Source organism: Petromyzon marinus, chromosome 56 (assembly GCF_048934315.1).
Source record: "Petromyzon marinus isolate PM22_M1 ecotype Great Lakes invasive population chromosome 56, UKy_Petmar_22M1.pri1.0, whole genome shotgun sequence".
Lineage (NCBI taxonomy): Eukaryota > Metazoa > Chordata > Hyperoartia > Petromyzontiformes > Petromyzontidae > Petromyzon > Petromyzon marinus.
In genome coordinates this window covers 8,186,323-8,257,407 of record NC_133722.1, presented here as the reverse complement: position 1 = coordinate 8,257,407, position 71,085 = coordinate 8,186,323, and the positions used below count along the sequence as shown (strand labels likewise).

At 47.6% G+C, this 71,085-nt stretch overlaps 1 protein-coding gene across 2 annotated transcripts; it reads right to left on the bottom strand.

The window, feature by feature from the left end:
* Positions 1 to 10,799: 10,799 nt before the first annotated feature.
* Positions 10,800 to 57,297, bottom strand: LOC116954701 (gap junction gamma-1 protein-like). 2 transcript variants are annotated; one of them, XM_032975402.2, is made up of 4 exons: positions 57,053 to 57,297; positions 20,945 to 21,029; positions 14,881 to 14,997; positions 10,800 to 13,079 (listed from the first exon to the last, which is right to left on the bottom strand). In XM_032975402.2, exon 4 carries the CDS (start codon positions 13,039 to 13,041, stop codon positions 11,677 to 11,679), a length of 1,365 nt encoding a protein of 454 aa, XP_032831293.1. In that variant the 5' UTR covers positions 13,042 to 13,079; positions 14,881 to 14,997; positions 20,945 to 21,029; positions 57,053 to 57,297; the 3' UTR covers positions 10,800 to 11,676. The 2 variants fall into 2 exon arrangements, with proteins under 2 accessions (XP_032831293.1, XP_075908646.1); XM_076052531.1 differs by lacking the exon at positions 57,053 to 57,297 and adding an exon at positions 56,191 to 56,319.
* Positions 57,298 to 71,085: the final 13,788 nt, after the last annotated feature.

The following is a 71,085-nucleotide window of genomic DNA, read 5'->3' as shown; positions in this document are numbered from 1 at the left end:
ATGTAGGGAGGAGCAGGTCCATTTAATAGGACCATCAAAACCCATGGAGCTATTTCAATATTGCCCTGATGAGTTACCTCTTTAAGAATGTTTTCATTCCCCTCCCATAGTTTTGGTTAATTACCGCTGCTGGCTCCGTCTGATGTCCGCTGATTCCCGTACGCGGTGGCGCAAATGTAAATTTCAAAAATGTAAATTATTATTATTAGTATTAGTCTTATCATGGGGCCTTTTTGCCAGTACTGATGATGTAAGCTTCTCGCCCCGAGCTATACACGCTCTGACACGCGCACTGCCTTTGCACCGTTCGCCTTTCAGCGTCGTTCTTTGCTCTGACACTGGTGGTGAGACGAGGCCCTAGAGAAGGCCGCTGTCTCTGGTGTCGGCCAATCCGTTTCAAAAGACAATGCAGATGTCACCAGAGCCAAAGTTTTGTTCGCATGTTCACCGCAACTACTGCGGGTGGTTAATGCAGTTCCTTGATTCCTTGCAAAAAAAAGGTTTATTTTTGGTGTTTGAACATCTTAGCACAACTGTTGTGTTGCCAGAAAGGGTAACAAAAAAAAAACCTATTCTTATTTTTAATACTTTGATACTGATAAAAAGGTCACGTGATATCGCTGCTCACCCTGAGCGATAAACGCTCTGATGCGTGTGGCATTGTCTTTGTACTGTTCACCTTTTGACCTTCTCTGGTCTGACACCGGTGAGACTAGGACATAAGGAAAGCTGGTGTCTCTGGTGTAGGCCAATCAGTTTCAAGGTCAATGCATATATCATCGGAGCATGTTTGTTTGCATGTTCACTACAAGTACCGTGCGGCTGATACAGACGTATTGCCTTGCAAAAGGCGTCTATTTGATGTTTGAACATCTTAACACCTCCTGTTTCTTCTTCTTTGGTTCTTTCGGTAAAGTCACGTAGAATTCTCATTCTACGTGACTTTACCGAAAGAACCAAAGAAGATGAATCCTTGCAGTCACGAAAGCTTTAAATCGAAACCTCCTGTTTCATTGTCAGAAAGGGTAAAAACCTATTCATATTTTTTCATATCATCATTATTAATCGTGAGCCACTTTTATTTTTTTTTGCCCAATCCTGACCCGGCGTTCTCAACAATTCATAAAATGAAATGAACGCCGAGCACGTGGGTGGGATAGATCTCAGTGCGATGACGAATGCATCATTGCCTGAAGCGTCGCTTATTTCAAATACACGACAACAACAACCGCCATTCGCCACTGAGGGGCGGTGACGTCACCGCGGCGCTTGTGCCAGGCTAGGTGCACGTTAAGGCCACGTGAGGTGTCGAACGCCCGCTGGCAGGAGGTCACGGGGCAGACCCAGTTGCAATGGATCGACTGACTGAGACGACTGGCTGATGCACCACCTGTGCCCACCTACCGTGCCAACTTGCTGTGTTTTTGCAGCCCGGCGCTCCGCTCGTTGTTGTATACAAAGACAAAGGTTCCCCGTGTAGCCTTAATAGACTGTTGGGTCAAGTGCTGTTAGTGAGCACCTATGAAGGCTGGCACGGAACACGATGGGGTGGGTGGCCAACGTCACGGCCGGCCGCCTTTGTCTCCCTAGTGACGATATTTACGTATCGCACCAGGTACTCGTTTCAGGCTGAGCCAACGCCACACATACACACGCACACGCACGTAATCACGCGTGTTCACTTTCGGGAAATGTTATCGACGAATGTGGTTTATTTTGTCTCCCTTTCGTATATGATTCGCATTGGTCGCGTTCTTAACATAGCCAGGTTCTCATTCCTCCCCATGCATATTGCCAGATCCCTCTAAGGCGGGGGGTGGGCTGGGGTGCTGGGTGGTAAACAGCTTGAGTCCGCGTCTTCGGGCTAACAATTTCATTCACGTTGTGACCTTTTCCCATGACGTGTTCCCATTGGCAAGCCTCCATGTATCCAAATAAAGCCATGCCTAGCCTGGGAGCCACATAATTTATCTGCTTGGATGGAGCTGTCAGCTTTCGAGATGAAGAAATAAACAAATACATGAAGGGTGGGTGGGTGGGTGTGGTGGTGGTGGAGGGGAAGCCACCACAAAACAAAGATTTAACTATTTTTTTTATTTTACCAGGTAGGGTCCCACTGAGCTACTATACACAGCTCGTTTTTAGAACCGACCTGGCTATCACAAATGATAGCACAACGAAGTGGCTTATCATCATCACGTGGAAATTTAAAAGCAGCCACATACTCGAAACGCGTGATGTTGATTTTAAATGTGGAGGGGAAACCCGGAAGACCCGGAGAAAAATCCAAGCCACCACGGGGAGAGAGAGAGACACGCAAACTCCAAATATACAGCAGTAGGCGTCAGGGTCGGGATCGAACCCACGACCTCCTGTAGACCACGCGAGGTACTTAACATCTCCTAGCCACCGTCATAATGATGAGAGAGAGAGACACGAAAACTCTAAATATACAACAGCAGGCGTCAGGGTCTGGATCGAACCCACGGCCTCCTGTAGACCAAGCGAGGTAGTTAACATCTCCTAGCCACCGTGATGATGATGAGAGAGAGAGAGACACGCAAACTCCAAATATACAGCAGCAGGCGTCAGGGTCGGGATCGAAACCACGACCTCCTGTATACCAGGCGAGTTAGTTAACATCTCTTAGCCACCGTGATGATGATGAGAGAGAGAGACACCGCAAACTCCAAATATACAGCAGCAGGCGTCAGGTCGGGATCGAACCCACGACCTCCTGTATTCCAGGCGAGGTAGTTAACATATCATAGCCGCCGTGGCTCCCCTATGAACTGCGGGCGCCCCTATGAACTGGGGACGACCCTATGAAATATGAAGTGAGGGGTGCATGGCGTGGGTTCCACATCCTGTCCCACAGACTTACGGGAAGATGAAGGGGGGCATCCACATCTCAAGGCGCTGCGGCGATCCGATCCGATCCGTCAGTCGTCGTTGTGCGACAGTTCGAGAGCGCAAATAATGAAATAAAATCACAAGGTACTAAAGTGGAATCGTACTAGAAACAGAAAGCCAGGCAAAGGCAACCGACACTGAGAGAGTTCACTTGAAAAATGTTTTTTTGGCGTTTTTTTTGCGCGTGTTTTTTTTGCACGTTTTAAAGACAGGAAATGACTGTAATTATTTACACCACACAGTGTGTGTGTGTCGCCAAATGGCTACCATGTGACAACTCCAGCCAATTATTATTCTTATTATTCATTATTCGCGTGGCCGATGACGTTGATGTCAAGCAGCAGCAGTGATTTTACACCGAGCTGGTTGAGCCACGTGATTGTGTCAGGAGTCGCCACGTGGCGCATCGCTCTGGTGATGCCCCCTTCGTGTAGATGTCCGTGTGAGTCTACGGGTCTCTATGTTGAGTCTTTGGGTGTCAGTGTGAATCTATAGATCTCTGTGTGAGTCTATGGGTCTCCATGTGAGTCTATAGATCTTTGTGTGAGTCTATGGGTCTCCGTGTGAGTCTACGGGTCTCTATGTTGAGTCTTTGGGTGTTAGTGTGAATCTATAGATCTCTGTGTGAGTCTATGGGTCTCCATGTGAGTCTATAGATCTTTGTGTGAGTCTATGGGTCTCCGTGTGAGTCTACGGGTCTCTATGTTGAGTCTTTGGGTGTCAGTGTGAATCTATAGATCTCTGTGTGAGTCTATGGGTCTCCATGTGAGTCTATAGATCTTTGTGTGAGTCTATGGGTCTCCGTGTGAGTCTACGGGTCTCTATGTTGAGGCTTTGGGTGTCAGTGTGAATCTATAGATCTCTGTGTGAGTCTATGGGTCTTCGTGTGAGTCTACGGGTCTCTATGTTGATTATTTGGGTGTCAGTGTGAGTCTATAGATCTCTGTGAGTCTATGGGTCTCTGGGTTAATCTATAGATCTCTGTGTGAGTCTATGGGTCTCCGTGTGAGTCTATATATATATCTGTGTGAGTCTATGGGTCTCAGTGTTAATCTATAGATCTCTGTGTGAGTCTATGGGTCTTCGTGTGAGTCTACGGGTTTCTATGTTGAGGCTTTGGATGTCAGTGTGAATCTATAAATCTCTGTGTGAGTCTATGGGTCTCCGTGTGAGTCTACGGGTCTAAATGTTGAGGCTTTGGGTCTCCGTGTGTCTATAGATCTCTGTGTGAATCTATGGGTCTCCGTACGAGTCTATAGATCTTTGTGTGAGTCTATGGGTCTCCGTGTAAGTCTACGGGTCTCTATGTTGAGGCTTTAGGTGTCAGTGTGAATCTGTAGAACTCTGCGTGAGTCCATGGGTCTCAGTGTGGATCTATAGATCTCTGTGTGAGTCTACGGGTCTCCGTGTGAGTTGGAACAAAAAGTGCCGCCACCCCTCCCACCAACCCATTTCCCAAAGAACGCGCGCAATTGAAGCCCTATGTTCCGACGCGGTTGAGGATCTGCGGCCGTGCCCGAAATACGCACGCCGGCGCGTCGCTCACGGCGATGGCAGCAATAGGATGAAACCCCCGTGGCGCTGTCGAAAGAGGGAGGGAGGGAGAGTGGCAGGGGGATTTATGTAAACGGGTGACCAAAGAAGGCAGAACATTAAATTAGGGGCCACAAGGGAAGGAGATGAAATATGACTGTGGTGGGAGTGAAGTCAATTTTTTTTCATTTTACCAAGTGGCTTTTAAAGCGTAGGAAGTTGATTGTTCTCCGCTTGGTTTACCCAGTGACTGCACGCAGTGGTCCAAGCGTCACTGTAAGCAGGGACGACACCTGTTTAAACCAAACCATTTTTTTTCGATTTAAAGCTTTCGCGACTGCAGGGATTCAAATTCTTGCTTCTTTCGGTAAAGTCACGTAGGTAGAAAATGTAAATTAAGCCAAAAATAATATATCACCACGTTTCGATCGCAACACAAGCGGTCGTACTCAGGCAGAAAAAAATAATCCAGCAGTGGAACTGCTGAACCAGTGTTACATGGGGGGGGGATGGGGGGTGTTTTCACTTGTTACAGCCCTCTCGCAGTGGAACTGATGAACCATCACGTCGTGATATGTTATTTTTTGTTTTATTTATTTTTCCTAACTACGTGACTTTACCGAAAGAACCAAAGAGTGTGGATTCCTGCAGTCACGAAAGCTTCAAATTAAGATTGATGTATAGCTATTTTTTAGGAAGCAACCTGGCCACAAATGATCGATTAACGAAGTGGCTTATCACGTTGAAGTGTATAGCAGCCCAATACTTTAAACACGTGGTGTTGATTCTAAATGTTGAGCGAAAAAAACCGCAGGACCTGGAGAAAAATCCACACGACCACGGGAAGAACACGCAAACTCCAAATATACAGCAGCAGGCGTCGGGGTCGGGATCGAACCCACGACCTCCTGTATACCAGGCGAGGTAGTTAACATCTCCTAGCCACCGTGATGATGATGAGAGAGAGAGACACGCAAACTCCAAATATACAGCAGCAGCAGGCGTCAGGGTCGGGATCGAACCCACGACCTCCTGTATACCAGGCGAGGTAGTTAACATCTCCTGCCACCGTGATGATGATGAGAGAGAGAGAGACACGCAAACTCCAAATATACAGCAGCAGGCGTCAGGGTCGGGAACGAACCCACGACCTCCTGTATACCAGGCGAGGTAGTTAACATCTCCTAGCCACCGTGATGATGATGAGAGAGAGAGACACGCAAACTCCAAATATACAGCAGCAGCAGGCGTCAGGGTCGGGATCGAACCCACGACCTCCTGTATACCAGGCGAGGTAGTTAACATCTCCTGCCACCGTGATGATGATGAGAGAGAGAGAGACACGCAAACTCCAAATATACAGCAGCAGGCGTCAGGGTCGGGATTGAACCCACGACCTCCTGTATACCAGGCGAGGTAGTTAACATCTCATAGCCACCGTGATGATGATGAGAGAGACACGCAAACTCCAAATATACAGCAGCAGGCGTCAGGGTCGGGAACGAACCCACGACCTCCTGTATACCAGGCGAGGTAGTTAACATCTCCTAGCCACCGTGATGATGATGAGAGAGAGAGACACGCAAACTCCAAATATACAGCAGCAGCAGGCGTCAGGGTCGGGATCGAACCCACGACCTCCTGTATACCAGGCGAGGTAGTTAACATCTCCTGCCACCGTGATGATGATGAGAGAGAGAGAGACACGCAAACTCCAAATATACAGCAGCAGGCGTCAGGGTCGGGAACGAACCCACGACCTCCTGTATACCAGGCGAGGTAGTTAACATCTCCTAGCCACCGTGATGATGATGAGAGAGAGAGACACGCAAACTCCAAATATACAGCAGCAGCAGGCGTCAGGGTCGGGATCGAACCCACGACCTCCTGTATACCAGGCGAGGTAGTTAACATCTCCTGCCACCGTGATGATGATGAGAGAGAGAGAGACACGCAAACTCCAAATATACAGCAGCAGGCGTCAGGGTCGGGATTGAACCCACGACCCTCCTGTATACCAGGCGATTTAGTTAACATCTCCTAGCCACCGTGATGATGATGACAGAGAGAGAGACACGCAAACTCCAAATATACAGCAGCAGGCGTCAGGGTCGGGATCGAACCCACGATCTCCTGTATACCAGGCGAGGTAGTTAACATCTCCTGGCCACCGTGACACCCCTGACGGTGACGCGGCCGGGCGGGGGCGTGTTCCCTGCTTGTTGTTGCAGAGGTTCGCGGTTCGATTCCAGCGGCCGCCCTGATTAATAGCGCAGCGTCGTGTAATCACCGGCGTAGTAATAATTAACACAGCTGCACTCACAGCCGGGCGGTAAGGAACCCCGTGACGCCATTGCCGAGCGCAGTGCCGTTGTGTGATAGCGTTGTCCGGGAACGCATTTGGAACATTCGAAAGTCACATCACAAAATTACTCGACTGGGGATGATGCGCACGGCAGAAACCATTACTCCCTACCGGTGGCAGACTAACACCCCAGGTCACTTTTGCAAATTAGACGAGAGAGTTTTGCACCTTGTTAAGACAACAACAATAACCTTCAAACGTCGACACGAAGACGCCTCATGAGAGTAATTATAAAGTATTAGGGTATTTAAGGCCCTCTCCAGAAATATCTATATACAGCAGACTCTCTCCATTATTCACGCTAATGACGGAGGAAACGGCCGGGGATTATTCAAAATCGCGGATAATCCAAAAATATTTGTTTTCCGTGAATCTCTATGCCACAAAACACTAACATAGGTATAGATTAGTGGGGTTTTTTCAGCATTATGCGATACCATTTGTTGCTCCTGTAGAGCATCTAGAGATGCGTATTATTAATATAAAGACAATATGACGTACATTATTATTATTTGGATCGTCGCTAGCACGTCTGACTAACTTCAATATTCTCAGTTGCTGGAATCAAAATAGCTTAAATAAAAATAAATAAATCACGTAATATGACGGTGTTTTTGGTGTGAATTCCTTCGGTGACCAGACTAAGGCCATGAATTCTCTGCACTTGAGAGCCCGCGTTTCATCACAGACGGTTGTCCTTTTTAAAACTTTTTTTTTAAATGACACTTTTAACAGCTTTGCAACATTTATTTTATTTTATTATGTTGCATTCTTTATTTATTATTTTATTATTATTTCCCTTCTACGTGACTTTACCGGAAGAACTAAGAAGATGAGCTATGCAACAGTCAGTAATTTTTTTTTTCCCCCATCCTAGCAAGCGGCGCTGTAGCTCATTCCCACGAGCCACCGTGCGTGCATTGGCAACTTGTTTACGGCCTGACCAACTCGCGTCAAGGCCATGTGGTGTAATGCAAAGCTTCACGTGACACCGTTCATCAATTCCGGGTGAAAAAAAAAATCCTCTCTATTCCCAATAAATAACGCCTCCTGCCCATATTTGTCTTTCCAACGAAGAAGAAGCAGTTTTTTTATTTTTATTTAAAGCTATCGTGACTGCAGTAATTCATATTCCTAGCTCTTTCGGTAAAATCACGTTGAAGGGAAACAATAAAGTAATAAAGTAATAAAATATATATAAAACAATAAAAAAAGTCTCACGACGTTTCGACCATAACACCTGAAGATGACCGTTTTTGTAATGGTCGAAACGTCGTGAGAATTTTTTTAATTGTTTTATATATATCTTATTATTTTATTGTTTCCCTTCAACGTGACTTTACCGAAAGAGCTAAGAATATTGTATTTTCTTTGTTAACCCAACCGGCCACACGAGCCTTCTGGGAGAGTGCATCTTCACAAACAAACTCTGGACCCCTTTCGACAGTCGTTGCCTCGTCAGCTCACCGAGTCAGGCTTGCTTGAACCTGACGATGCTGGCGAGCTTACGGATGTCTCCAGGCAAGGGGCATTTTTTGTTGTTGTTGTGAGCAGTGGGTCCTAGTTGGACACAAAAACAACGTGCGTCGCACCGTACCAGAAATCATTCGTGATGCGTCGTCGTTGTAGAGAATGTTAAGAGCAATGTAGAACAAGATAAATAATAAATTTTGATTTAAAGCTTTCGTGACTGCAGTAATTCATATTCTTAGTTCTTTCGGTAAAGTTCAACGTGACTTTACCGAAAGAACTAAGAATAAGATAAATAATGTCTTCATCCTCCCATTCACGGCGATGCGATTCGGAGTGCGGGGGAGGGACGAACATTCGTGGATCCTATTATCCGCCGGGTTATCCGCAAAATTACTCCACTTACCTGGCGGGAAGACGCAGTCGGCGGATAACAGGAAAGACGGGGAAGTGTAATTGGGAGGTTTCACGCGGGCCCTGCAGCTCCCACGGTTAATGGGAGTCGTGCGTTATCGGGTTGCGGGTCTTGGTGGGGGTTGCGCATTGCAGAGGGCATCTGTGGGCTCCAATTTAACTGCAGACAGCTGAAGCCTCTTCTAGATTTGAAGCTTTCGTGGCTGCAAGGATCCATACTCTTTGGTTCTATTCGGTAAAGTCACGTAGGTAAAAAATAAAAACAACACAAATCTGCGACGTTTCGGCCACAACACAAGTGGCCTTCATCAGCTGAAGCCTCCTCCGTGCCATGGAACTCTTTTTGCCAGTATCAAAGGATGAAAAATAAGAATGGATTTTTACCCTTTGTGGAAATGAAAACGGGTGGCATTAAGATGTTCAAGCACCAAATAGATTCTAGATTTGAAGCTTTCGTGACTGCTAGGATCCATACTCTTTGGTTCTATTGGGTAAAGTCACCTCTACGCATAGAATAAAGTCTCCATTAACCAGGCAATACTTGTGGTGAACGTGCAAATAAACTCTGGTGGTATATGCGTTGGTCGTTGAAACTAATTGGCTTACACCAGAGGCAACCGTCTCTATGGCCTTGTCTCGTCAATGTCACTCCAGAGAACAGCACAGAGACAATGCCACACATACAGGAGCATTCAGAGCTCAGAGTTGAGCAGCTATATCACGGGATACCTTTTTTTTGCCAGTCAAACTCTTTTTTTTCTATCACAAAAGCCTCGTCCGTCTGCAGCACCACCAGGCTCACATTCAGGCGAGGGAAGGGTCGAAACATTTTGAGAATGCGGGTTGGAGAGAGAGAGAGGGGGAGTGAGTGAGCGTGCGCGGGACTCCTTAGAACAGGGGTGGGGGACCTTTTTTTTCTGCCAAGGGCCATTTGGATATTTATATAACATCATTCGCTGGCCATACAAAATTATCAGCTTAAAAAATTAGCCCGTTTTATTTGGTCGAACATTTTACTAACTCGCCTCCTAATGCGATGGGCTGGAACTGCTTCTCTTTGGCGAGGCGCGTGATGATGTCAGCTGATATTGACGATGTTGCTGCTACTCGCAACTGCTTTTCCAGGTTTGCTCCTAGATTTATTGAATTTCGAGTCCCGCCTGCGGTTGCCTTGGCAGGGCCAGAGACCAAAATGATTTCGCGGTGCCTCATACGGCCCGCGGGCCGGACGTTCCCCTCCCCTGCCTTAGAGCGTTCCCCCCCCCCCCCCCAGCACGCGGGGCGAAACGTCGGACACGGTGCCGACACGACTCGGCGGCACGGCCCTCGGAAAAGACCGCGCCGGAGGTGGTGCGGACTCGCACTGTCTGCCGGAGAACCTCGTTCGCACCCCCCCTTTATTGCCGGGTGTGTATCGTGACCTGACGTAGAATTTGGCGTGCGTTCTACAGGGACCCCGTAGTTGCAGATGCACGTGTTGCGTGTTGCGTGCTGCGTGTTGCGTGTTGAGTGTTGCGTGTGGCGTGTTGCGCGTTGCGTGTTGCGTGCTGCGTGTTGCGCGTGGCGTGTTGCGCGTTGCGCGTTGCGTGTTGCGTGCTGCGTGTTGCGTGTTGCGTGCTGCGTGTTGCGTGCTGCGTGTTGCGTGTTGCGTGCTGCGTGCTGCGTGTTGCGTGCTGCGTGTTGCGTGCTGCGTGCTGCGTGTTGCGTGCTGCGTGTTGCGTGCTGCGTGTTGCGTGCGGCGTGTTGCGTGTTGCGTGCTGCGTGTTGCGTGCTGCGTGTTGCGTGTTGCGTGCTGCGTGTTGCGTGCTGCGTGTTGCGTGTTGCGCACCTGGTGCCGTGCACAACACGCCGGTGTGGTTACCGTGAAGCAAAGGCAGCCCCGAAGCGAGCGACCGTGCTCTGTGTCCGTCATTTGTAGGTGATGCTGCTCGCTAACGGCACTTGCCCCAAACAGCCCGTTCAGGCTTTTTGTACGGTGTATGCGAGTATGCGTATTGCCTTAAAGGTGGGGGGTGGGGTGGAAGCCGGGGGGGGGGGGAATTATATATATATTTTCAATCTTTTGTGGCTTCATGAATAGTTAATTAGCAAAGGACGCGTCAGCTGATATCTGAATTTTACTCAAAGGTGACCCTGGTGGGTCAGGCACCGGCTCACATGCAGCGAAATATACAACAACTCCGCTTGAACGATACACATATGTACACATGGCTTTATTGCATTCAGGCTTATTGGACGTTTAAATGCGTTGTCTATAGACATCTCTTTTTTTTCTTTTATCTGCGTGGCAGGGTAGGCTTGTCGCGCAAAAATGGCCGTTGTGGTCAAACGCACAGCGGGCCGGCGATTCGGAGAAACCATCCTCGCGTTCAGCGCAAGGGCCGCGGAGATTTCGGTTGGCCGCCTTTGTCGTGTGTCCGTACGTCCGTAGGGGCTTCTTTCGCACCGTACGTGGCCAACCGTGCCAATCGGTGGCGCGAGGGAAGGGCAACAAACGATCGTGACGGGATCGTCTGGGTGGGTGCAAGCACACTTTACAAGTGGGGCTTTGCGACAACCAGCGAGGGGGAATTTTTAGCGGAAAGTTGACGAACTCTGCGCCGCCGGATTGACGCGCGAATCGCGAGCCCGCTGCGTGCTATCCTTCCCCCTGCCGATGGCGAACGTTAGCGGTGCATGCTGCCCCAGCACCTCCCCGCCACTCGACGCGGCGGGTGTCCCTTCATCGTTCAGCTGCACCGCGTGGCTCTTTCGCGTTTCGCGAAGCCGTCGCGTCTAAAGCCGCCTCATGGCGCCGCCTGTCGCGGTCGGCGCCGCTCTGTCCCACCCGACACGCCCGCAGCCCGCGCTCGCCGGCCGAGGAGCCGGGCCCTCGGCCGGCGAGCGCTCGCCAAATTGGCGCCGCACAGGGGGCCACCCCTCCGTCGGCGCGTCCGCGCCCTGCGATCGACAACGGTAGCGGCAGCGGGACGAAAGTGACGTCATATCCACACGGCAAGCCGGGCGCCGTTCTGCTTTCCGCCAGTGCTGCCCTTGTCCGACTCGGAGGGGGCCTGGTGCGTCGTCGCGGTCCGCTCGTGCCGGGCGTTGGCCACGTTCTGCTCCATCGCGCTGGACCCCCCCCCGGCCACGTTCTCGTCCGCCGTGCCGCTCGAACCGGCGCCGCTGTCCGAATTCCTCATCTCGTCCACGCCCGGCGCGGCCGCCGGCTCGGCCCCGGCCACCGGCAGGCCCGGACGGCCCCCCACGCCGCCGCCGCCGCCGATGCCGCCGCCGCCCTCCGCAAGGTTTTTCCGCGGCGGGGAGACGCCCGGCACGTTGGCGCTGCCACCCTGCCTCGGCTCGATGATGCCATTGGGTCGCTTGGCCGCGCCGTCCGCCGCGGCGATGGCCTCGGACGTCTGCGAGGCCTTGGAAATCGCCCGCAGCTCGTACTCGAGCAGCGACGGCGCCGAAGGCGTCCCCTCGCCGAACTCGCAGCCGCACGCCGGCTCGGGGGAGCCGCGCGGCCGGTCCTGCGGCACGGTCTGCACGCCCCGGTCCTTGCTGGCCAGCGCGTCGCGGGCAGCGCCCGCGACCAGGTGGAGCATCTCGCACACGTTGAGCGCCAGGCACAGGCAGCTGACGCCGTACATGACGAGCAAAAAGATGGTCTTCTCGGTGGGGCGCGACACGAAGCAGTCGACCACGTGCGGGCACGGCGGGCGGCCGCACGCGAACCGCGCCGCCACCTCGAAGCCGTACAGGAAGTACTGGCCCGCGAGGAAGGCGCCCTCCAGCGCGGTCCGGGAGACGAGCTGGAAGACGTATATGGCCATGAGGCCGTCCTCCCTGATCCTCCGCCGCCCGTCGTGACGGTGCCCCCTGTCGGGCCGGTGCCTCTGCAGGCCCACGGCGTCGTCGAATATCATGGGCTCCTCCTCCAAGTTGCTCTCGCCCTCCTCCAGGAAGTGGCTCTGCCCTCGGTGGATCATGAGGCCCCTGCGGGCGCCGCGGCCCTGCCCGTGGCCCCTGCCGCGACGGCACCGCCCGTGGCCCGGCTGTTTCGCCACCTTGTGGGCGGCGAAGGCCAGGTAGAGGAGCGAGGGCGAGGACACGAAGATGATCTGGAGCACCCAGAAGCGGGCGTGCGAGAGCGGCGCGAAGGCGTCGTAGCAGACGTTCTCGCAGCCCGGCTGGCCCGTGTTGCACACGAACTTGCTCTGCTCGTCGTAGTAGATGGTCTCGCCGCCGACGGCCGCCAGCACGACGCGCAGCACCACCAGGGCCGTGAGCCACAGCTTCCCCACGAAGGTGGAGTGGTGGTGCACCTCCTCCAGCAGACGCGTCAGGAATGCCCAGCTCATGGTGACGCCAGCCCCCACGTCCGGCGCCCGTCACGCACCTTGCACGGACGGACAGAACAGCGGCGACGATGGGATTGAGGGTCACGTGACGCGAGGGTGGTGCGTCGGCGGGGATCGTGGATGGGTGGAGCGATGGCTTGCAGCCCGTGGTTGCGCCGTTCAGGGGAGGGCGAAAGCCCTTTTTGGGGGGGCGGTTGGGGGGTAGTGGTGGTCGGGTGTGGTGTGGTGGGGGGGGTGTCAGGCTGCCGCAGGGATATTGTGCAGGAGAAACATTTCAAATGCGCGCACGGGGAACGCCGGCAACGACAGACGCCCCCGTTGCCCGACACGTTGAGTGCTCTCTTGGTCGTATTGTTAATTAATAAATATCATCATCATCGTCGTCGTACCCAGAGGAATGGGGGGCAATATCGGCCACCAACTGAGATTTGAACTTTCATGGCCCCCCCCCCCCCCTTAACGATCGCGAAACGGGCAATCTGCAACCACGCCACTCCGCCAGGCGTTATTGAACGTGGATTTGCAATATTTCACACCCACACTCATTTGTTGTGTCCAAGCAGATGTTTAATACCCCGTGCACATTCGTTTTGCCTTTTCGTGACATTTGTGACAAAAAATAAATATATAGAGTTAATGACTTGGAGCTTTCGCGACTGCAGGAATTCATACTCTATGGTCCTTCCGGTAAAGTCGCAAGCGTTCGCTTTGTGTTGCGATCGAAACGTCGTGATATTTTTTTTATTATTATTGTATTGTTATTATGTTTTATTCTATCTATGTGACTTTACCGAAAGAACCATAGAATATAGACAGTTTATATATTGCACACTGCACCAGGTGCTCACTTGAGGCTGAGTCGACCGATGGGAGGCCCAGGACCGGTTCAGATAATCGTCACTGGTGTTTGCCCGTGATCGGGAATCGAACTCGGGACGCGGGGTTTGGAGCGCAGTGAGCTAACCGCTACACTACCGCTCCCCACTCCAGGCACACACAAAGGCAAAGATCCCCCGTACCGCCTTAACAGATTGCAGCGATAAGTGCTGTTGGCGAGCGGCACCTATGAAGGCCGGCACGGCACAACGAGGGGGGTGGTTGGCAAGCACCACGCCCGTCCGCCTTTGTCTCCCCCAGTGGCGATGTTTACACAGCGCACCAGGTACTCATTTCAGGCTGAGTCCACCTAGCTACAGCTAAAACAAACACAAAGACCCCCCGTATAGCCTTAACAGACTGTTGGGGCAAGTGCTGTTAGCGAGCACCTATGAAGGCCGAAACGGTACACGAGGGGGTGGGTGGCCAGCACCACGCCCGACCGCCTTTGTCTCCCCAGTGGCGATGTTTACACACCGCATCAGCTACTCATTTCAGGCTGAGTCGACCTAGGGGAGGCCCAGGACCGGTTCAAATAATCGTCACCTGGTGTTGGTCGTGAGCGGGAATCGAACAAGGGTCACAAGGTTCATAGCGCAGCGCGCTAACCGCTACACTACCGCCCTCTACACAGCTAAAACACACACACACCGTGATACACACACAGTGACACACACCATGATACACACACACACCGTGACACACACACACAGTGACACACACCATGATACACACACACACCGTGACACACACACACAGTGACACACACCATGATACAGACACACACCGTGACACACACACACACCGTGATACACACACACAGTGACACACACCATGATACACACACACACACCGTGACACACACACAGTGACACACACCATGATACACACAGACACACACCGTGACACACACACACAATGTAAATGATATTGGGCCAAACATCCGAATGCTGATAAGTTTACCTGTAAGTTACTCGACTGGCATCGCACGCAGCAGCAGCAGCAGCAACATCGCCGTCCTACTGCGAAAACTTCGCAGGGCTCTCTTGCGCAAGAGTCGTGAGACTCGGTGAGGCTTCCCTGTGATAAACAAGCGTGATCATACGAACAACAACAACAACAAATGCAAATATTTCGATTTAAAGCTTTCGTGACTGCAAGGATTCATCTTCTTTGGTTCTTTCGGTAAAGTCACGTAGAATGAGAATAAAATAATAAAATAAAACAATACATTTCTCACGACGTTTCGGCCACAACACAAGTGGCCTTCTTCAGGTGAAGAAGGCCAACCTGTCGGGACGACAGAGCTACAATATTTTATTCTCATTCTACGTGACTTTGCTGAAAGAACCAAAGAAAATGAAAATATTGTTTTTTGGTTGTTGCTTGTAGTCTGAAACATATAGGATCGTACCCGAGTTCAATTCCGCTCCGTTGTTAGCATCGGCGGCGAATGATATCTGAATCGGTCCTGTTTTTTTAAAGTGATTATTATTATATATGTTTTTTTTTACCAACTCTCGCTGGCCGAACGTCGTGGTGAAGTACGGTCAAAGCAACAACCCTCGTGGCTTTTAAAGCCTTCATCCGGCAGTGGTTTGACGACGGGGCCCTAAGCTACGAATGTAACTGCAACGCAAGGGGCTCGACGTTTCGCGAGCACGCCTCCAGCGAGGTAGCCCGTCGAGTTGAGCCGCGTCTTGCCGCTCAACTCGCTTCGGTTTTTAACTTTTGCTATTATTGTTATTTGCCGTGTGCCTATCAGTAAATTTGAAATGCAGAAAAATATATTTTAAAAAGATGATAATAATAATACTGTGGATTCCTGCTCACGGCCACCACCAACACCAGTGACGATTTTCTGAACCGGTTCTGGGCCTGCCCCGGGGTCGAATCAGCCTCAAATGAGTACCTGGTGCAGTGTGTAAACATCGCCACTGGGGAGACAAAGGCGGCCGGGCGTGGTGCTGGCCACTGACCCCCTTGTGTGCCGTGTCAGCCTTCACAGGTGCTTACTAACAGCCCCAACAGTCTGGTCAGGCTATATGCAGGTGTGTTGGACTTCTTTCGCACCGTACGTAGCCAATCGGAGGTGCAACATCGGTCGGGGGGGTCTTTTTTTTTTCAGACTTACACCAACTAGTTCCTGCAGCGGGATGTCACCACCCTGCTATACCACCTCTTCCCAGATGCCTGGCTCTCGTGGAGGAGTAGGCCAAACAATCCTCTTAGATGTCCAACTTCACGGCAATAGTGGCGCCCCGTCGCGTTACTTGTCGATGCTAAAGTATTCAAGTGTCAAATACTCTTTGGTTCTATTCGGTAAAGTCACGTAGGTAAAAATAAAAACAAAAAAATCACGACGTTTCGGCCACAACACAAGTGGCCTTCATCAGGTGAAGGGACCGTGCTGTCATGAGGACAGCGTTGGAGTGAAAACAACAAGCCCAGGTCGCGTCCTTTACACACACAGCTTAAAGGACGCGACCTGGGCTTGACTGTCTTCACTCCAACGCTGTCCTCTGGACAGTCCAGTCCCTTTACCTGATGAAGACCACTTGTGTTGTGGCCGAAACGTCGTTATTTTTTGTTATTTTATTTTTACCTACGTGACTTTACCGAAGAGAACCAAAGAGTATGGATCCTTGCAGTCACGAAAGGTTCAAATCTAGAAGTGTCAAATAGTTTACGTGAAAACGTGCGTTTTACTAGCCGGCTGCAATTATCCGGTTACTTAAGAGAAACAAAAATACTGAATGTGTCCACGAGAGGTTTTGTGAGGTTAGATTGCGTAAATATAAAGGGGCCGTCCATAAATGACGTCACGCGATTTTGGACGATTTTTGACCCCCTCCCCCTTTCACACGGCGTCACAAAAAGTCAGACCCCCCCTCAAATATGACGTCACAAAGCTCTGCCCCCCCCCCCCAAATAATAATAAAACATGCTTCAAATCGCTTTAAACTATTATCATTGTAGTGCGCATTCAATGTGCCGCTGCACTCTGATGTTGTAGGAGAAAACATTTATTAAAAAATTGTCTATTTGATTAAGTAGAACGTGTTGTCTATATTTATTTAAAGTTGCGCATTTTGATGTGACGTCACATTTCTCAAATCCCGCCCCCCCCCCTCCACTCGTCACACATCGTCACGAATGTCTGACCCCCACCCACCCCCCCAGGTGCGTGACGTCATTTATGGACGGGCCCAAACCCGCCGCCATCCGACACAGCCAATTAGTAAGGGGTTTGTCACGGAAACGAAACATGCCAATTCGTTAAATTTTGATTTAAAGCTTTCGTGACTGCAGTAATTCATATTCTTAGTTCTTTCGGTAAAGTCACGTTGAAGGGAAACAACAAAATAATAAAATATATATATAAAACAATAAAAATTCTCACGACGTTTCGACCATAACACAAACGGTCGTCTTCAGAATTTTTATTGTTTTATATATATTTTATTATTTTGTTGTTTCCCTTCAACGTGACTTTACCGAAAGAACTAAGAATATGCCAATTCGTTGTTACTGGTTCAGCACACCGGTGTGTTGGGGAGTAAAAGCCACAACATTTACAATCCACAACATTTACAATTGTAGAGAGTAAACCCACAATTGTAAATGTTGTGGGTTTACTCTCTCACACACACCAGTGCGCTGTACTTATAACGAATTGGCATGTGTTTGACTGCGTGACAAACCTTACTAATTGGCTGTGGCTGGTTTAAAGACGCATTCACATTTACGCAGTCTCTAACCCAAGAAAACCTCTATTGCGGATAATATTGGTCGCGACGGCGTGCCGCTACGTGTTAAACCAAACATTCTTATTCTGATGATTCTCTATTTTTGTGCGCCGCGATACGTTTTTCGTGGCACAGAGTTGCTCTTTTTGTTTTTAACTTTGGGAAAAAGCCAATCAGTTCACAGAGACACGGGCGTCGGTGCCATTCCAGGAATAGCGCGCGGCAAGATGCGATAATGAATGCAAAATAATATTAGTGTCTGCGGTGCGGAGTCCCTGGGCATTCAAGGGTGGTGCTCGCTGGGCAGTGTCCACCATGGGGATTGTCCACCCTGGGCAGTGTCCACCAAGGGGATTGTCCACCATGGGCAGTGTCCACCATGGGGATTGTCCACCCTGGGCAGTGTCCACCATGGGGATTGTCCACCCTGGGCAGTGTCCACCATAGGGATTGTCCACCCTGGGCAGTGTCCAACATGGGGATTGTCCACCCTGGGCAGTGTCCACCAAGGGGATTGTCCACCATGGGTAGTGTCCACCATGGGGATTGTCCACCCTGGGCAGTGTCCACCAAGGGGATTGTCCACCATGGGCAGTGTCCAGCATGGGGATTGTCCACCCTGGGCAGTGTCCACCAAGGGGATTGTCCACCATGGGCAGTGTCCAGCATGGGGATTGTCCACCCTGGGCAGTGTCCACCAAGGGGATTGTCCACCCTGGGCAGTGTCCACCATGGGGATTGTCCACCCTGGGCAGTGTCCACCAAGGGGATTGTCCACCATGGGCAGTGTCCAGCATGGGGATTGTCCACCCTGGGCAGTGTCCACCAAGGGGATTGTCCACCCTGGGTAGTGTCCACCATGGGGATTGTCCACTCTGGGCAGTGTCCACCAAGGGGATTGTCCACCATGGGTAGTGTCCACCATGGGGATTGTCCACCCTGGGCAGTGTCCACCAAGAGGATTGTCCACCCTGGGCAGTGTCCACCAAGGGGATTGTCTACCCTGGGCAGTGTCCACCAAGGGGATTGTCCACCCTGGGCAGTGTCCAGCATGGGGATTGTCCACCCTGGGCAGTGTCCAACATGGGGATTGTCCACCCTGGGCAGTGTCCACCCTGGGTAGTGTCCACCCTGGGCAGTGTCCACCATGGGGATTGTCCACCCTGGGCAGTGTCCACCAAGGGGATTGTCCACCCTGGGCAGTGTCCACCAAGGGGATTGTCCACCCTGGGCAGTGTCCACCAAGAAGATTGTCCACCCTGGGCAGTGTCCAGCATGGGCAGAAGGCTTGGGGTTATATATATACACCATCTGTTTATATTTTACACGCTCTTTGCACTTTATTTTCAGGTTTCATATGACGGGGGTGGGGGGGTGGGGGGAAAGAACACTTCCCCGAAAAGATGTCACGAAACTCTCTCACGCCGAGTTCACTAACATCATCCAATGGTGGCATTTTCCATTAGCGAGCTCCTATTAATGACCACGGTGACACACGAAACGGGCGGCTTGGCGTGACCAGAACCACGCCTGGCCAACCAACCAACCAACCTTCGTCTCCTCTGCGCTGACTGTGGCCACACCGCGCCTTGAGGTTTTCAATTTCGGCTGAGGTGACCTAGGGGAGGCCCCGGACCGGTTCATATTTTCTCCACTGATATTGCCTGTGGCCGGGGATCGTGCTCGGGTCGCCGGGCTCGAAGCGCACTGACCAATACTTCACCGCAGTGACCCTTGCAAGAGGCACGGGGCAAGGTTCAGATTCCATTGTTGAGGGCACTGCGTAGAAGCACCACTTGTGTGATCTACCGTTAACCAATCAGGGGTCACTGGGACTGCAGCACCTCGCGTACACACAAAGACAAAGATCTCCTCCCACGTATGGCCTTTAACAGGCTGCTGGGGCAAGTGTTCTTAAACGAGGAGCAACCTACGATGGCCCTGGCACAGTGGCACACGAGGGAGTGAGTGGCCAGCACCACGCCTGGACAACTTTGTCTCCCCAGTGGCGATGAGGTTTACGCATTGCACCGGGTGCTCGTTTGTGGCCGAGTCAACCTAGGGGAGGCCCAGGACCGGTTTAGATAATCGTGAATACCGTTGGTGTCTCCGAGCGGGAATCGAACTCGGGTTGGCTACGTTTCTTGGGCGCAGCACGCTAACTGCTGCGCCACCGTTCAACGTGGGCACAACCGTGCACACACGCACACCCAAATAACTACAACCTAAATCACACGCAGACACACACACACAGACTCCGCCTCGGGAACAACACTGCGTCATTATTTTTGCATAAACACATCCACATATGGGACATGTGTGCACATATACACTCGAGTGAGTCCACACCCACACACACTTAAACAAAGATCATCCGTGTAGCCTTAACATACTGTTGGGGAAAGTGCTGTTAGCAAGTAGCACCTATGAAGGCTGGCACGGCACATGAGGGGGTGGGTGGCCAGCACCACGCCCGACCACCTTTGTCTCCCCGGTGGCGATGTTTACACACCCCACCAGTTTGAATCGACCTAGTGGAGGCCCAGGACCGGTTCAGATAATCGTCACCGGTGTTGGCTGTGAGCGGGAATCGAACGCGGGTCGCCAGATTCGTAGCGCAGCGCTAACCGTTACACTTTCGCTCCCTATAACACAGATATATGCACGTACACACGCAGACAGACACACGCTCGCAGACTCAGATACACATGCTATTGTACTCCCAAGGGTAAATCCTAACAGCGTGTAATTGTCTGTTCCTAAAAATAAAATGGCATCAAGCCCCGTGCCCTCTCCTTATCAATACAATTAGTAAAGTACCGTAGTTATATTCTGCAAATTGATAATTAAGGGGGGGGGGGGGTGGAGCGGGGGTGGGGGCGGTGGAGTGCGCGCGCGGAGGGGGGGGATCAATAAATACCATTAATTTCTCTTGAAATATTAAATACCTGTCAATTAATTCCTGGTGGAATTTAATTTCACTTACCGGGACCATTTTTTTTGAACGGATGAGCAATTGCCGCGAGGACAAAATGCTCGCGGAGAGAGGAATGTGAACCCGCCGACAATTGAATGGGCAGTTGGACACTTGAATGATCCTCGGCCGGGTAAGTTTAGTTTTTTGTTTTTTTTGTTTGAGCGGTAAATTCTCACGCTCGGTCACTTCGCGCGATTACGTTTCGCTCGGCGAATTGTCACGCGTTCATTCCTGCACGGCCGCAGGGCTTTTTGGCATTTCCCATCCCGTGGTCGTGAAATGATGCGTCAAATAAACCCACCCGTCGCAAATAGAAGTGAAGTGCCGACCTCCGACCCTCCGAGCTGATGAGGACTTAGGGGCCGTCCATAAATGACGTCACGCACCTGGGGGGGGGGGGTCAGACATTTGTGACGATGTGTGACGAGGGAGGGGGGGGGTGAGAAATGTGACGTCACATCAAAATGCACAACTTTGAATAAATATAGACAACACGTTCTACTTAATTAAATAGACTTTTTAATGAATACTCTTTGGTTCTATTCGGTAAAAGTCACGTAAAAGTATAAAACAACAAAAAATAAAAATAAAAAATTCACGACGTTTCGGCCACAACACAAGTGGCCTTCATCAGGTGAAGGGACCAGACTGTCTTGAGGACAGCGCTGGAGTGAACACAGCCACGCTCAGACCGCGACCTTTAAGCTGTGTGAGAGGAATTAAGGTGCCTTGACAAAGGAATTAGCATAAAAATTAGCATTCAATTGGCGGACTTAGCATGATGACCGATGTACAGGGGGGAGCATGTGCAGACCGGCGAGGGGGGGAGGGGGAGTTTACATATTGGTGGTGTGAAAAGGGAATTTGAGCAGCTGCGAATGCTTGGGATACCATTACTTGAAAAAATATATACTGTACCATTGAAAATTAGTTTAATGTTTGGTTTGATTTAGAGCATCTTTCCAATGATTGCTTAATTTGAAACCATCTTCTCGATTGAAATTGTGTCTGTGTTTGTAGATCTGAATTGCCTCGTGAACAAATCTCTGATAAAAACCCGTGGGTTTGCAAAGAACCTTGGTATCGGAGAAGGCCACTTGTGTTGTGGCCGAAACGTCGTGAATTTTTTGTTGTTGTTTTAAACTTTTACGTGACTTTACCGAATAGAACCAAAGAGTATGGATCCTTGCAGTCACGAAAGCTTCAAATCTAGAATTTTTAATAAATGTTTTCTCCTACAACATTAGAGTGCAGCGCCACATTAAATGCGCATTACAATAGCAATAGTTTAAAGCGATTTGAAGCATGTTTTATATATATATATATATTTTGGGGGGGGGGGGGGTGGGGGCAGAGCGTTCTGACGTCATATTTGAGGGGGGGTCTGACTTTTTGTGACGCCGTGTGGCGAAGGGGGGGGGGGTAAAAATCGTCAAAAATCGCGTGACGTCATTTATGGACGGCCCCTATGAACCTGGCGACACGGGTTCGATTCCCGCTCACGGCCAACACCGGTGATGATTATCTGAACCGGTCCCGGGCCTCCCCTAGGTCGACTTAGCCTCAAATGAGTACCTGGTGCAGTGTGTAAACATCGCCACTGGGGAGACAAAGGCGGTCGGGCGTGGTGCTGGCCACCCACCCCCTCGTATACCGTTCCGGCCTTCATAGGTGCTGCTCGCTAACAGCACTTGCCCCTACAGTCTATTAAGGCTATACGGGGGATCTTTGTCTTTGTAGTGTAGTAGGGAGCGGTAGTGTAAAAGCGGTTAGTGCGCTGCGCAACGAACCCGGCGTCCCGAGTTTGATTCCCGCTCACGGCCAACACCGGTGACCATTATCCTGGGCCTCCTCCACTAGGTCGACTCAGCCTCAATTGAGTACCTGATGCGGTGCGGTCAACATCACCACTGGGAAGACAAAGGCGGCCGGGCGTGGTGCTGGCCACCAACCCCCTCGTGTGCCATTCCGGCCTTCATAGGTGCTCGCTAACAGCACTTGCCCCAAGAGTCTGTTTCGGCTATACGGGGGAACTTCGTCCGGCGACCTCAGTTCCATTCCCGCTCATGGCCACCAACACCAGTGACAAGGGAGACAAAGGCGGCCGGGCGTGGTACTGGCTGGCCACCCACCCACCCACCCCGTCGCGCGCCACAGTGCCGGCCTTCATAGGTGCCACTCACTAACAGCACCTTGGTCTTTGATCAACAAAATCCGGGAGTTGGCCGAGGGCTGTCTCGCGACGATGCGCGGTGCGTGTGATGAAGATTTATGCCACAACATGGGACCTTTTTGCCAGTATCAAAGTATGAAAAAATAAGAAGAGGTTTTACCCTTTCTGCCAATAAAAACAGCGGGTGTTAAGACGTTCAAACACCAAATAGAAATATTTTGCAAGGAATCAAGTTTGCAGTGACCTCGTACTTGTGGTAAACATGTAAACAAACATGCTCTGCTACTAAAATGCATTGTCTTTTGAAAGTGATTGGCCTACACCAGATGCTAGCAAAAAAAGGTCCTCATTCCCCGGTTCGGAGACACGGTCCCCTCGTGCGCCTGTGGAGAGAGCATCGAGCACCAGTCGGCGTGTGATGCTTCAGCACAGCAGCTGCTTGGCGGGCAGCGCTTTCTGATTTCACAGCTCCGTCTCTTCTCGGGCAGACGTCCGCGCGCTCTCTCTCTCTCTCTCGGACGCGTTCCATTGTTTGTTTTCCCCGCTCCGTTATCATCATTGTGATACAATTCTGTATTGATTCTAGCCCCTGGGTCGACCCACTTTGTCTTCCCAACACATCTCCGGCTCCACAGCTTTCCGTCGCTCGCCACCCCCCCCCCACCCACGCCCTTCAGGTACGAGCCCTCCTTAACCCCCCCCCCCATCACCTCGCCTGTTCTCATGCCGCTCAAACCAAACCACCCCAAATCTTCATCCCGAACCGCTATCGCTCTACGTACAACTTTACAGTCGCTGTGCAGCGCCTCGGGGATAACGCGCTCGATCAACACAGACAAGGTAATCCGAGTAACGCGACAGCCTGTCGATATTTAGTCGAGTTTAAGTCATTCCTGTAGTCCAGTTGACTCGTGCGGTCAACGCCTTCAGTCACATACACTGCTAGCTGGTCAATGTTGGTGTTGTGGGGGGGTGGTGGGCACGAGGTACTCAAAGCCCCCCACAGCAGCATCAGGTTGGCCGATCTGTGACCTCGCTAAATCTTCTCACGGATGCACGTGGCCAGCCACACCTACGTTTGGTCTGCCTTGGTGCACTGCAGTCTGTAATAAAGTTACTCCGTTATCGCAGTCTCCATCCACGTTCAGACCGAGCTAATTCCGTCTAGTCAAAGTCTAGTGGCGGCGGTGGTGATGATTGTCGTTGTGGTGTTGGTGGAGATGGAAGTGGTGGTGGTGGTGGTTATGGTATTGGTTATTAGTGGACAGTCATAGTCTAGTGGTGGTGGTGGTAATGGTGATGGTAGTGGTGATTGTAGCTGTGGTGGCGGTGATGGTGATGGTCGTGATATTCGTGGGCAGTCATAGTGTAGTGGCAGTGGTGGTGATGGTAGTGGTGATGGTAGTGGTGATTGTAGTTGTGGTGGTGGTGATGGACATGGCCGTGATATTCGTTCGCAGTCATAGTCTAGTGGCAGTGGTGGTAATTGTCGTGGCATTCATGGGCACTCAGTCTAGTGGTGGTGGTGATGGTATTGTGGTGATGGTGTTGGCAATTGTTGCTGTGGTAGCGGTGATGGTCGTGGAATTGGTGCGCGGCAAACGGGGTCGTGGTCACGCTTTGATGATTTCCGTTCACTGACAGCCATCGAATACACAACCCAACAATCCCTTTTGTACGAATATATTTTCATCCGTAATTTCCGTTCGCAAAATTAACAACCGCCCATCGACTGACTGGCTCTTCGGAACCGATGATTCATACTCAGCCAGCTCGAAACATACACTCGTGGGCACGCCTAACCGTGTGGCCGTTGCAATAAATGTTAAACAAAAAATGATTATGATTTACAGCCCTTGAGTAATTCAACTGCTGGATGATGGCATAGGCCACGGTATCTTGGTTATGGGGGGTTCGCGAGGGAGCCAGGGGGCGGGGGGACGCGTTGTTGATCATACTTCACCATGCCGGTCAGCGCAGGTTGGTGAAAAACTCGTGGAACAATTGGTTTAAAAAAAAAATGTAAGTTCATCTGGGTGGCCAGACTAAAAGGTTAATGTAACCATGAAACAGATGTCATATCCGTTATACATTTGTAATATTTATTTTTTCCAGCCGCGCAAACTGCCAAGACGGCTTGTAACAATTGCGTACAATTTGTGCGCGTGCCCTGCTAAAAGTATTCCAGGGGCACACACGGTGGGGATTTGCGTTTAACGGGCAACACGCCGCTGATGAGTCTCAGAAAAGCCAAAACTTTTTTTTTTCCCCCAGCGGCTGTCCATGTGCAGACAGATGCTCGGTAGCGAATAATATTTGAAGCGGTGCATGCTTCACCACCTTGACCAAACTGTACTGACCAGCGTGGTGAAGTATGGTCACCACCCCCCGCCCCCACCTCCTGCACAGCGTGAAGAGGCTTTTATCCACTAGAGGAAATGACATCAAAACTAAACACGCAAAAAGCAGTGCTAAAGAAATTAGTTTGTCAATTTAGACGACGATTTAAAAGTGCGTAGCTCCATCGGATTCCGTATATCGGAAGGAAGAACCTTCCAGAAGGCCGCAGAAGCGCATCTGAAAGCGCCACGCGATGCGATGACCACCGTCTTTGTCCGACGGCTAGCAGCCAAAAGCCGCTGCTGCTTCGAGGATGATCTGAGTTCGCGTGATGAAGATTTATGCCACAACATGGGACCTTTTTGCCAGTATCAAAGTATGAAAAAATAAGAAGAGGTTTTACCCTTTCTGCCAATAAAACAGCAGGTGTCAAGATGTTCAAACACCAAATAGTAATATTTTGCAAGGAATTAAGTTTGCAGTAGCCTCGTACTTGTGGTAAACATGTAAACAAACATGCTCTGATACCAAAATGCATTGTCTTTTGAAAGTGATTGGCCTACACCAGATGCTAGCAAAAAAAGGTCCTCATTTTTGTAGCTGCAAACTCTGAGCTAAAAAAATGATCTTATAGTGGCATTGTCCTTGTGCGGGTTCACCTTGTGGCATTCTCTGGTCTGACACTGGTGAGATTGGGCCCTAAAGAAGGCTGTAAACAAATCAATAAAAAAATACATGTACAAATTAAGCTAAACTATATCTTTTTTTTTCTCTTAGCACGTAAAGCACACCGAGCTATAAGCTTTGTTTTCAGAAGCGACCTGGTCATCACAAATGATGGCTCAACGAAAGTGGCTCCTCGTCGCGTGGACATTTATAGCCGCAAAAAACTGATCTAAATAATTCAAGTAGGGGGACCCTTTAGGTAGAAAGAGAGTCACCTTCAGTGGACGCCCTTCTGCCTGCAGCGGGATAGACCGGCAATTGCAGGTGCTGCACCTCTATCTGGCGTGCTTCCGCACGGCAACGGCTCGAAATCGCTATTGGGCCAAGCGTCACAGTGCAGGAACCTCTTGAGCAAAGAGTCGTGAGAGTCATGAGTGAGGCTGCCCCCTGCGCCTTATAAAAGCATCAAGATATAGGAATAGGTTTTACCCTTTTAACTGGCACAAAAAACTGACACCTTTATGCAAGGCATCATGTTTGCAATAACCAGAACACAAGCAGTCAAAATGCAAACAAAAGAGACAACTCTGATAATAATATTGGCACTGTCCTTGAATTTGATTGGTCCACACCCGGGACGGCTTTTCTTAGAGCCCTTTAGTCTCCACTGGTGTTGGACCAGAAGACGCCAAAAGGCCAACACCAGTGGAGACTAGGCTCTAAGAAAAGCCGTCTCGGGTGTGGACCAATCAAATTCAAGGACAGTGCATATTATTATCAGAGTTGTCTCTTTTGTTTGCATCTTGACTGTTTGTGTTGTGGTTATTGCAAACATGATGCCTTGAATAAAGGTGTCAGTTTTTGTGCCAGTTAAAAGGGTACAACCTATTCCTATATCTTGTTTCTGGCAAAGGAGGTCTCATAATGTTAATGCTCACCCCGAGCCCTCAATACTCTGATGGTGCGCTGTTTTTGAGTTGTACGCCTTTTGGCGTCCTCTGGTCCAACACCAATGGAGACTAGGCTCTAAGAAAAGCCGTCTCGGGTGTGGACCAATCAAATTCAAGGACAGTGCCAATATTATTATCAGAGTTGTCTCTTTTGTTTGCATTTTGACTGCTTGTGTTGTGGTTATTGCAAACATGATGCCTTGAATAAAGGTGTCAGTTTTTTGTGCCAGTTAAAAGGGTAAAACCTATTCCTATATCTTGTTACTGGCAAAGGAGGTCTCATAAAGCATCAAAATAATAATACAGTAATAATAACAGCGGCACAGGACGTTTATAGCGATACGCAAAGAACGTCAATTGCGTTATCGGCTGCTCGCCGTTGCTTTATTTGGTTGATGAAGCAGATGCCCTGGGCTTGGGTTGTGTTTTAAATTGGATTTCACTGCGAATTGGAGTCGCATTGAGGAAAGGGGACGGAGGAGCCAGCCAGGTGCATTGGAGAACACGCGCAGGTTACGGACGTCATTGAAACGCTTATGAGAGGACTAGGTCGGACTTGAGCAGGGAAACTATAAGCAATTTTTTTTCTATCTTACCATCCATAGCCCCACGGAGCTGCGATGCAGCTCTTTATTTGGAAGCGACCTGCCTATCACAACTTGATGAGCTCGACGAAGTGGCTTATCGTCACGTGGAAATTTTCAGCAGCCAAATACTCTAAACGCGTGATGTTGATTCTAAATGCGGAGGGGGAAAACCGGTGGACCCGGAGAAATATCCACGCGACCACGGGGAGAGAGAGAGAGAGAGAGACACACAAACTCCAAATATACAGCAGTAGCAGGCGTCGGGGTCGGGATCGAACCCACGACCTCCCGCGTACCAGGCGAGGTAGTTAACATCTCATAGCCACCATGATGATGATGAGAGAGAGAGAGACATCGCAAACTCCAAATATACAGCAGTAGCAGGCGTCGGGGTCGGGATCGAACCCACGCCCTCCCGCGTACCAAGCGAGGTAGTTAACATCTCGCCGTGGCTCGAAGTTGATGATGGGTGCCCGTCAGGAAGAGACATGATGGAGCGGCGCCCGAAAGAGCACGTCCACCGCGGGAGATGGAGCGATGGAATCCTAGCTCGCCGCCGCCGTGTATGTACGGCAGGGTGCCGGGTGGATTGCTACATCGCGGGGTCGCGATGGGGGTTGGCGGCAGGGTGTTTGGGGGGGATGGCCTCCATCCAGCAGCGGGTTGACATTTGTGGCGCAAATGAACCACAGTAACTCGCTGGTGAACTCGTCATGGAGCGTAACGCATAATCACGCGAACTCCGCTCATCCTCGTAGCATCAGCAGCAGCAGCGGCTTTTGGCTGCTGGCCATCGACGCTTTCAGACGCGCTTCTGTTTCAGTCTGGAACGGTCTTTCCCTTCCGACGTCAGGAAGCCACGGGGGGCTGTGCATCGTTTAAATTGACAAACTCATTTGTTCAGAACTGCTTCTCGTGTGCGATTAGCACAGTTGGCTACGTACAGTGCAAGTTCATCATACAGTACATAGACTCACACAGAGACCCATAGACTCACACAGAGACTCATAGACTCACGCAGAGACCCATAGACTCACACATAGACCCATAGACTCACGCAGAGACCCATAGACTCACACAGAGACCCATAGACTCACACAGAGACCCACAGACTTACACAGAGACCTATAGACTCACACAGAGACCCATAGACTCACACATAGACCCATAGACTCACACAGAGACCCATAGACTCACATAGAAAACCATTGACTCACACAGAGACCCATATACTCACACAGAAATACATTGACTCACACATAGACCCATAGAACCACACAGAAACCCATCGACTCACACATAGACCCATATAATAACACAGAAACCCATAGACTCATACAGAGACCCATAGACTCACACAGAGACCCATATACTCACACAAAGACCCATAGGATCACACAGACACCCATAGACTCACACAGAGATCCATAGACCCACACAGAGACCCATAGATTCACACAGAGACCCATAGACTCACACAGAGACCCATAGACTCACACAGAGACCCATAGACTCACACAGAGACCCATAGACTCACACAGAGACCCATAGACTCACACAGAGACCTATAGACTAACACATAGACTCACACAGAGTCCCATAGTTTGTTCTCCTTCCTCCCGCACCTCCGGTTAGCGCGGTTGGCTACGTACGGTGCGAAAGCATTTGAACGTGTGATTATATTTTTTATCATCATCATCTACTAATTATCACATAAATACGGCCACAAAGGAGAGGGACAGAGTGACGTCGGGCCGGATTGGTGACGTCACGGAACACCGTCGTAGAGACGACGGCGACTCGGACTCTGGTTTTGAGGCCTTCATCCAGCAGTGGATTGAACGACGGCGGACGACGACGGAGAGTGATGGATGCTCTCTCGCCGTCGAAGCGTCACGCTTATTCACCTCTTCCCCTGCACTCCACGGCGGAGCCAGGCTGTTCACGTAGTAGGGAGGCGGTGGTGGGCAACCCCTCCAGCAATGGACATTGATAGAGGAGTTGTTAGTAAGTAAGGAGCTGTTAGTAAGGACTTGTTAGTAAGTTGATGTTAGCGAGTAAGGAGTTGTTAGCAAGTAAGGGGTAGTTAGTAAGCAAGGAGTTATTAGTAAGGACTTGTTAGTAAGTTGTTGTTGGTAAGTAAGGCGTTATCAGTAAGTAAGGAGTTGTTAGTAAGCGAGGAGTTATTAGTAAGGAATTATTAGTAAGCAAGGAGTTGTCAGTAAGTAAGGCGTTATTAGTGAGCAAGGAGTTGTTAGTAAGTGAGGAGTTATTAGTAAGTAAGGAGTTGGAGTTATTAGTAAGTAAGGAGTTGTTAGTAAGTAAGGAGTTATTAGTAAATAAGGAGTTGGAGTTGTTAGTAAGTAAGGAGTTGTTAGTAAGTAAGGAGTTGTCAGTGAGTAAGGAGTTGTTAGTAAGCAAGGAGTTGTTAGTAAGTAAGGAGTAGTTAGTAACCAAGGAGTTATTAGTAAGGACTTGTTAGTAAGTTGTTGTTGTTGTTAGTAAGTAAGGAGTTATTAGTAAGTAAGGAGTTGTTAGTAAGCAAGGAGTTATTAGTAAGTAAGGAGTTGCTAGTAAGTAAGGAGTAGTTAGTAAGCAAGGAGTTATTAATAAGGACTTGTTAGTAAGTCGTTGTTAGTAAGTAAGGAGTTATTAGTAAGTAAGGAGTTGTTAGTGAGTAAGGAGTTATTAGTAAGTAAGGAGTTAGTAAGTAAGTACTTGTTAGTAAGTAAGCACTTGTTAGTAAGTGAGGAGTTGTTGGTAAGTGAGGAGTTGTTAGTAAGTAAGGAGTTATTAGTAAATAAGGAGTTGGAGTTGTTAGTAAGTAAGGAGTTGTTAGTAAGTAAGGAGTTGTTACTAAGTAAGGAATTATTAGTAAGTAAGGAGTTGGAGTTGTTAGTAAGTACTTGTTAGTAAGTAAGGAGTTCATATTCTTAGTTTTTTCGGTAAAGTCACGTTGAAGAGAAACAACAAAATAACAAAATATATATAAAACAATAAAAAATTGTCACGACGTTTCGACCATAACTCAAACGGTCATCATCAGGTGTGTCGGTTTGCATAAATATTTATGCAAACTATTGCATAAATATTTATGCAAACTATTTATGCAAACCGACACACCTGATGATGACCGTTTGAGTTATGGTCGAAACGTCGTGACAATTTTTTATTGTTTTATATATATTTTGTTATTTTGTTGTTTCTCTTCAACGTGACTTTACCGAAAAAACTAAGAATATGAATTACTGCAGTCACGAAAGCTTTAAATCAAAAGTAAGGAGTTGTTAGTAAGTAAGTACTTGTTAGTAAGTAAGTACTTGTTAGTAAGTAAGTACTTGTTAGTAAATAAGGAGTTGTTAGTAAGTGAGGAGTTGTCCCTTGATTTTTATTTGACGCGTGTGTGGCGATGGCGAGAGTCGAATTGGAACCGCGTTGTGTGATCGGCATCTCGCTCGCTGAAGGTGAATGTCTTCAGGGAAGTCGTGGACTCTGTAGACGCAACTACGCACAATTCTGTGAGTCACTTATAACCGCTTTGCCGTTACTTATTGCCAATTATGGACTCAGACTATTGTCCTATCATCTCGTAGAGTCCCGGGCACGTGATAATATGCTACATAGTGGCAGTGGGGGTCGCAAAATACCGATTTATTACTAATAAACCCCATTTTGGGGGGGAGGGGGGGGGAGGAGGGCACGTGCCACCCCCCCCCCACCTGCACCCCCCCCCCCCTAGGCCCCCATCCGTTTCGTGACTACGTCAGCAGCCACAGACCCTTGTAGCCGCCGCCGTGTGTGTGTTTGTGTGTGCACACGTATACCGATATACTGCGCATCGGCAAAGATAAATTGCCTGATAAATTATTAAAATTAATACGGGGGCATTATCGCCGCCTTTTGCGCGACGCCACTAAGCAGGCTGGGAGTAATGAAAGTGCCGGCGTAAATACACGGAGACACATTGGGTTATTTTTGTCACCCGAGGAAGATTTACGAGGAAATATTTTTTCTTTTGAGATCTGTCTGACCGCCCGCCCGCCCGCCCGCCCGTCCACTTTACTAGACATCTGTGTGTGTAAAAAAAAATATCATAACAATCAAACTAACACTGAAAGAGCTTCACAGCTCATCGGATTTCTCACGGATGACATATAACGCTCCCGTTCCCGATTCGCGCAGCGGTCGACACCGGACACCTCCCGGTTCGACTCCACGTCACCGTTTGGCGCGCTGCGGCAAACGGTGAAAGCGGCACTGCGACTGAGTCGCCAGTCTCGCTGATATTGGCCAATCAAATGAAAGGGGGGGAGCCGTGCTCGATCGGCGGATCGATTGGCAAGGAATCGACGCGGCGGATTGACGCGCAAATCTCGGCGGTCATTGTTTTATTAGGGATCGACCGAAGCGGACACGACTCAGTTACTCTCGATTAACGATCCGCATTATCCCAATACGTGAATTAAAAAAATCTCTGATCGGCGATTTTTGCGGTCCATAAATGACGTCACGCGATTTTGGACCATTATTGACCCCCCTCCCGCAACCCTAGTCACACTGCGTCACAAAAAATTCAGACCCCCCCCCTCAAATATGACGTCACAAAGCTCTGCCCCCGGCCCCCCCCCCCCCAAAAAAAAACATATTTCCATTTTGAAAATAAAACATGCTTCAAATCATTGTAGCGCGCATTTAATGTGGCGCTGGACTCTGATGTTGTAGGGGAAAACATTTATCAAAAAGTCAATTTAATTAAGTAGAGCGTGTTGTCTATATCTATTTAAAGTTGCGCATTTTGATGTGACGTCACATTTCTCAACCCCCCCCCCCCATCGTCACGCACACATCGTCACAAATGTCTGACCCCCCCCCCCCCTCTAGGTACTTGACGTCATTTATGAACGGCCCCTCTGACGTTATCGTGTTTGCCCGTTTCCTCTCCTAGCCCGCTCGCCCGCTCGCCCGCTCTGGATAGGAATGGTTTCGCCACGCAGGGGGTGATCAGCAGTCCCCGTGAAGTTCAACTCAAACAAACAGCGTGCGCCGTTTCGTAAATCCGCAGAGACGCGTACAGAGCCATGGAGAGACTCGTCGAGATACATGGAGACCCATAGAGACTCATAGAGATGCCGTAAGATACCCACAGAGATACGTAGAGATACAGAGACTTAGAAACACATACAGGCCCATAGAAACTCATAGAGATACGTGGAGATCCGAAGAGCTTCATAGAGATGCATATAGATCCACAGAGATACGCAGAGACACATTGAGGCTCATCGAGATACATAGAGACCCTTAGAGATGCGCAGAGATGCATTAAAGACCAGCCCCAGTAATGTGATTGTGGCTACGCAACTCAAACTATGAACACGTACAGTAAAGCTAGAGACACATAGAGATACATAGAGATCTACAGAGACCCAAAGAGATGCATAGAGACCCATCGAGAAACATAGAGATACACAGAGATAAAGTCACAAGCCACAGCAGTGCGATTGTGACCACACAATCCAAACTATGGACCCATAGAGTAAACCCACAGACACATATAGATACATAGAGACCTATAGAGGCCCATAGAGATACATAGAGACCAGGGGACGTGCGGTCAGGGGAGGCAATGAAAATAGCTGTTACGGAGAGTAAAAATAATACAATGAAATACAAATTTAGATTTTTTTTTTCCCACCGATCTGTGTTATAAATGTTATTTCTGTAGATTCCAATCGTTACAGAGAGAGAGCGTAACAGGCACGTGCTTATTGCCAGCGCACCGTCCAGTGTCTCAGGGGTTGCGCAATCAGAGGGGAGGCTGAGCTCCTGGCTGCCTCCTCGCCTCTCGTCTCTCCCTGCACTTGCAGCGGAGCTACCGCAAAATTTGGCGATTTTGACGATAAAAAAAAAATGATTGGAATCGTACAGAAATGACATAACACTGACCAGTGGAAAAATCGTCATTTAAATTTCTTTTTTATATATATATAATTTTTGTTACTTTTCGTAACAGCTATTTTCATTGGAGTATGACAGGTGAGGCTCTGGCTGCCCTGCCTCCCCGCACCGCACGTCCCTGATAAGAGACGCGCACCGCAAACCCACTGGGGCCTGCGCTCCTTCGACGGAGCAGGAGGAACAGCGGCAGCGCCACACAAAGTCTGAAAATTAAGAAAAGCTTCCTCCACCCTTTAGTCTGGCGATAAAACAGGCGGCCGTTACGGTGTTTCAAACACCCAAAGGCATCGAGTCTGCATTAGGCACACGCGGCTCTCGTGGCGAACGTGCGAACCAACGCGCTTCTGCTAGCTCACGTACGCAATTGTCCGCTGACGCCCTCTCATCGGCGGTGACATTGGGGGGGGGAGGGGCGGACATGGAGTCCCTGAACCACGCCGCTTGCTGAGAACGGCAGCGAGTCGCGCGCGGTGGCGTGACGTTGCGGGCGCTCGAACCTCTTCCGACACGCCTGGTCAGCGTGGAAGAGTAGGCCAAGTACCCTCCCGAGTTCGAGGGGGGGGGGGGGAGGGTGGCGGGGGTGTGGGCCTCTTCTGCACACCGGCGGAGGCGTTCGCGGAGCAGTTGCGGGGGCGATGGCAACGCCAACGCGGAAAGACGGTGATGAAATGGAACTTGAATGCGTCTTAGCTCACCACCCACCACCCGCTCGCCGCCGCCTCCTCCACAGCACTCGGCAACTGCAGCAATACCACCAGATCATATTGCATCATCACCATCGTCATCATCGCCGGCCACGCTCAATCCACTGCTGGATGAAGGCCGCCCCCAAGGCGCCGCTTGCCGGCACCCCTCGCGATCCCGCGCCGTGTTCGCGAGCCGCCCGGGCACCTTTGCCGCGCACCACGAGCGGACATCGTCGTCGTGGTCGTCGTCATCGTCGTCATGATTGTCATCGTCGTTATTGTCGTCATCGTCGTCATGATTGTCATCGTCGTCGTGGTCGTCATTGTCGTCATCGTCGTCATTGTCGTCATCGTCGTCGTGGTGGTCGCCATTGTCGTCATCGTCGTCATGATTGTCATCGTCGTCGTGGTCGTCGTCATTGTCGTCATCGTCGTCATGATTGTCATCGTCGTCGTCGTTATTGTCGTCATCGTCGTCATGATTGTCATCGTCATCGTGGTCGTCATTGTCGTCATCGTCGTCATTGTCGTCATCGTCGTCGTGGTGGTCGTCATTGTCGTCATCGTCGTCATGATTGTCATCGTCGTCGTGGTGGTCGTCATTGTCGTCATCGTCGTCGTGGTCGTCGTGGTCGTCGTGGTCGCTCCGTCTCCTCGTTGGACGTGCTACCAGGGCACGTTCCGTTCCTCTGGCTGCCGCTCCGTTATTATTCTCGACCGGGGGCCATCGTCGTCGTCGTCGTCATTGTCGTCATCGTCGTCATGATTGCCATCGTCGTCATGAGTGTCATCGTCGTCGTCATCGTCATAATTATCATCGTCGTCATAATTGTCGTCATCGTCGTCGTCATTGTCGTCGTCGTCATAATTGTCATCATCGTCGTCATTGTCGTTGTCGTCATAATTGTCATCATCGTCGTCATTGTCGTTGTCGTCATAATTGTCATCATCGTCGTCGTCGTCATAATTGTCGTCGTCGTCATCATTGTCGTCATCGTCGTCGTCGTCATTGTCGTCGTCGTCATCGTCCGTCTTCTAGTCATGACTCGTGTCCTGCCCAGGCCCCAGCTACTTTTCTTATTATTCTTTTGACGTAATCAGTGCCAGCAGTTTTATTTTATTAATGTATTATTTTATTAATGTATTAATGTATTATTTTATTAATGTATTAATGTATTATTTTATTATAGTATTATTTTATTAATGTATTCTTTTATTAATGTATTAATGTATTATTTTATTAATGTATTATTTTATTAATGTATGAATGTTTAATTCTTTTGGCACCGCGCGTAGCCAACCGCGCTAATGGAAGGTGCCGGGCAAGAACAACAAACTAAAGACGCGTAACAACAACAACAACAACAAAAACCCCGCTCTCAAGAAATGAGTTTCGAATAACTTATTTTTGTGTGTGTGTCTTGAATTAGCGGCAGGCTTTAGCAGAGCCTCGCTCTCGTGGATGTATTTCGGTCGTCCCCTGCGTCCGGCCGACTCTCCCGGCCACGCATTCGGTCCAAACGCCGTTCAGTATCGGTGCGGACGGACCGATTTCGTCGCTTCGCTTACCCACGTCGGCACGTGCTCTACGACGCGTCCCGTTCCCTTGCTGCTGCTGCTGCTGCCCGCTGCTCCATCGCCGTTGCCCAAGCTCACTTTCGTTCGCCCTTTCCCGGGGCCGGGGGCGGTGGGGTCCCCTTGGCCGACGGAGTCACGGAACGCACCAGCGGCTCGGAAGCATAATTTTATTTGGGGAGGAGCGGCGACGCCGGTGTTTCTGCGAAGACGTCGCCATTCGCCGCGGAGGATCCGGAGCGACGCGACCGCTGCCACTCCGCGATGTAGCCGGCGCCGAAATGTGCCGCACGCTCGTGGCCTCGTGGAAGCTTCGGTACCGATAAAGTGACTTTATTATTACACTCTTTTTATTAACTCACTCTGTCTGTTGTTGTTGTCGTTGTTGTTGGATCCTCAAATCTTGTAACGCAATGTTAACCCACTTCCCAATGGGGTATCGACTGAAAACTTGGTATACTTATGTCATGCTGATGATAATACTATATTATATCATAAATAAAATATAAAATATATATTTTTAAACATTATTTTTTATACGTTATGTTTCGGCTTGGGTCTAATTGTCCACGCTCAACTGACGTTGGCTGTAATTGCCCACGGCCCCCCTTACGTTATGGCAAGCTTCGGGGCCACTTCCTGGAGTCGTGGAGTTCTTCCATTACTCGTACGGTACATTTCATTAAAGCGTGTTTAAAAAAAAACGTTTTTTAAGTATTACTTATTTTATTTTTGTTTTACCGTCCGATTTGCGTTCCGGTGACGTACACGTACGTGGGAAAGGCTTACCGGATTTAGCGATGTCATTGACCTCCGTTTAGAAAGAAGACACACTTGTAATTATAATAAAAATGACATTTTGTACAGCTCCGTAATATGCAACACGAAACTATGGACCCACATAGTAACGCCACTGTGGTCTGCGCTTCTACAACGGAGGAGGAGGAACAGCAAAAACGACACAGGGACAACACGGAGATGCATTGACACAGAGACCCATAGAGATACATAGTAAACCCATAGAGACCCATAGAGATACATGAAAGACACAAGCCACAGCAGTGCGATTCTAATCATGCAACCCGCGCTGTGGACCGATATAGTCAACCCATAGGGACACAGAGATGCATTGACATAGAGACCCATAGAGATACTTAGTAAGCCCATAGAGACCCATAGAGATACGTAGTAAACCCATAGAGATACATTGACACAGAGACCCATAGAGATACTTAGTAAACCCATAGAGACCCATAGAGATACTTAGTAAACCTATAGAGACCCATAAAGATACATTAAACACAGAGACCCATAGAGAAACGTAGTAAACCCATAGAGATACATTGAACACAGAGACCCATAGAGATACTTAGTAAACCCATAGAGACCCATAGAGATACTTAGTAAACCCATAGAGATACATTGACACAGAGACCCATAGAGATACTTAGTAAACCCATAGAGACCCATAGAGATACTTAGTAAACCCATAGAGATACAATGAACACAGAGACCCATAGATATACTTAGTAAACCCATAGAGATACATTGAACACAGAGACCCATAGAGATACTTAGTAAACCCATAGAGATGAATTGACACAGAGACCCATAGAGATACGTAGTAAACCCATAGAGATACATTGAACACAGAGACCCATAGAGATACGTAGTAAACCCATAGAGATACATTGACATAGAGACCCATAGAGATACTTACTAAACCCATAGAGATACATTGACACAGAGACCCATAGAGATACGTAGTAAACCCATAGAGATACATAGAGATACTTAGTAAACCCATAGAGATACATTGAACACAGAGACCCATAGAGATACTTAGTAAACCCATAGAGATACATTGACACAGAGACCCATAGAGATACATAGTAAACCCATAGAGATACATTGAACACAGATAACCATAGAGATACATAGTAAACCCATAGAGATACATTGAACACAGAGACCCATAGAGATACTTAGTAAACCCATAGAGACCCATAGAGATACCTAGTAAACCCATAGAGATACATTGACACAGAGACCCATAGAGATACTTAGTAAACCCATAGAGATCCATAGAGATACTTAGTAAACCCATAGAGATACATTGAACACAGAGACCCATAGAGATACTTAGTAAACCCATAGAGACCCATAGAGAAATGTAGTAAACCCATAGAGATACATTGACACAGAGACCCATAGAGATACTTAGTAAACCCATAGAGATGCAATGAACACAGAGACCCATAGAGATACTTAGTAAACCCATAGAGAAACATTGACACAGAGACCTATAGAGATACTTAGCAAACCCATAGAGACCCATAGAGATACTTAGTAAACCCATAGAGATGCATTGACACAGAGATCCATGGAGATACGTAGTAAACCCATAGAGATACATTGAACACAGAGACCCATAGAGATGTATTGACACAGAGACCCATAAAGATACATAGTAAACCCATAGAGATACAATGAACACAGAGACCCATAGAGATACATAGCAAACCCATAGAGATACATTGACACAGAGACCCATAGAGATACTTAGTAAACCCATAGAGATACATTGACACAGAGACCCATAGAGATACTTAGTAAACCCATAGAGATACATTGACACAGAGACCCATAGAGATACATAGTAAACCCATAGAGAAACATTGAACACAGAGACGCATAGAGATACGTAGTAAACCCATAGAGATACATTGACACAGAGACCCATAGAGATACTTAGTAAACCCATAGAGATACATTGAATACAGAGGCCCATAGAGATACGTAGTAAACCCATAGAGATACATTGACACAGAGACCCATAGAGATACGTAGTAAACCCATAGAGATACATTGACACAGAGACCCATAGAGATACGTAGTAAACCCATAGAGATACAATGAACACAGAGACCCATAGAGATACGTAGTAAACCCATAGAGATACATTGACACAGAGACCCATAGAGATACATTGACACAGAGACCCATAGGGAAACGTAGTAAACCCATAGAGACCCATAGAGATACTTAGTAAACCCATAGAGATACATTGACACAGAGACCCATAGAGATACTTAGTAAACCCATAGAGATACATTGACATAGACACCCATAGAGATACTTAGTAAACCCATAGAGACCCATAGAGATACGTAGTAAACCCATAGAGATACATTGACACAGAGACCCATAGAGATACTTAGTCAACCCATAGAGATACATTGACACAGAGACCCATAGAGATACTTAGTAAACCCATAGAGATACATTGACACAGAGACCCATAGAGATACATAGTAAACCCATAGAGAAACATTGAACACAGAGACCCATAGAGATACGTAGTAAACCCATAGAGATACATTGACACAGATACCCATAGAGATACTTAGTAAACCCATAGAGATACATTGAATACAGAGACCCATAGAGATACTTAGTAAACCCATAGAGATACATTGAATACAGAGACCCATAGAGATACGTAGTAAACCCATAGAGATACATTGACACAGAGACCCATAGAGATACGTAGTAAACCCATAGAGATACAATGAACACAGAGACCCATAGAGATACTTAGTAAACCCATAGAGATACATTGACACAGAGACCCATAGAGATACATTGACACAGAGACCCATAGAGATACGTAGTAAACTCATAGAGATACATTGACACAGAGACCCATAGGGAAACGTAGTAAACCCATAGAGACCCATAGAGATACTTAGTAAACCCATAGAGATACATTGACACAGAGACCCATAGAGATACTTAGTAAACCCATAGAGATACATTGACATAGAGACCCATAGAGATACTTAGTAAACCCATAGAGACCCATAGAGATACGTAGTAAACCCATAGAGATACATTGACACAGAGACCCATAGAGATACTTAGCAAACCCATAGAGACCCATAGAGATACTTAGTAAACCCATAGAGATACATTTACACAGAGACCCATAGAGATACTTAGTAAACCCATAGAGATGCATTGACACAGAGACCCATAGAGATACTTAGTAAACCCATAGAGATGCATTGACACAGAGATCCATAGAGATACTTAGTAAACCCATAGAGATGCATTGACACAGAGACCCATAGAGATACGTAGTAAACCCATAGAGATACAATGAACACAGAGACCCATAGAGATACGTAGTAAACCCATAGAGATACATTGACACAGAGACCCATAGAGATACATTGACACAGAGACCCATAGGGAAACGTAGTAAACCCATAGAGACCCATAGAGATACTTAGTAAACCCATAGAGATACATTGACACAGAGACCCATAGAGATACTTAGTAAACCCATAGAGATACATTGACATAGACACCCATAGAGATACTTAGTAAACCCATAGAGACCCATAGAGATACGTAGTAAACCCATAGAGATACATTGACACAGAGACCCATAGAGATACTTAGTCAACCCATAGAGATACATTGACACAGAGACCCATAGAGATACTTAGTAAACCCATAGAGATACATTGACACAGAGACCCATAGAGATACATAGTAAACCCATAGAGAAACATTGAACACAGAGACCCATAGAGATACGTAGTAAACCCATAGAGATACATTGACACAGATACCCATAGAGATACTTAGTAAACCCATAGAGATACATTGAATACAGAGACCCATAGAGATACTTAGTAAACCCATAGAGATACATTGAATACAGAGACCCATAGAGATACGTAGTAAACCCATAGAGATACATTGACACAGAGACCCATAGAGATACGTAGTAAACCCATAGAGATACAATGAACACAGAGACCCATAGAGATACTTAGTAAACCCATAGAGATACATTGACACAGAGACCCATAGAGATACATTGACACAGAGACCCATAGAGATACGTAGTAAACTCATAGAGATACATTGACACAGAGACCCATAGGGAAACGTAGTAAACCCATAGAGACCCATAGAGATACTTAGTAAACCCATAGAGATACATTGACACAGAGACCCATAGAGATACTTAGTAAACCCATAGAGATACATTGACATAGAGACCCATAGAGATACTTAGTAAACCCATAGAGACCCATAGAGATACGTAGTAAACCCATAGAGATACATTGACACAGAGACCCATAGAGATACTTAGCAAACCCATAGAGACCCATAGAGATACTTAGTAAACCCATAGAGATACATTTACACAGAGACCCATAGAGATACTTAGTAAACCCATAGAGATGCATTGACACAGAGACCCATAGAGATACTTAGTAAACCCATAGAGATGCATTGACACAGAGATCCATAGAGATACTTAGTAAACCCATAGAGATGCATTGACACAGAGACCCATAGAGATACTTAGCAAACCCATAGAGACTCATAGAGATACGTAGTAAACCCATAGAGATACATTGACCACTGACCATATAGTAAACCCGCGGTGGTCTGCGTGCCTTCAATGGAGGAGGACACACTTGTCAACCCATCCCGGTGTACCCAGTATTCTTGTACAGGGAAACTGAGTTTTCAGGTCCATACGGCATATAGCCGTTTCAATACGGGCAAAAAAATGTGTTTGTGTTTCTCTGATATGATGGGACTTTGTAGGATGAACGTTGCCATTTATAAGGGGCACGGGGTGACCAATGAGGTCTGAATTGGTCTGTAATAAGGTATGGCACTGATAAGGGGTTGGCAGCTATGGGAGGAGAAACAGCAAAGCTACACAAACTCTGTCTCTGCAGAAGACCCCCTCGTCGTGGCCAGCTTACAGATTCCCAGCGAACGCAACTCGCTCTCTGCGTATCTATCCTCGTACACGTAGACACAGTAATTGACATTTTCAATCCCGTGACCGATGGTATGGAAACGTGGCTCGTGTGCATTATCACTCTGAGCCGTGAGCCGTGCGTAATTGTACACAGACCTCCTGGTTCGCTTCCATTTTCGCTTTTGGTCGTGTGTTTGTTTCCGTCTGCCTGTCTGTTTGTCTGCCTGTCTGTGTGCCTGTATGCCTGTCTGTCTATCTGCCTGTCTGTCTGTTTGTCTGCCTGTCTGTGTGCCTGTCTGCCTGTCTGTCTATCTGCCTGCCTGTCTGTCTGTCTATCTGCCTGCCTGCCTGTCTGTCTGCTTGTGTGCCTGTCTGCCTGCCTGCCTGCCTGTCTGTCTGTCTGCCTGCCTGCCTGTCTGCCTGCCTGTCTGCCTGTCTTCCTGCCTGTCTGCTTGTGTGCCTGTCTGACTGTCTGTCTGCCTGTATGCCTGCCTGTCTGTCTGTCTGTCTGCCTGCCTGTGCACCTGTATGTCTGCCTGTGTGCCTGTCTCTCTGCCGACTGTGGTGTTAACGGGAACCTTGCAATAACCCAAAAGCAAAGATCCCCTGTGTAGCCTTCAACAGATTATTTAGCGCAAGCGCTGTTAGCGAGAAGCAGCAGCTCCGAAGGCCGGCATGGCACATGGAAACACCGTACATGGGTTTCCAGCACCACGCCTGGCCGCCTTTGTCTCCCCAGTGGGCGACGTATGCACACCGCACGGGGTACTCACTTGAGGCTGAGTTGACCTAGGGGAGAGGGCCCGGGACCGGTTCAGATAATCGCCAACCATGAGCAAGGAACCGAAGTCGTAGCGCGGCGTCGCGCTAACCGCTGCACCGCCGCTCCCCACTTTAAACAACGCGGTCGCGCATGAACAGAAGGCTCGACGCTTATACCTGAAGTCTGTCTAAACGGGTGACGACCGGCAAGCGTTCGCTCGGGAGCGCACCCCCAGACTAGCAAAGCTTGGCTCTGCCGACCCACCCCCACCCTCCCCCCCGTGTTGAAATCTTCAAATGCACACGTTGCCTTGCAAAGAAAAGGTCAGCAGAACATGCCAGGGTTGCTTCAGCGGTAACCGGGTAACTGCCGAGCGTAGCGTTAACAACAAAGAGAAACAGCCACCCGCTCTCGGGAAACCCTTTGACCATTTGCAGTTTTGCTGTGCCAATCCGACGAAACGCGCCGACTTGGGTCACGGCGGCGCTGCGGTTCAAATAGCTGTCACTGTTGTTGGCCGTAAGCGGGAACAGAACTTGGGGTCGCCTGGCTCGTAGCGCAGCGCGCCGACCGCTGCACACACAACAACAGCCACCGCAATTCGCCGCTGAGAGGCGGCGATGTCACCGCGGCGCTTGTGCCAAGCTAGGTGCTCTTTGAGGCCACGTGAAGTGTCAAAGGCTCGCTGGCAGGAGGTCACGGGACGGGCCAGGTGCCATGGGTTGACCGACTGAGATGACCGGCAGATTGCACCACGAGACTAAGACAACGATCCCCCGTATAGCCTCAAGTGCTGTAAGCGAGCAGCAGCACCTATGGAGGCTGGCCCGGTTCAGATTACCGTCACCCGGTGTTGGCCGTGGGCGGGAATCGAACTCGGGCCCACCGGGTTCGTAGCGCCGCTCACACGGCCAATTGCAGGCCGCGAAAAAACCCTGCACGTGGCTAAACGCACGTTGCCTGCCACATCTCCACCACGTCTCCCATACGTCTCCCCCACGTCTCCCCACGTCTCCCCCACATCTCCGCCACGTCACCCCTACATCTCCCCCACATCTCCGCTACATCTCTGCCACGTCTCCCCCACATCTCCCCCACGTCTCCCCCACATCTCCCCCACGTCTCCCCACGTCTCCCATACGTCTCCCCCACGTCTCCCCACGTCTCCCCCACGTCTCCCCACGTATCCACCACGTCTCTGCCACATCTCCCCCACATCTCCCCCCGCGCGCAGAGCCGTGCCAGGAAACTGCTCCGCCAAGGTGAGACGTACAAAGCACGACGGGGTGATGACGGCGGCGGCAGGATTGACGCGAGAGTTTCCCCGCGCGTGAAATTAGACGCCGTTCGCCGTCGGATAAATTTTTTTTGGGGGGGGGGGGGAGGGGATAAAACGCCGAGCCAGCCGCCGGTGAATCAACCCTGTGGTGCGTTGGTGCGCAGCACGTGACGGGCCTGCGACCTCGACAGTTCACGGCCACGGGCGAAAGCGAGCGGGCTCGGCGGAAAATAAAAACCACGTAGAAATCGTTCGAAGTTTATTCGAAGTTTGGCTCCGTGTTTTTCCGCCCGCTTACCTTTACGGCCACTTGGGGGCCGTCCATAAATGACGTCACGCGATTTTTGACGATTTTTAACCCCCCCCCCTTTCCTCTTCGTCACACGGCGTCACAAAAAGTCAGACCCCCCCCCCATTAAATATGACGTCACAAAAACATAAAACATGCTTCAAATCGCTTTAAACTATTGTCATTATAGTGCGTATTTAATGTGCCGCTGCACTCTGATGTTGTAGGAGAAAACATTTATTTTAAAAGTCTATTTAATTAAGTAGAACGTGTTGTCTATATTTATTTAAAGTTGCGCATTTTGATGTGACGTCACATTTCTCAACGCCCCCCCCCCCTCGTCACACATCGTCACAAATGTCTGACCCCCCCCCCATCCTCCCCCCCCAGGTGCGTGACGTCATTTATGGACGGCCCCTTGCCCAAATCCACCGCTGCATGAAGACGTCTCCACCCACCAACCCTGCGTCGTGTCGGTCACGGGGGATGTTTGACCGTACTTCACCGCGCTGGTCACAGTGCGGGTATCGGCAAACGATGGAGGCCCCTCGCGACCGGTTCAAATATCGCCCGATGGTGGCCGTAGCCGGGAAATGGAGCCCGGATTGCCAGCGTCACAGCGCGGTGCGCTAACCACTGCGCCACCACTCCACCCCTGTGTCGTATAACTTTCTCCGTCGGTCGGAGTTGTGGTTTACCAGCTGCACTACAAATCCCCGGCCACTGCAGTTCGATTCCAGGCCGTGGCGGACACCCACAGAAACGGTCAGAGTCTTGGTTCTTTCGGTAAAGTCACAAGAGCCAAGACTATGAATCCTTGCAGTCAGGAAAGCTTGAAATCAGAAGCGGTCATATTCGGGAAAATGGTCCAGGGCATACGCTGGATCGACACGGTGAAGTATGCGTAGCTGTCAACCCCTTACCAGTGCCTCTGCCTTGTTACAGACCAAGTCAGATCTTATTGGTCACCCCTGCCCCTTATAAATCTCAACGTTCATCCTACAAAGTTACTATACACTACTTTACTATACACTACATTACTATACACTACACTATACACTACACTATTACATACCTGTCAACCCCTTATCAGTGCCCTACCTTATTACAGACCAAGTTAGACCTCACTGGTCAACTGTGCCCTTATAAATCTCAACGTTCATCCTACAAAGTCACTATACACTACTTTACTATACACTACACTACTATACACTGCATTACTATACACTACACTATACACTACACTATTACAAACCTGTCAACCCCTTATCAGTGTCCTACCTTATCACAGACCAATTCAGACATTATTGGTCACCCCGTGCCCCCTTATAAATCTCAACGTTCATCCTACAAAGTCCCGTCACAAGGGGAGAAACACAAACAGATAGACAACAACATTAGTGCTGTCCTCAATGTCCCTGTACAAGAATACGGGCCATAAACCGTGTGGATATGCCTCGTGTGCCCGCTCGACACCACGCCACCAGGGCAGCTTTCATCCAGCAGTGGATTGATGAGCGGAACATCTTCTGCATAATTTATATATAAAAGGCAAAGTTGTGATTGTGTGTGTCTGTTCAAAATGTTGAGCGTACTTCCCGACATACAACAAACTTGAAATTTGCCATGTGGGTACTTTCCAGACTGTACACCATGCAGAAATTATAAAAAGACACTTTTTTTTTGGGGGGGGGAGGGGGGGAGCTCAATAATGCATCTATTTTTAGCACGGCAAGTGAGCTGTGACGTCAAATCTGTCACGTGACCCACGCATGTGGAAGCGTAACGCATTGTAGTGTAGTGGTTAGCGCGCTGTCTGTGTGTGTCTATGTGTGTGTATCTGTGTGTGTGTCTGTGTGTGTGTATCTGAGTGTGTGTCTGTGTGTGTGTCTGTGTGTGTGTCTGTGTGTGTATCTGATTATGTGTGTGTGTATCTGAGTGTGTGTCTGTGTGTGTGTATCTGTGTGTGTGTCTGTGTGTGTGTGTGTGGGGGGAGCGGTGGGTGTAGCGGTTAGCGCTACGCCGCGCTACGAACCCGGCGACCCCAGTTCGATTCCCGCTCACGGCCACCACCGGTGACGATTATTTTAACCGGTCCTGGGCCCCTCCTAGGTCGACTCAGCCTCAAACGAGTAACTGGTGTGGTGTGTGAACATCGCCACTGGGGAGGTGAATCCAAGCCGGGTAGTTAAAGCTAGTTAATTATAATATTTGTTGTTGTTGTTATTGTGGTCTCCATGTGTTCGTTACAGAGCTGTCGATGCGGCCCGCGTGTATTATTATTATTTTTATTTTTTACATTTTTTTAAAATTATCAAACCGTAACAAAAAAACCGCCGAGCGTCCAGCGACAAACGGCAGCGGTCAACGATGCAACAGAGAAGGGACTGATGGAGATCATTCCAACTGCGCGTGACCCCAATCATCTATTGCCAACCCTTGGCTCCTTTAGGCCATCGTGCCGGGGGTGGGGAGGGAGGAGGGAGGATGGAGTCACACACAACCCCCCCCCTCCACACACCCCCACATCGAGACTTAAACAATTAGCAATGTTCATAATCGCTGTTCGTGTGTGTCGGTGTTGCGTCATAATCGCTGTTCGTGTGTGTCGGTGTTGCGTCATAATCGCTGTTCGTGTGTCGGTGTTGCGTCATAATCGCTGTTGGTGTGTGTCGGTGTTGCGTCATAATCGCTGTTGGTGTGTGTCGGTGTTGCGTCATAATCGCTGTTCGTGTGTGTCGGTGTTGCGCCATAATCGCTGTTCGTGTGTGTCGGTGTTCCGTCATAATCGCTGTTGGTGTGTGTTGGTGTTGCGTCATAATCGCTGTTCTTGTGTCAGTGTTGCGTCATAATCGCTGTTGGTGTGTCGGTGTTGCGTCACAATCGCTGTTGGTGTGTCGGTATTGCGTCACAATCGCTGTTGGTGTGTGTCGGTGTTGCGTCACAATCGCTGTTGGTGTGTCGGTATTGCGTCACAATCGCTGTTGGTGTGTGTCGGTGTTGCGTCATAATCGCTGTTGGTGTGTCAGTGTTGCGTCACTGCTGTCGCTACTTCGGCGTGGTCGCGACGCGCGCCCAAAGATATTTGGTGCAAACGACGACGATGGGGGGGAGGGCGACGGCGCTGGCGTGCAATGCTAGTTAGACAATGCTAGTTAGACAGTGATAGTTAGACAATGATAGTTAGACAGTGATAGTTAGACAGTGATAGTTAGTGATAGTTAGACAGTGATAGTTAGTGATAGTTAGACAGTGATAGTTAGACAGAGGTAGTTAGACAGTGATAGTTAGACAGTGATAGTTAGACAGTGAAAGCTAGACAATGATAGTTAGACAGTGATCGTTAGACAGTGATAGTTAGACAATGATAGTTAGACAATGATAGTTAGACAGTGATAGTTAGACAGTGATAGTTAGACAGTGATAGTTAGACAGTGATAGTTAGACAATGATAGTTAGACAGTGATAGTTAGTGATAGTTAGACAGTGATAGTTAGACAATGATAGTTAGACAGTGATAGTTCGACAGTGATAGTTAGTGATAGTTAGACAGTGATAGTTAGACAGTGATAGTTAGACAGTGATAGTTAGTGATAGTTAGACAGTGATAGTTAGACAATGATAGTTAGTGATAGTTAGACAGTGATAGTTAGACAGTGATAGTTAGACAGTGATAGTTAGACAATGATAGTTAGACAGTGATAGTTAGACAGTGATAGTTAGACAGAGATAGTTAGACAGTGAAAGTTAGACAATGATAGTTAGACAGTGATCGTTAGACAGTGATAGTTAGACAATGATAGTTAGACAATGATAGTTAGACAGTGATAGTTAGACAGAGATAGTTAGACAATGATAGTTAGACAGTGATAGTTAGACAGTGATAGTTAGACAGTGATAGTTAGACAATGTTAGTTAGACAGTGATAGTTAGACAGTGATAGTTAGACAGTGATAGTTAGACAATGATAGTTAGACAGTGATCGTTAGACAGTGATAGTTAGACAGTGATAGTTAAACAGTGATAGTTAGACAATGCTAGTTAGACAGTGATAGTTAGACAGTGATAGTTAGACAATGATAGTTAAACAGTGATAGTTAGACAGTGATAGTTAGACAGTGATAGTTAGACAATGCTAGTTAGACAATGTTATTTAGACCATGTTAGTTAGACAGTGATAGTTAGACAATGATAGTTAGACAGTGATAGTTAAACAATGATAGTTAGACAGTGATAGTTAGACAGTGATAGACAGTGAAAGTTAGACTGTGATAGTTATACAATGCAAGTTAGACAATGTTAGTTAGACAATGATAGTTAGACAATGCTAGTTAGACAATGCTAGTTAGACAATGTTAGTTAGACAATGATAGTTAGACAGTGATAGTTAGACAATGCTAGTTAGACAATGATAGTTAAGCAATGCTAGTTAGACAATGTTAGTTAGACAATGTTATTTAGAAAATGTTAGTTAGACAGTGATAGTTAGACAGTGATAGTTAGACAATGATAGTTGGACAGTGATATTTAGACAATGATAGTCAGGCAGTGATAGTTAGACAGTGATAGTTAGACAGTGATACTTAGACAGTGATAGTTAGACAATGCTAGTTAGACAATGATAGATGGACAAAGCTAGTGAGACAATGTTAGTTAGCCAATGTTAGTTAGACAGTGATAGTTAGACAGTGATAGTTAGACAATGATAGTTAGACAGTGATAGTTAGACAATACAAGTTAGACAATGATAGTTAGACAGTGATAATTAAACAATGCTAGTTAGACAATCATAGTTAGACAATGATAGTTAGACAATGCTAGTTAGACAGTGATAGTTAGACAATGATAGTTAGACAGTGATAGTTAGACAGTGATAGTTAGACAATGATAGTTAGACAGTGATAGTTAGACAATGCAAGTTAGACAATGATAGTTAGACAGCGATAATTAGACAATGCTAGTTAGACAATGATAGTTAGACAGTGATAGATAGACAATGATAGTTAGACAATGATAGTTAGACCATGCTAGTTAGACAGTGATAGTTAGAAAATGCTAGTTAGACAATGCTAGTTAGACAATGCTAGTTAAAGACAATGCTAGTTCAAGCAATGCTAGTTAAACAATGATAGTTAGACGATGATAGTTAGACAATGATAGTTAGACAGTGATAGTTAGACAATGCTAGTTAAAGACAATGCTAGTTAAAGCCAATGCTAGTTAAAGACAATGCTAGTTAGACAATGCTAGTTAGACGATGCTAGTTAAAAACAAAGCTAGTTAGACAATGCTAGTTAAACAATGTTAGTTAAATACAATGCTAGTTAGACAATGCTAGTTAGACAATGCCAGTTAAAGACAATGCTAGTTAAAGACAATGCTACTTAAAAACAATGCTAGTTAAAGACAAAGCTAGTTAGACAATGCTAGTTAGACAATGTTAGTTAAAGACAATGCTAGTTAAAGACCATGCTAAGTAGACAATGCTAGTTAAAGACAATGCTAGTTAAAAACAATGCAAGTTAGACAATGCTAGTTAGACAATGCTAGTTAAAGACAAAGCTAGTTAGACAATGCTAGTTAGACAATGCTAGTTAAAGACAATGCTAGGTTAAAGACAATGCTAGTTAAAGACAATGCTAGTTCAAGCAATGCTAGTTAGACAATGCCAGTTAAACAATGCTAGTTAAAGACAATGCTAGTTAGACAATGCTAGTTAGACAATGCTAGTTAAAGACAATGCTAGTTAAAGACAATGCTAGTTAAAGACACAGCTAGTTAGACAATGCTAGTTAGACAATGCTACTTAAAGACAATGCTAGTTAAACAATGCTAGTTAAACAATGCTAGTTAAAGACAATACTAGTTAAAGACAATGCTAGTTAGACAATGCTAGTTAAATAATGCTAGTTAAAGACAATGCTATCTAAACAATGCTAGTTAAACAATTCTAGTTATACAATGCTAGTTAAAGATAATGCTACTTAATGACAATGCTAGTTGAAGACAATGCCTGTTAAAGACAATGCTAGTTGAAGACAATGCTAGTTGAAGACAATGCTAGTTAAAGACAATGCTAGTAAAAGACAATGCTAGTTAAACAATGCTTGTTAAACAATTCTAGTTAGACAATGCTAGTTAAAGATAATGCTAGTTAGACAATGCTAGTTTAAAACAATGCTAGTTGAAGACAATGCTAAAGACAATGTTAGTTGAAGACAATGCTAGTTAAAAACAATGCAAGTTAGACAATGCTAGTTAGACAATGCTAGTTAAAGACAAAGCTAGTTAGACAATTCTAGTTAGACAATGCTAGTTAAAGACAATGCTAGGTTAAAGACAATGCTAGTTAAAGACAATGCTAGTTCAAGCAATGCTAGTTAGACAATGCCAGTTAAACAATGCTAGTTAAAGACAATGCTAGTTAGACAATGCTAGTTAGACAATGCTAGTTAAAGACAATGCTAGTTAAAGACAATGCTAGTTAAAGACACAGCTAGTTAGACAATGCTAGTTAGACAATGCTACTTAAAGACAATGCTAGTTAAACAATGCTAGTTAAACAATGCTAGTTAAAGACAATACTAGTTAAAGACAATGCTAGTTAAAGACAATGCTAGTTGAAGACAATGCTAGTTAAAGACAATGCTATCTAAACAATGCTAGTTAAACAATTCTAGTTATACAATGCTAGTTAAAGATAATGCTACTTAATGACAATGCTAGTTGAAGACAATGCCTGTTAAAGACAATGCTAGTTGAAGACAATGCTAGTTGAAGACAATGCTAGTTAAAGACAATGCTAGTAAAAGACAATGCTAGTTAAACAATGCTTGTTAAACAATTCTAGTTAGACAATGCTAGTTAAAGATAATGCTAGTTAGACAATGCTAGTTTAAAACAATGCTAGTTGAAGACAATGCTAAAGACAATGTTAGTTGAAGAAAATGCTAGTTAAAGACAATGCTAGTTGAAGACAATCCTATTTAAAGACAATGCTACTTAAAGACAATGCCAGTTAATCAATGCTAGTTAAACAATTCTAGTTATACAATGCTGCTAAAAAGACAATGCTAGTTAGACAATGCTAGTTAAAGACAATGCTAGTTAAAGACAATGCTAGTTAAAGACAATGCTAGTTCAAGCAATGCTAGATAGACAATGCCAGTTAAACAATGCTAGTTAAAGACAATGCTAGTTAGACAATGCTAGTTAAAGACAATGCTAGTTAAAGACAATGCTAGTTAAAGACACAGCTAGTTAGAAAATGCTAGTTAGACAATGCTAGTTAAAGACAATGCTAGTTAGACAATGCTAGTTAAACAATGCTAGTTGAAGACAATGCTAGTTAAAGACAATGCTAGTTGAAGACAATGCTAGTTAAAGACAATGCTAGTTAAACAATGCTAGTTAAACAATTATAGTTAGACAATGCTAGTCAAAGATAATGCTACTTAATGACAATGCTAGTATAAGACAATGCTAGTTGAAGACAATGCTAGTTGAAGACAATGCTAGTTAAAGACAATGCTAGTATAAGACAATGCTAGTTAAACAATGCTAGTTGAAGACAATGCTAGTTAAAGACAATGCTAGTTGAAGACAATGCTAGTTAAAGACAATGCTAGTTAAACAATGCTAGTTAAACAATTCTGGTTAGACAATGCTAGGTAAAGATAATGATACTTAATGACAATGCTAGTTAAAGACAATGCTAGTTGAAGACAATGCTAGTTTAAGACAATGCTAGTTGAAGACAATGCTAGTTAAAGACAATGCTAGTTGAAGACAATGCTACTTAAAGACAATGCTAGTTAAACAATGCTAGTTAAACAATTCTAGTTAGACAATACTAGTTAAAGACAATGCTAGTTGAAGACAATGCTAGTTAAAAACAATGCTAGATAGACAATGCTAGTTAAACAATGCTAGTTGAAGACAATGTTAGTTAAAGACAATGCTAGTTAAAGACAATGCTAGTTAAAGACACAGCTAGTTAGACAATGCTAGTTAGACAATGCTACTTAAAGACAATGCTAGTTAAACAATGCTAGTTAAACAATGCTAGTTAAAGACAATGCTAGTTAATGACAATGCTAGTTAGACAATGCTAGTTAAACAATGCTAGTTGAAGACAATGCTAGTTAAAGACAATGCTAGTTGAAGACAATGCTAGTTAAAGACAATGCTAGTTAAACAATGACATTTAAAAAATTATAGTTAGACAATGCTAGTTAAAGATAATGCAACTTAATGACAATGCTAGTATAAGACAATGCTAGTTAAACAATGCTAGTTGAAGACAATGCTAGTTAAAGACAATGCTAGTATAAGATAATGCTACTTAATGACAATGCTAGTTAAAGACAATGCTAGTTAAAAACAATGCTAGTTAGACAATGCTAGTTAAACAATGCTAGTTGAAGACAATGCTAGTTAAAGACAATGCTAGTTAAACAATGCTAGTTAAACAATTCTAGTTAGACAATGCTAGGTAAAGATAATGCTACTTAATGACAATGCTAGTTAAAGACAATGCTAGTTGAAGATAATGCTACTTAATGACAATGCTAGTTAAAGACAATGCTAGTTAAAGACAATGCTAGTTGAAGACAATGCTACTTAAAGACAATGCTAGTTAAACAATGCTAGTTAAACAATTCTAGTTAGACAATGCTAGTTAAAGACAATGCTAGTTAAAGACAATGTTAGTTAAAACAATGCTAGATAGACAATGCTAGTTGAAGACAATGCTAGTTAACGACAATGCTAGTTGAAGACAATGCTAGTTAAACAATTCTAGTTAGACAATGCTAGTTAAAGAGAATGCTAGTTAAAGACAATGCTAGTTAAAGATAATGCTACTTAATGACAATGCTAGTTAAAGACAATGCTAGTTGAAGACAATGCTACTTAAAGACAATGCTAGTTAAACAATGCTAGTTAGACAATGCTGCTTAAAGACAATGCTAGTTAAAGACAATGCTAGTTAAAGACAATGCTAGTTAAACAATGCTAGTTAAACAATTCTAGTTAGACAATGCTATTTAAAGACAATGCTAGTTAAAGACAATGCCAGTTAAAAACAATGCTAAATAGACAATGCTAGTTAAACAATGCTAGTTGAAGACAATGCTAGTTAAAGACAATGCTAGTTAAAGACAATGCTAGTTGAAGACAATGCTAGTTAAACAATTCTAGTTAGACAATGCTCGTTAAAGATAATGCTAGTTAAAGACAATGCTAGTTAAAGATAATGCTACTTAATGACAATGCTAGTTAAAGACAATGCTAGTTGAAGACAATGTTAGTTAAAGACAATGCTAGTTAAACAATGCTAGTTAGACAATGCTGCTTAAAGACAATGCTAGTTAAAGCCAATGCTTGTTAAAGACAATGCTAGTTAAAGACAATGCTAGTTAAACAATTCTAGTTAGACAATGCTCGTTAAAGATAATGCTACTTAATGACAATGCTAGTTGAAGACAATGCCTGTTAAAGACAATGCTAGTTGAAGACAATGCTAGTTGAAGACAATGCTAGTTAAAGACAATGCTAGTAAAAGACAATGCTAGTTAAACAATGCTAGTTAAACAATTCTAGTTAGACAATGCTAGTTAAAGATAATGCTAGTTATACAATGCTAGTTTAAAACAATGCTAGTTGAAGACAATACTAAAGACAATGCTAGTTGAAGAAAATGCTAGTTAAAGACAATGCTAGTTGAAGACAATCCTATTTAAAGACAATGCTACTTAAAGACAATGCCAGTTAATCAATGCTAGTTAAACAATTCTAGTTATACAATGCTGCTAAAAAGACAATGCTAGTTAGACAATGCTAGTTAAAGACAATGCTAGTTAAAGACAATGCTAGTTAAAGACAATGCTAGTTCAAGCAATGCTAGATAGACAATGCCAGTTAAACAATGCTAGTTAAAGACAATGCTAGTTAGACAATGCTAGTTAAAGACAATGCTAGTTAAAGACAATGCTAGTTAAAGACACAGCTAGTTAGAAAATGCTAGTTAGACAATGCTAGTTAAAGACAATGCTAGTTAGACAATGCTAGTTAAACAATGCTAGTTGAAGACAATGCTAGTTAAAGACAATGCTAGTTGAAGACAATGCTAGTTAAAGACAATGCTAGTTAAACAATGCTAGTTAAACAATTATAGTTAGACAATGCTAGTCAAAGATAATGCTACTTAATGACAATGCTAGTATAAGACAATGCTAGTTGAAGACAATGCTAGTTGAAGACAATGCTAGTTAAAGACAATGCTAGTATAAGACAATGCTAGTTAAACAATGCTAGTTGAAGACAATGCTAGTTAAAGACAATGCTAGTTGAAGACAATGCTAGTTAAAGACAATGCTAGTTAAACAATGCTAGTTAAACAATTCTGGTTAGACAATGCTAGGTAAAGATAATGATACTTAATGACAATGCTAGTTAAAGACAATGCTAGTTGAAGACAATGCTAGTTTAAGACAATGCTAGTTGAAGACAATGCTAGTTAAAGACAATGCTAGTTGAAGACAATGCTACTTAAAGACAATGCTAGTTAAACAATGCTAGTTAAACAATTCTAGTTAGACAATACTAGTTAAAGACAATGCTAGTTGAAGACAATGCTAGTTAAAAACAATGCTAGATAGACAATGCTAGTTAAACAATGCTAGTTGAAGACAATGTTAGTTAAAGACAATGCTAGTTAAAGACAATGCTAGTTAAAGACACAGCTAGTTAGACAATGCTAGTTAGACAATGCTACTTAAAGACAATGCTAGTTAAACAATGCTAGTTAAACAATGCTAGTTAAAGACAATGCTAGTTAATGACAATGCTAGTTAGACAATGCTAGTTAAACAATGCTAGTTGAAGACAATGCTAGTTAAAGACAATGCTAGTTGAAGACAATGCTAGTTAAAGACAATGCTAGTTAAACAATGACATTTAAAAAATTATAGTTAGACAATGCTAGTTAAAGATAATGCAACTTAATGACAATGCTAGTATAAGACAATGCTAGTTAAACAATGCTAGTTGAAGACAATGCTAGTTAAAGACAATGCTAGTATAAGATAATGCTACTTAATGACAATGCTAGTTAAAGACAATGCTAGTTAAAAACAATGCTAGTTAGACAATGCTAGTTAAACAATGCTAGTTGAAGACAATGCTAGTTAAAGACAATGCTAGTTAAACAATGCTAGTTAAACAATTCTAGTTAGACAATGCTAGGTAAAGATAATGCTACTTAATGACAATGCTAGTTAAAGACAATGCTAGTTGAAGATAATGCTACTTAATGACAATGCTAGTTAAAGACAATGCTAGTTAAAGACAATGCTAGTTGAAGACAATGCTACTTAAAGACAATGCTAGTTAAACAATGCTAGTTAAACAATTCTAGTTAGACAATGCTAGTTAAAGACAATGCTAGTTAAAGACAATGTTAGTTAAAACAATGCTAGATAGACAATGCTAGTTGAAGACAATGCTAGTTAACGACAATGCTAGTTGAAGACAATGCTAGTTAAACAATTCTAGTTAGACAATGCTAGTTAAAGAGAATGCTAGTTAAAGACAATGCTAGTTAAAGATAATGCTACTTAATGACAATGCTAGTTAAAGACAATGCTAGTTGAAGACAATGCTACTTAAAGACAATGCTAGTTAAACAATGCTAGTTAGACAATGCTGCTTAAAGACAATGCTAGTTAAAGACAATGCTAGTTAAAGACAATGCTAGTTAAACAATGCTAGTTAAACAATTCTAGTTAGACAATGCTATTTAAAGACAATGCTTGTTAAAGACAATGCCAGTTAAAAACAATGCTAAATAGACAATGCTAGTTAAACAATGCTAGTTGAAGACAATGCTAGTTAAAGACAATGCTAGTTAAAGACAATGCTAGTTGAAGACAATGCTAGTTAAACAATTCTAGTTAGACAATGCTCGTTAAAGATAATGCTAGTTAAAGACAATGCTAGTTAAAGATAATGCTACTTAATGACAATGCTAGTTAAAGACAATGCTAGTTGAAGACAATGTTAGTTAAAGACAATGCTAGTTAAACAATGCTAGTTAGACAATGCTGCTTAAAGACAATGCTAGTTAAAGCCAATGCTAGTTAAAGACAATGCTAGTTAAAGACAATGCTAGTTAAACAATTCTAGTTAGACAAGGCTAGTTAAAGAGAATGCTAGTTAAACAATTCTAGTTAGACAATGCTAGTTAAAGACAATGCTAGTTAAAGACAATGCTAGTTAAAGACAATGCTGTCCCTCGCCGTTTCGCGCAAAGCGAAGTGTTGTGCCGGTGAGTGATTTGCCTTGAAAGTGAACGCGGACGATACGTGTACGGCAATAGTCGCCCACACGGCTGGGTAAAGGCGCAGCCCCTGGAATTCCATGCTCACGCCGCCGCTGCCGCTGCTCCTGTGGAAGAGCCCCCCAGCCCCCCCGAGAGGTCTCCTACCTGTTTTGTTTTCTTTTCCGCGCCGGCCCAGATGCTTTGGAATCGTCGGCGGCAACAGGCGCAGTGTCCTCCACAGCCACCACAGCCACCACCAACACCGCCACCACAGCCACCACCACTACCACCACAGCCACCACCAACACCGCCACCACCAACACCGCCACCACAGCCACCACCACTACCACCACAGCCACCACCAACGCCGCCACCGCCACCACCACCACGGCCGCCACCACCAACACCTCCACCACAGCCACCACCACAGCCACCACCACCACTACCGCCGCCACCACCACCGCCACCACCACCACTACCGCCACCACCACAGCCACCACCAACACCACCACCGCTACCACCACCACTACCGCCACCACCACCGCCACCGCTACCACCACCACCGCCACCACCACCACCGCTACCACCACCGCCACCACCACCACCGCCACCACCGCCGCACGCGACCTGCCGATGGACTTCGGTGCGGTGTCACCCATCCACGATGCCGGGAGGACCGATGCCACGGCGTTACAAATGCCGCACGCGCCGGATTTCAACTCCCGCTGTTGTCGACCGCCACGGCGACCCGGCCAACCCCCCCCACCACCCCTACCCCCACCCCTACCCCCACCACCCCTACCCCCACCACCCCTACCACCCCCACCACCGTGGCAGCAACAGTGAGACGACTCAAATGAAAGGCTTCCCAATTAATTTCCACCGGCGCCTTTGCAAGTCTCCCCCGAACGACGGCGAGACGCACGAAGGGTGGCGCAAGCGACGACGCCGATTCCGACGACACCGACGCCGTCCCTTGCGTGCGCGTGCGTGCGTGCGCGTGCCGGAGAGACGAGCGACTTCTTACCGTGGCCTCGTGACGGGGACCGGCCCTCTCTCTGTCTCTCTGTCTCTCTCTTGACGCTCATCCCACTCGCATGCTCCTCGCAGCAGCCACCCCCCACCCCACCCTCCCTCCCATGCGCGCCGTGGACGGGAGTGTGGCGGTGCGCGGGTGATTACCCGGCTGAGTCTCCCTCCACTCGCCTGGCTACGCTGTCTCCGCAGAAGGGGCCACGATGTGGAGCCACGGGGGCAGCAGCAGGAGCAGCAGCAGCAGCAGCAGCCAGCAGGAGTAGCAGCAGGAGAAGCAGCAGCAGCAGGAGTAGCAGCAGCAGCCAGCAGCAGCAGGAGCAGCAGCCAGCAGCAGGAGTAGCAGCAGCAGCAGCCAGCAGCAGCAGGAGCAGCAGGAGTAGCAGCAGGCGCTCACATCGATTGGCTTCCCGCAAGCGCTCGAATCATGTGCGCTGCTGAGCACGAGCATGTACACACACACACTCACACGTGTACACACTCACACTCACACGTGTATACACACACGTGTACACACACACACGCACGTGTACACACTCACACTCACACGTGTAGACACACACACGCGTGTACACACACACACTCACACGTGTACACACTCACACTCACACGTGTATACACACACGTGTACACACACACACGCGCGTGTACACACACACACACACACGCGCATGTACACACACACACTCACACGTGTACACACACACGCGCGCATGTACACACACACGCGCGTGTACACACATGCGCGTGTACACTCACACGTGTACACACACACGGGCATGTACACACACACGCGCATGTACACACACACACGCGCATGTACACACACACACACATGTACACACACACTCACACGTGTACACACACACACACACGCATGTACACACACACTCACACGTGTACACACACACGCATGTACACACACACACTCACACGTGTACACACACACGCATGTACACACACACTCACACGTGTACACACGCGCGCGCGCTGAGCTCGTGCACATGTGTGTGTACATGCGCGCGTGTGTGTACATGTGTGAGTTTGTACACGTGTGAGTGTGTGTGTACATGTGTGTGTGTACACGTGTGAGTGTGTGTGTACACATGTGTGTGTGTACACGTGTGTGTGTACACGTGTGAGTGTGTGTGTACATGTGTGTGTATACACGTGGCACGGCACACGAGGGGGTGGGTGGCCAGGCACCACTCCCGGCCGCCTTTGTCTCCCCAGTGCTGATGTGTACACACCGTGCCAAATACTCATTTAAGGCCGAGTCGACCTAGGGGAGGACTCAGAAGTATATATTATAAATCAGTTCCTCGTGTCTTGCATTATTTGGAGAGTCTCACTGTTCACGGCGATATGAATGTGTCATTTCCGATACTGGAAACTATCCCAAGCGTGTAAATGCTCGTTCGATTTTCCGAGACACCGTGACTTTGACTTTCCTTTCTATTTTAAACCGCTGCATGAATAAGTAAAGCAGCCTGTGGAGTGATTGCGCGCGTACATATCTTGATATTGATAAGAGCTAAATATTTCATGGATAATGGAATTTAACACAATTACGATTTCGGAGTGAGAGCGAGAGAGAGAGAGGCAGGCACGTTGCCCACGATGTAAAGTCGCAGCGGATGGCAGGGCAGAGCTTCGCACTTTCGTGCACGAGGGTTCGATTCCACGTTCCGATCGTCGGCAGGTCGCGAGCGGTGGGGTCAAGCGCGGATTTCCTCCCAACATTTCTGGCCGGTTTGATGCGCAGTTTCAGTTTCGTTCATTTGGTATAGCCCCGTGAGCCATTCGGCTCTTGAGTCGGGGTGCAAACGCAACAAACAAAAACTAAAAACACGAACAAGAACACATCTTAAAGTGACTATGTGTGACTGCGCAAACAGAAACGTCCAGGAAAAAAAACCCCAGCAAAGTCTTCGAGAAAAAGCACCGTACATCAACGCTGTGTGCAAAAAATCGCAGTGGGATGCAAGTCAAACAACAACAACAACCACAAGACAACTTACGTTAAGGCCATCAGTCTAACGCCGTACTACAACAAACAAACATGGCCAAACTAAAAAAAACGTTTTCGAAATCACCAAAATAAAGCCATAAAATCAATGTAACAGTGGTCACAGGAACTGTGACCGAATTTTCACAATAAACGACATAAACAACATGTACCACCAAACCCTGTAGCCATAGCTGGCTGCATCAAGTCACTCCACAACAGCAGGAGCATCAGTAGGCGTATCAACATTTTTTAAATGCACCTTTAAAAAAGTTTAGGCTTTCGCGACCGATATGATCTATTATGCAGGGTGTTTCAAGAAAATGTTAACACTTACATGGGACTATCGCTTTTAATGGACAAAGAACGGATCATAGACTGTAACATGATAACAAGTGTATGTTAATAGCTTTAAGAAGTCAGAGTCTCCACTTTTTCGCCATCGTTGTCAACACACGCCTGGAATCTTATCCAGGTGGTCTACAGAGCCCGTAGACACATTTCTTGTGGCATTGTTGCAAATTCTCCGAAGTGTTAACATTATTTTGAAGCACCCTGAATCGGTAAATATTGTGGATTTGCTTGCCAACACACAACCGGTGTGCTCTACTGGTAACTAATTGGCACGTTCTGTTTACGTGACAAACCCCTTACGAATTGGCTGTTTTGGGTAGTGGCGAGTTTCACGTTACATTGATATTTACACGATCTAGCCCCCCCCAAAAAACCCCTATACAGTAAAGCCTTGGATTGCGAGCATAATTCGTTCCGGAAACGTCTTTGTAATCCAAAGCACTCGTATATCAAAGCACTCGTATATCAGTTGAGATCACGTGACGCTCGGCAGACAAAGCGTATACGTACTACTCGTATTGCAAGACTCCTCGCTCGTTTATCAAATTTATATTTATTTACAAATGTTTGCTCGTCTTGCAAAACACTCGCAGACCAAGTTACTCGCAATCCAAGGTGTTTACTGTATTATGGATGGAGGAGGAGGCCAGATTACCCCCTCTCCACAGGGGCTCTGCCGAGTTTCCCTCCAATGGGTCGGCACTTGGCGCCAGCGAGCTGCGAAGTGAGCAAGCCATTGCAGGGCTGCACCTTTCACTCTTTAAAGAGGTCGCGAAATCGCCGAGCTCCTGGAACGCCTGCTAAAGCTGGACGTTGCATCGCGCCGCGCAGTAACGTTGACGCGGGACTTCGTTTTAAAGAGGCCGCAAGAGGTGTCGTGTCCAAAAACGAGCAACTCGGCGATTTCTCATGTTTACGAAGAAAAAAATTATCGTTTTATTTTACTAATCAATTATTATTATTTACTAAGAGGGATTCTGGTTGTTTTGTCATCGTAAAGCCATCTTCGCCCCTTCACCCACTGCTGTCCCCGCACACCCACCCAGACTACGGCCACCCCTACTACGGTCACCCCGACCACCGCCAACCCGATCACCGCCACCCCGACTACGGCCACCCCGTCTACGGCCACCCCGTCTACGGCCACCCCTACTACGGCCACCCCGTCTATGGCCACCCCGACCACCGCCACCCCGACCACCGCCACCCCGAACACCACCACCACCTACCCAGACCACTACTACCATCCAGACCACCAACATCCAGACTGGCCCAAACCCAGTGTTCGTGTGGGGAGGGGGGAATGGGCAGGGCCGAAACAGAGCGAGGGCGGGGTCTAATGAAGAAGGGGGCGGGTCCCAAAAAGGAAAGGCGTGGAGCCGGAAGAGGGCAGCGGGGTGGGGGTGGGGCTAATCAGGAAGGGGTGGGGCCTAAGTAGTAAGGAGGCATGGCACAAAGAGGAAGAGGCAGGGCTTAGAGGTTGAACCTCACTGTTAATTTAAAAGTAATAAAAGCATCATAATCAAATACCTGCAACAGGAAACATCTCAGCTATCGTGGCGCAGATGCGCCCACAGGACGACTCGCCATTATCTCGATCCCCAATCGAGATAATGGCTTCCGTGTCACAGGGACGGAGTGTTCAATTGAAACTTGAGCACAGCAAATGCGATCCCCCCCCCCAATCGCCCCCCACGTATGTAAGAGAACGCTCCAAGGAAGCTGGCAATCGCAGAGATGCCCCTTGAGATCCCATCCAATGGTGACCTCTGGTCCTCCGTAGGAAGTGGCCAGCACTCAGCCACTCCACTCCGCCACATGAGAGCACCGTTCAATGCACGATAGTCAAACCGATGTGTTCAATTCTCACGGATGGAATTTGGCCACGTAATAGCGTTGAACCAAATGAACACATTCCTGCGGAGGGAGGAGCTGGTAGGAACGTTGGGTTGCTCGGTCAATGGCCAGGGTCAACGGCGCACCACGTGGTGTATTCCGCAAATATGCCCGAATGTGAGGGCGGGCACAAGCCGGCGTGAGTAGGTTAAACGTTGAGTTTTATAAGGGCACCACGGGGTGACCAGCCCCTCCCCACCCAGCCCCACCTCTCCCACCCCCCACCCACCCTCCCCTCCCTCCCATCCCCACCCAGCCCCTCCCCACCCTCCCCTCCCCATCCAGCCCCACCCTCCCCACTCAGCCCCTCCCCACCCTCCTCTCCCCACCGAGCCCCTCCCTCCTCACCCAGCTCCTCCCTACCCTCCCCTTCCTACTCAGCCCCTCCCCACCCTCCCCTCCCCACTCAGCCCCACCCTCCCCACCCAACCCCTCCCCACCCGACCCCACCCTCCCCACTCAGCCCCTCCCCACCCTCCCCTCTCCACCCAGCCCCACCCTCCCCACACAGCCCCTCCCCACCCTCCCCTCCCCACCCAGCCCCTCCCCACCCAGCCCCACCGCTCCCATTTTTGGATGCACGACGGACGGACACAATAATCCCCTGTGGGCTGGTGGTGTAACCACGAGGTTCCTACCAGTATTATTTTGTGTGTGTTTGCAGTCATTTGGTAGCCAGGCTAAGACCATCAACCGAGAACCTTGCCCAAATGCACACCGAGTGCCAGACATTCTCCTCCACACGTTACAGAATTATAAAAGAAAGTCTCTATAATGAAACGGCCACAATATAATTACCCGGACCCCGTGTGTATCATGCCCGGCAATGTTAACCAAGGGCATGGCGGCCAGGCCAGCAAATGTACGAAATAATTGCAGGGTGGCCCAAAAGTCAGGACACATAGGGTTATTTAATGTATTATAACACTGACATTAAAAGTGTTAAATTGTTTATGCTTTAAGTATGATCTCCTTCGTTACCTAAAAATGCGTCGTTTACATAACTCGTCCAAGAACCCCGTGAATCGGTTAAGACAAAAAAAACATACGCTTGATGAATGTTCAGTGATGACACACACCTATAATTCCTTTATTTTTGTTTAAAGTCCTAGAGTCACTTCGAAAACAATGCGCGCGTCACGCATTCACGTTTAACGTACGTCAGCGTGAACGTTTCGAGTTAAAATAAATGTATATTAAGATAAATGTCATAGTCCCCTATGTATGGAAACTAAGAATAAGTTTTTACCCTTTCTGGAATTGAAACAGGAGTTGCGTTAAGATGTTCAAACACCAAACAGAAACCTTTTTCAAAGAATCAAGTACTGCATTAACGCGACACAGTACTTGTGGTGAACGCGCAAACAGAACATGCTCTCATGAGACCTCATGATACAGCCCACTGTGTGTCCAGACTTTTGGGCCACCCTGCGGTGTGTATGAGGCCGTCCATAAATGACGCCACCCGATTTTGGACGGTTTTTTGACCCCCCTCCCCTCGTCACACGGCGTCACAAAAAGTCAGACCCCCCCCTTAAATATGACGTCACAACCCCCCCCCCCGCGCCCGCAAAAATAACAAAAAATACTTCAAATCGCTTTAAACTATTGCCATTGTAGCGCGTATTTAATGTGGCGCTGCACTCTGATGTTGTAGGAGATAAGATTTATGAAAGAGTGTATTTAATGAAGTAGAACGTGTTGTCTATATTTATTTAAAGTTGCGCATTTTGATGTGACGTCACATTTCTCAAACGCCCCCCCCCACCCTCGTCACACACGGTCACAAATGTTTGACCCCACCCCCCTAGGTGCGTGACGTCAGTTATGGACGGCCCCCATCCTTCTGATCACGTTTGCCCCTTTTTCCATCCATCCGTCGTTTCGCAAGGCTCAATTAGCACCGCTATATTTAGCGACCCCACCCCCTCCCACCACCACCACTCATCCCAAGCCCCCCTTTTAAAAGAGTGCGAATCTCCACTCCGCAATCTCGCTCTCTCTCTCTCGCTCTCTCTCGCTCCTGCTCCCCCCGGGGGAATGCGGGACGTTATTTTAGTTGCGCGTATTAATTACATTCACACTTTCCTTCTCTCTCTCTCTCTGGGTCACGTGCTGCTGCTGCTGCTAACTCCATGTTCGGTTTTGTGCCCGGCGACTTCCGTTTAACACGCAGGCCTTCGCGACCAATATTATTACGGTAAATGCAATATCAATATTGTCATATAGGCGACGTTCACTTCAACACACGTTTATTTGAGCCGCTTCTATTTTAACTCTGAACGCGTGAGCTGACGCCGGTTTAAACGTGAAATGCGTGACGCCCGAATTCTGTTCTGAAGTGAATTTAGGACTTAAAAAATAAGAAATAATGACAGTGTGTGTGTAATCAATGGACAAATATGATACAAATATTATACTTACTATTAAAATATTAATATGTATATATATACAGGATCTAACCCAACAACAACAAAAAACTCTTGTGGGCTTCATTCGAACCACGTTATCAGAATAAAAATCTGAATCGTTGTTTATCCTGGAGGAATCCGATGAGCTATGAAGCTCTTTTTCACAGATGTCCAGGTAGGAGAGGCGACAGGGTCAGTGGTGTTGAACTTCTTTCGCACCGTACGTAACCAACCGTGCGAATCGGAGGTACGGGAGGAAGGATGACAAAATGAACACAAAAAACAGTTCTAAATAAATGAGTTCTCAATACAGACGATAATTTGAAGTGCATAGCTCCAGTAGCTTCCTAATATCGTAAGGAAGAGACCCACAGAGACCCACAGAGATCCAGATACTCCTACAGAACCATAGAGACCCACAAAGACCCACAGAGACCCATAGAGTCCCATAGAGACCCATACTCATATGCATTAAAAAAAATATTTTGCACCGTACACAGCCAACCGTGCCAATCGTAGGTGCCGGGGAAGGACAAACTAAACACACAATGAGCATATTCTTGGTTATTTCGGTAAAGTCACGTTGAAGGGAAACCGAAAGAACCAAGAATATGAATCACTGCAGTCACGAAAGCTTTAAATCAAAATTTTACACAATGAGCAGTTCTACAGAAATGACTTGGGCAATCTTCTTTGGTTCTTTCGGTAAAGTCACGTAGAATGAGAATAAAATAATAAATCGATAAAATAAAATAACACAATAAAATTATCACGACGTTTCGGCCACAACACAAGCGGCCTTCATTGTGGCCGAAAACGTCGTGAGAATTTTATTGTGTTATTTTATTTGATCAATTTATTATTTTATTTTCATTCTACGTGACTTTACCGAAAGAACCAAAGAAGATGAATCCTTGCAGTCACGAAAGCTTTAAATCGAAACTTGGTCAATCTTGACGATGATTTAAACGTGCATGGCTTCAGTGGCTTCCTTACACCGGAAGGAAGAGCGTTCCAGACGGCCGCAGAAGCGCACCTGAACGCGCCGCGTGATGCGATGACCTCTGTCTTTGTTCGATGGCCGAGAGGTCAAAAGCCGCCGCCGCCGCCGCTGCTGCTACTGCAGCCGTGAAAATGACCTTTGAGTTTCATGCTTAACTTGCAATTTAGCAATCTTTGAAATAGCGTGATCAACCGGACTATGCGTTAATTGTGTTTTGACCGACCGTCTGCGTTGCTTTATATGGTTTCCAAATTTTGCTAAACCCTGTTTGTCTGGTATGCTTCTCTCTCTCTCTCTGTGTGTCCCCTGTTGTATCTGTGTTAGTCCCCCCCCCCCCCCATACTTGGGTGTCTGTATATACATCTGGGGTTATGTGTTTCCCCTCTCTCGCAAATTTAGCTCTTCTGTACCTGATGATGGCTGCTTGTGTTGCAACCGAAACGTCGTACGCTATAATATTATTTTATTATTTCTTATTTATACGTGACTTTACCGAAAAAAAAAACAAAGAGTAATTCCCGCAGTCACGAAAGCTTCGAATCAAGTCCAATGACCGTTGAGTTCGCGCGACGGGTTCTGTTCCTTGACGAGATCCGCGCCCCGGACGAAAGGGGGGTGGGAGGGGGTGGGGGGATGTTCGAGTGACTTCATTCGTGATGCCGGAACAGCAGAGGAGTCATTAGTCCTGACCGTCGTTCCATCGTCGCTTTTTGGCCACGACGCGTCGTCTCAGCTCAGCGCGTGATCGATGTCTGACGGCCCTCCGCGCCGTTCCTTCTCATCCGCGTCGTTCCTTCTCATCCGCGCCGTTCCTTCTCATCCGCGCCGCTCCTTCGCATCCGCGTCGTTCCTTCTCATCCGCGTCGTTCCTTCTCATCCGCGCCGCTCCTTCTCATCTGCGTCGTTCCTTCCCATCCACGTCGTTCCACTCACCCGCGCCGTTCCTCTCTCCCTTCAGTCTCTCGGTGTCGTTCCGAGCGCGCTATGTGGCGCGCTTCTCATTCGAGTTCTCTTCGCCCGGTACACCGCCGCGCGCGCGTTTGAGTTAAAAAAAAAAAATTTCCGAATGATAACCGCCTACGGTACTGCGGCAAGCTGCGGGAATATCCCTCTATCGTGCGCTCCCCCTCCCCTCCCCTACTGCCGGGCCGGTCAGCCGGCGTCGCCGTGATTTACCGCGCTAATTTACCAGAGTGGCTGTCACGGTAAATCAATTGGCACAGGATGTCAAACAAAAAAAAATCATCGGAAAAATGCGATCTGACGCCTTGCAGTGTGCGCGTGCATTGTGGGGCAGGCACGGGGAGTCCATCGCCGCTTGAGAAACCCAACAAAGGCCCGAATGGCACACGAGGGGCTTGTAGCCAGCAACCATGCCCGGCCGACTTTGTCTCTCCCCGGTTGCGATGTTCACACACTGCACCAGGTACTCATTTAAGGCCGAGTTGATCTACGAGATGCCCAGGACCGCACGCGGCCAACCGACTTTGGTTCGCGTGCGGGAATCGAACTCGGGGCGCCGGGTTCATAGCGCAGCGCGCTTACCGCGATGCCACTTCCGCTCCCCAAAGACAAAGATCCCCCGTATAGCCTTGACAGACTGTTGGGGCAAGTGCTGTTAGCGAGCACCTATGAAGGCCGGAACGGTACACGAGGGGGTGGGTGGCCAGCAACACGCCCGATCGCCTTTGTCTCCCCAATGGCGATGTTTACTACACACCGCACCAGGTACTCATTTGAGGCTGAGTCGACCTAGGGGAGGCTCAGGACCGGTTCAGATATTCGTCACCGGTTGTTGGCCGTGAGCGGGAATCGAACCCGGATCGCCGGGTTCATAACGCAGCGCGCTAACCGCTACACCACTGCTCTCCACACACACACAGATACACACATACACACACACACCGGCACGCACTCCATTAAATCTCGTTGACAAATTGGCGTGGGAGGGAGCGAGGGAGTGTGTGTGTGTTTGTGTGTTTGTGTGGTCAGGATGTCAATCAGAGTGCGCGAGTGTGCACGGGGCAGGGTCCAAATTCCACTGGAGGCCCCCGACTCACGCTTCACCGTGAACCAAACCAAAAAGCTGAGGATGCGGGAAATAAGGGATGGTGGTGGTGGTGGTCACAACGCAGAGCGCTAAATTGGCCGACCAAATCGCCGCGAAAAAACAAGCGTTGATTTCGAACGCCGGAATGGATTTGCGTTGGTCGCAGTCTTAGCCGAGTCGACGACAAACTGCGGATTTCATTCGGCCACATTGCTCGATGAGACTGCCTGACCAACGCGGTGAAGCAATTCTTTTTGTAGTCTTTTAAACGCTCTTAGTTTTTAAATACGTTGGCATGAGTGCCGCGAATTTTGTCATTGGCCTCCACGCGGAGTGGAGGCCAATGACAACACTGTCAGAAGAGCACGTGAAATTAGCTATTTAAGAAATTAAGTTTTTAAAGAAATGAGGCCTTAAATCTTATTAATCATATTAGCTGCGTCTACAGGAGGTCGTGAGTTCGATCCGGACATGAAGTGTATTTGGAGCTTGCGTGTTTCTCTCTCTTCCCGTGGTCGCGTGGATTTTTCTCCGGTTTTTCCCCGCCACACTTTAGAATCAACGTCGCGCGTTCTAGACTATTTGGCCGTTGCTATGAATGTCCACACGATGATGATCGGCCGCTACTTTGTTGAGATATCATTTGTGATTGCCAGGTAGCTTCTGAAAAGCAACTGTATTAGCGGCTCTGTAGTGGGACCTTACCTGCTTAACATAAACAATAGTTTATTTTTTGGTTTGTTTCACACCGTCTGATACAGGTGAGTTCCTGATCGCCTGCTCTTGTTTACAGGTGCTCGGGGACACCACTTGCCCCAGCAGCGTGTAGTGGTGGTTGTAGTTGTAGCAGTAATAGGCTATAACAGGGGTGGGCAAATTTTTTGACTCGCGGGCCACAATGGGTTCTCAAATTTGATAGAGGGGCCGGGCCAGGAACAGATCGATGGAGTGTTTGTGTGAACTAATATAAATGACGTGTTAAAAATCATTACATGAAAGGATGTGGCCTTTAACAGGTAGCAAAGCATGTATTTGCAAGGCAATTTAACAAATTGCACGAACATAAACAATACAAAAAACATGTCGTAACTCCCGGTCAAAGTGCGCCATCTAATGGGGAAATGGGGGCATTACAGGAGAAAGGTAAAATTTTATAATAATAATATTTGGACAAGTTCGCGGGCCGGATTAAAAAGCCCAACGTGCCGTATACGGCCCGGGGGCCGGACTTTGCCCACGTCTGGGCTATAATGTACAAGGGAGCTATGAAATCTACAATCGAGGCTTTTTGGTTCAGATCGCGTACATATAAACGTGTCGTTAAGCCCGCCACCACCCCGACACATCCCAATTAGTAAGGGTTTGTCACGGAAACAAAACGTGCCGATTAGTTGCTGTAGTTCAGCACACCGCTTGTGTGTTGGCAAGTAAGCCCACTACAACATTTACAATTCGAGCACGGTGACGTCTCGCCGGTAATTACAACTCGCAGCAGCATCGTCAGGCAACAGCCGCGGAGTTGTGCGGATATCCTCCTGCTGTTTCGGCCTTGAATAGGAGGGGCTGCGATAAATGTGATGTCGTCACTTGTGAGCCAATCAGTGTGCAAAGGCCAGAGGGGGCATCTCTGTTGTCTGTATGGAGCGGTACAAAGGGGGAGAGGAGATGGGGGATGGGGGGGGGCTGGAGCGAGGGGTGGGAATTAACTCCTCCGCTCTCCCGCGTCCAGCGACGATGCCGAACTCCGAACCTGCCATGAAGGTTGTCCCGGAGCCGACGGTGGAAATTCCACATTGCTATGGCGGGGAAGGATGGTGGCGGTGCGAGTACTCACCAGAAGACATCTACTGTTGTTTGCCTACAAAGTGGTACTAATTTTATCGACCCAACTCCACGCGCCTTTCATCTTGCTTCCTCGAATGCTCCGCGTCACCTGCCGATGCGCGTATGTGCCGCACGTAGCCAACCGTGCCAATCGGAGGTGCGGGGGATGACGCAAACCCGATGGAAACGATTTACAAAATCGTCGTAATATCGGTCGCGTGAATAGCCCACTCCGTCTAACGCGTGGGATTTTGCGACAATATAAATGCGTCGTCAATTCTGGCACAATCGCCCGATGATGATGCTGCTGTTGTTGTTGTTGTAATCGCCAGCGAAACATCACGGTTCTCAAATTGTAAATGGTGTAGTGGGTTTACTCTCCAACACACAACCGGTGCGCTGAAGCAGTAACTGGCACGTTTTGTGCATCGTGACAAACCTTACCAATTGGCTGTGTCGGGTGGTGTGTACAACAACGCATTAATATTTTCGCGATCTATCATCTAACTCCCCCCCCCCAAAAAAAAAAAAACCCAACCTTTTATTATGATAACGACGAGCCCTACGGAAGCGTTAAACTGCGAAAGTTGTTCCACGTCGTTACAGTGAGAGCGTGGCCGTCACAACGCGTGCCGTGGGCTTGTGCGTGTCATTTCCATTTCATTGGCTCGATGCCACCCCACCACTATATCCCCCCCCCTCCCCAGCCCCCCCCGTGCCCCCCACCCCCCCAACGCACCTGCTCCCTGGCTGATTCATGTGACATAGTGTGCCCGATTGCTCCCCCCTCCCCTCCACCTCCCTCCCAACTGTGATCATGATGATTGATAATCAAACAAGGCCCCCTGTCCATTTCGGGCCGTTTTCCTCTCTAACCTCTCATCTGTGTCCCACTACGGCCACCACGGCGGAGGCCACCGCGGACGTGTTTCGCTCGCGGCGCTCGAAGACGCATCGATGATAATGATGATCATCATCATCATTGATATGTCTTCTTTTTGTTTGTTTGAGGTCCGTGTATTATTTATTACACGGCCGTGTCATTCATGGAAAAGAGATTTGTAAATGCCCCGTCGGACAGGAGACAAGCGGGAAGGCAGACAGAAGCCAGTGCTTACACTCCTCTCCCGAGCTCTGCCGTCCTATATTAGGATGTTTGACCGAGGCCATCAATGAGTTGGTTATACATGTGGGAGCAAACCGGAGACTCAGGGCGTGTGATGTTGGGTAACACTCAATCTCAAATAATTGACCACGCAGGGTACGGTACACTCTAAACACACGAGAGGCTTTTCCTTCTGGGTGTGCCAGATGGGATTTAGCAGTCGTGTTCGGTGCGCTGATTCTCTACGTGGGCCTTGTCGCGACCATTAAATAATAATTTTGGGCCGCTCGACTTGGATCGGCCGGATAGTTTGTTCGGCACATTAGCAGCGAGCTGCCGGCGGTAATAATTAATGACGATCACTCTCACCGACTATCAGTCCATTTGCTCGACTGTGTGGGCAACGTCACCCCTGTGCCACCCCCCCGCCCTCCTCCACGTGTGCCCCTGGGCGGGAGGTGATTGGCAGAGCTTGGTGACATCATCCGCATCGTCAATATCGGGGGCGTCACGCTGGGTGGGGGCGTGGCTTCTTTGCAGGGGGTTTCCAGGCTTCGGAGGATGTGGGCGGGGCTCCCCCGAGTTATCGACCGTTACAAAAGTTGCGGCGATCCTTTCTCATTCGATTTGTGCCTGGCCCAGCCTCCACTCTTTTTGTTGCACGAGGTTACTTATCTTATCTCATATTTACATAGCGCCTTCATCCAAGGCGTTTTGCGAGGGTTATGAGTGGCACAATGAGGGTAGCTAGTTTCATAGTTTCATTTATTTTGGTATAGCCCTGTGAGCCATTCGGCTCTTGAATCGGGTGCAACCGCAACAAACAAAAAAACTAAAAGACATGAACAAGAAAAACATCTTAAAGTAAAACGGCTGTTGGCCGTATGGACCTGAAAATTACATTTCCCCGTACAAGAATACGGGGTGAGGCGTAAATATAAATGTGTCGTTCAACCCGCCACCACCCGACACAGCCAATGAGTAAGTTTGGTCACGTAAACATAAAGTGCCAATTCAAAGGTTATGTGGTGAATAGGGATTGGGGGGGGGGGGAGTTTAGTGGCTACGGGAATTACTGGAGGGGGGTGGTGCCTAGGGATGGAGGTAAGGATGAGGTCTCAAAGGAGGAGCGGAAAGTCGACAGGGGGGGGGGGGGTGGGGGAGGTGCTGCTCGCTTCGTGTGGAGGGGGAGGTTCGTTCCAGTGCAGGTAGGGGGGGGAGGGCAAGCAGGGAAACGGAGCGGAGTCGGTGATTGTGCACGAGGAGAGGGGGGGGGAGAGGTTGAGAGCGGAGCAGGCGGGAGAGGGCATCGCGCGAGACAAGCGAGATACGGTGGGCCAGGTGTTTTTGCAGTATAGCGGGCGATGTGCAATGCCA

Excerpts from the sequence above, each read along its gene's own strand:
- LOC116954701 (XM_032975402.2), bottom strand. The coding sequence starts at position 13,041 with ATGAGCTGGGCATTCCTGACGCGTCTGCTGGAGGAGGTGCACCACCAC.